Source organism: Helianthus annuus, chromosome 9, assembly GCF_002127325.2.
Source record: "Helianthus annuus cultivar XRQ/B chromosome 9, HanXRQr2.0-SUNRISE, whole genome shotgun sequence".
NCBI classification, from domain to species: Eukaryota; Viridiplantae; Streptophyta; class Magnoliopsida; order Asterales; family Asteraceae; genus Helianthus; species Helianthus annuus.
This window is the reverse complement of record NC_035441.2, coordinates 135,686,721-135,758,809: the sequence shown is the minus strand read 5'-3', so window position 1 is coordinate 135,758,809 and position 72,089 is coordinate 135,686,721. Positions and strand designations below refer to the sequence as shown.

Genomic DNA, 72,089 nt, shown 5'->3' with positions numbered 1-72,089 from the left:
AAGCAGGCTCTCCACAGTCCTCAACGGGCAGCAATAGTCATCAAAAGGCCCGTGATGTGAAAAATTCCTTTGTTAAGCCAGTCAGTAATGGCAAATGTGAAAAATATGCATTTGACTGTGCTAACAAAGCTTTCGGAAAGACTGGTGAGATTTCTGAACATGACGTGCAGTCTACTCAAAACAAGAAAACTCAGAAGAAATCTCCACCACAGAAGGCCCCTGCAAACGACAAGTATAGGCATCCAAATTCATCGTCGTCTGCAAGAAATGTGCAACAAAATCAAGCACAGAAAGGACCGGTTCGTCCTTCAGGGTCTTCAAGAGCAAATCCAGCTGATCAGAATGCATTCTACGTAAAGAGACAAACATGCTTCAATTGCGGCATTGCTGGTCACATTGCTCGAAATTGCACACATCGTCCCTATGTACCCTACTATATGCAAAATCAGAGGGTTACATCAAAGGATAACTACCATTCTAAGCCGATGAAGGTATCTTCACCTAAGGCAATGAAGAATGTGAATCCCAAGGTTAAACCTTCTGATGGGGATTGGAACGCTGCCAAAAACAAACACAAAGCTTGTCAGGAACAAAAACGTTTTTCTAAAACTAACAAGTCTGAAACAGCTAAAGTTGCTCAATCGAAGGCAACAAATGCGTTTGCTAAGCCGAAACAAATTTGGAAACCTAAATCCAAGGCAGTAATGTCTCCAATCCTTGAAATTAAAGGGGACTTATGTTTGAAGGAAGTGTCTTACTTTGATGCTTCAGGTAAACCCAGGACCACGATGGCCTGGGTACCCATGTCTTACTAATCTCCTTACTTTTCAGGAACAACCAAGGAGGAGCTGTTGACAATCTCTGGAATGTTGATAGCGGTTGTTCCAGAGATAAAAACGGGTAACATTTTACTGTTGCAAAAAGTTCAAATTTTTTTTACAGATGATATGTTTCCTTTGGAGGAGATAAAAGAAGTAAGAAATGATAAGCAAAAGGTACCGTTTAAATTCAGTACTTTGATTTGAATTTGATTAGTCTTCAATCTGATGACAGAACGGTTAAGCAAAAATATTTTTCTCTCTTTTTCTTAGTTTATAACCTTGTATATAAAGTGTCCTTTCTCTTGTAAAGGGTAAATTTGCGCAAAAATCCAAGATTTATGCACAAATTTAGGGGGAGAGAGAGACATATATAGAGTTTAGGGGGAGAAAATAAGAAAAATACAAAAACATTAGAAAAATGAAAAAGCCAAAAAGAAAGATTGCATGATATGGGAAGTGAAATAAATGTTTGTGTCAAAGGGTTTGACTAACACATGTAAGGTGCCATAGCTGAAAAGACTAGGATCTACTGCGATATGTCGATAGGCTTGACGCTCAACATGATAAAAGATACTAAGTGATATAAACATAACGAACTATGTATCATGTGGGTAACATACCAACGGCGTATGATCTTATGGTCTTAAATCTTGCGTTGATTGATAGCCAACATCTGAGGTTTCGGGTTTTTATATTGTTGAATCATCCGGGGATATCTTGGTTGTCCTTCTGTTTAGAACTAAAATTGTACATGACCCCAGGAAAGAAAGTCACTTGGAATTAGCTCATTTCTATTTGAATGTCTGTATGTTTTCCCGATACACACAATTTTGATCTGATTCTGAAATCTTATCTGAAAAAAGTCGTGTACCTCCTCTGCTGCATCCAGATATATGCTGACCTGGAGGTGCTAGGCAACGTCAGCTTCTGCTGCATCCAGATACATGCTGACCTAGCTGTACGTTGTCGCGCTGTAGATCTAAACACCCGAAAGAGGCCCTCTAGTGCCCAAAAGAAACCCCAATAAACCTATATCAAATTGAGAAAAACTCATTTGATCTGTATATTATATCATCTCTGCAAAAGATCTATTCTGTTCTCTTCTCAACCTACTCCCAGTTAAGATTTCAGAAATCTGGATTGGACTTGTGAAATATGTGGTAGGGAAGATACTTGCATGATAGAGTGTGCTGTTTATATTTCCGGGATTTGATTAGTATTTATTTGGGTGTTCATTGTTAAGAAATCAAAACATGATAAAACAGATTATATGCAGACTGCACAGTCAGGATATCTTAAAGGATGACATCAGTATACTCACCTGTTACGATGAATCGTTGTGCTTACCTTGATCGCGGGGGTATGCCTTGGAATGGGACACACAGGTATAATAGTATAATATTACCTTAATCATATCACGAAGTTGAAAAATTTAAAGTTGAGCGTTAAAGTTTAAAGTGGACAAACATATTGGCAATCGCATAGACCAGTTTGATTAGGCTCGTACTGAAAAGTGTTCCTTAGTCTGTCTGAGAACGAATTTTGATCCCATTGCAATTGTAATTGTATATTATGGTAGTTGTTTATATTTTGAGTTTTTATTTGTTTTTAGTTCTTAAAAATTAAAAATTAAAAAATAGAAAAATTTCAAAAATCCAAAAAATAGTGTGTTTATTTGTTTCTCTTAAAAATTGAAAATGTAACCGTTCTTGAAGATTTGACTGATCATCAAAAGTTGAAAGAGTTTAAATTGTGAAATCCGAGTACAAGTACTTGGATGTACCTAGTGTTCATGTGGTACTTTCCCTGTTGCATAAGAAATGTTTGCTTATGAGTTTGTGAGCATGTGCAGAACTTGATTTCAATCAAGAACAGGGGTTGATGAAGACTGAGATGCTGTTAGTTGCTGAAGAAGCCCAAAGCATCACAACAACAAGATGTACCTGAGTCAGAAGAACCGGATACGAGACGTCGTCTGACAATGAAAGTGCATTCGAAGAAGTACCGTGAACCTGCTTGAAAAACAAAGACTGAAGAAGAAAAGAGCTGTTGAGAATCCTCCTCTCACATTCTTTTTGACAAAGATTTTCAAGCAAAGTTGATCGTGATCCTGATATGAAGCTAACCACAAAAGCTGAAGAAAGAGACCCAGTGCTGAGAGTTCAGAAGTCAAGAACTTCCACAACATCTACAGCTTAGAGACAACCATAGATTTCGTTGAAGACGTTGCTGAATTCAGGTTATGAAGAAAATTTGATGGCATCAGTCTAGGGGGAGATTGTTAGGCCCTAAAGTGTGAGACTGACGCATCAAATTAATCCAACGGGCTATGGTTACGAACTGGGCTTTACTGGGTTAGTTATATTAGGTTTTGGACCTTTACAGGTCACTTGGGCCAAGCTTTAGGCCATGTGGGCCAAGCAGGCCCAAGGGGAGCCCATGTAGGGAAGTGGGCTTAGGTTAGTATATAAACAAGTTTTCTACTTGTTTTAGGGTTGGATCTTCACAGTTACAAAATTCCTCTAGACTTAGAGAGAGAGGCGATTGGTTGCAAGCTTGTACCAGACGATTTTGCTAGTTGATAGTAATAGAATCGTGTGCAAGGTTAAAGGTGATCCGGTATTGTGTTCTTCGTTTTTCAGTTTTTCGTTTTGATTCTTGAATCACCAATTGATTGGATTCCGCACAATCAATTGGTTGTTTGATATCATTGAAAGATCCGGTTTACGGGACTTACAGATACATACGGGATTGTATCTGTTGGCGGTAATTCCCGACTCATCACAAGTCGGTGATGTGAAAAGGGTGACAAAAGAGTTTAAGGCACAAGTCGGTGAACTTGAGGGATCAATGTTGACAAGTTGGTCATAATTGGTTAAGTTTCCTAATTACATTATAATTATATTTGGTAATGTCTTGGTCACCAAGTTAGGGTTATATGGTAATGTCTTGGTCATCAAGTTAGGGATAGCCTATATAAAACAAGGTAGGGTAGACATTATTAAGGATAAAGAGAAGATAAACCGAGTTATGGTTTATGAGTTATTGTAATCAAGTTTTTTGAGTTATATTTTCTTGGTTATAATAAAAGTTGATTGGAGAGTTATTCCATTCGTTCTTGTTCTTGTGTTTGATTATTCGATTGGGACTTGAATTGGTATCAGAGCCAAGTTCAAGAACCTTAATCAAATAAGCCGCCGTCGGAAGAAGCCGTCGTTTCTGGAAGAATACCTCACCGTCGTCACGTTGTTTTCGATTGAACTAAGCCAAGTTCAACCTTTGTCGTCACCGCCACTTGCGTTCTCAATCTCATCGTCAGTTTGAAAAAAAAAACAAACAAAGGTAAAAGGTTCAGGTTCTGGTGGAGACTTCTTGAAGAATTAAAAGAGGTAACAACACAAAAGTCAAACAGGTGGTTTCTATATGTTTTTGAGCTACGATTAAAAAAAAAGAATTGCAACAAAAAGTTTTTTTTGAGCTACGATTGAAACAAAAACAAAAGAACAGAAACAAAAAGAAAAAGGTCGAACAATATATTGTTTTCTTTTTTTTGCGAAATAACGTTCAAAACAAAAATAATAAGAACTTGGTTTATTATTACTTTATTTTTTGGTTTAAACTAAGTTTGGGTTTAATCATTAAATGTTGTTTGGGTTGGACAAGCGGGTTCAATTCAAGATCTTTTTTATTCAGTTTTCGAGAGGTATTCGTGACCGGGTTTCTGTGAGCAAACGCGTTCGTTTCTGAAAAGTTGTTCAAAAATCAATGACGAATGGGGATAGACCACCACCGGTTGTGGTTAAGGATCAAAGTACCACAACTTTACAATGTCCAGTATTAACAGAAACAAATTACAACATCTGGGCGATTCGTATCAAAGCGATATTCAAGGTTCATGGAATACAGCAAGCTTTAGAACCAGGCGAAAGGGAGGTAGATGCCAAAAAGGATGACATGGCAGTTGCACTTCTACTTCAAGCAATACCCGAAGAGCTCGTGTTTCAAGTAGCTCAGTTTCAGATTGCAAAGGAAATCTGGGAAGCGTTGAAGACACGGTATGTTGGGGTTGAACGGGTTCGAGAGGCAAAGCTTGAGCAATTGGAAAATGAGTTCGAATCCTTGAAGATGAAAGAAACAGAGACAGTTGATTCTTTCGCAGGCAAAATAAGTCAGTTGGTTACCAAGGCAGCCAGTTTGGGAACCACCTATGAAAACAGAAAACTTACCAGAAAATTGTTAGGTTCCGTTCCAGGGAAGTATGTTCCAATTGTAGCTTCAATTGAACAATTTGCAGATTTGAAGACTATGACGTTTCAGGAAGCGGTCGGTAGACTGAAGACGTTCGAAGACAGGATTAAGGGTATCGAGTCTTTAGTAGAAAATCAAGGTAATCTAATGTTTGCCAATGGTGAGTCATCCTCAAAATCCAAATCCTATGAAAATACGCGGGGGCGTGGGCGAGGCGGTTCAAGTTACCGAGGTAGACGTCAAGACTGGGATGATGAGGACCAAGATGGAAGTCAAAGCCGAGATGGTCAAGATCATGGGTCAAAGCAGACGGGCCAAAGAAGAACCAATGATCGTCAAAAAGGAAGGAAAGATAGATCACAGGTTCAGTGTTACCGTTGTGATAAATTTGGTCACTTCGCGTCAGGATGTCCGGATCGTATGAAGAAACAAGATGAAGCTAACTTAGCTAAAAACGATGATTTTGATCCATCATTATTCATGATGAGATGTGATCAAGAGACGGTTTTTCTAAATGAAGAATGGGTGAATCCAAAGCGTTTTGAGACTGAGCCAATGGAGAAAGACACTTGGTATCTCGACAACGGAGCATCGAATCACATGACGGGTAATCGAGCTTATTTCTTTGAACTTAATGAACATGTCACGGGAAAGGTGAAGTTTGGAGATGGATCTTGTATTGATATACGGGGAAAGGGATCGGTATTACTTGAAGGGAAAACGGGGGAGAAGCGTCTGTTAACCGATGTTTACTACATACCGAGTTTACAAAGAAATATCATAAGTCTTGGTCAAGCAACGGAAGGTGGATGCGACATTCACATGAAACGTGATTTGCTAACCATTCATAATGATACAGGAAAACTTATGATGAAGGTGACAAGGACCAAGAACCGTTTGTATAAGATCAACCTCAAGATAGCAAGTCCCGGTACACAAGCTAACATGATTGGAATAAAGAATTTTGCGGGTAGGGATCTACAGAGAGTTGAACTGAAAGATGATACAGCAAGTACGAGTCAGAATCTTCTCAAAGATCCAAGTTTAATGAAGAAACCCAAAATTCAAAGTCCAAAGAAAAATGTTCAAAAATTCAAAGAAAAGGTTAAGCAAGAGATTCAAACCCAAGGAGGTACATTTAATGATCCAAGAAAGCTAGTGTTTGCTCAAGGTCGCAGCCGAGTCAAAGGTGGTGCGAGTTCTTATGACCAAAGGACGAGTCGTGGAAGGACTAGTCGAGTACAAGGTCGCAAGAATGTTCGAGCTGGGAAGGAGCTGAAAAACACAGCTAGAGATCAAGATGAGTTCTATGAGAATCAAGACAAAGAAGACATGTTGGAGTCTACCTGTTTCGAGTCGGAAATTAAGGGGGTGATTGTTGGCGGTAATTCCCGACTCATCACAAGTCGGTGATGTGAAAAGGGTGACAAAAGAGTTTAAGTCACAAGTCGGTGAACTTGAGGGATCAATGTTGACAAGTAGGTCATAATTGGTTAAGTTTCCTAATTACATTATAATTATATTTGGTAATGTCTTGGTCACCAAGTTAGGGTCATATGGTAATGTCTTGGTCACCAAGTTAGGGGTAGCCTATATAAACCAAGGTAGGGTAGACATTATTAAGGATAAAGAGAAGATAAACCGAGTTATGGTTTATGAGTTATTGTAATCAAGTTTTTTGAGTTATATTTTCTTGGTTATAATAAAAGTTCATTGGAGAGTTATTCCATTCGTTCTTGTTCTTGTGTTTGATTATTCGATTGGGACTTGAGTATCAAGAGACTTGCATAATAATAAGGTGTCATCTGCTTTTATGTGTTGTATTTTACTGAAGATTATGCCATCCTTTTGATGATCTTTACTTCTGTTAATGGGAACCCCTCTGTTAAAATTAGGATTAAGTGGGATGTTATACTAGTTTCGTGTCCACCGTTCGTGTGAATATATACATTTCCTACACTACATGTTTCGTGTGTTAATGTATATAATTCATACAAAGTAGTTCGTGTGTGTGGAATTCTCACAAGCATGACATCATCGGTCGAATAAACGTTCAAATTCGTTCCAATTTCAACGTGTTATACATTCAACGCGTTAATAATATAACGCGTGATGGGGTGGGCGGCGGCGGTGTTCCGTGGTGGATTAACGCGTTATGGGGTGGTATCACGGACCACCCCGCCTGCTCTTATGAGGTATTCTTTACGGGAGCTCATGTTTTGTATCGCGTGTGTGAGTTTCTTTGTCAGGGAGGGGGGGTATATGTGCCTCTGAAGTGATTAGCGATATAAGAAGGATGTAGGGCCTCATCTCACCCTTCAGAGGTGTTTCAATCACAAATTGGGATTCTGAATTGCTTCACATAGAATGCGCTGCGTGGTGGAATAACTTTTGGTGGATCAGTGTGCTTGCTTAACTTCAGATTGTGTTTGGAAAAGATCACAAAAGTTCACTAATCGTATCGCTCAAAGAATGGATGCATATATCTATCTAAAGCAAGGCCAAAGAGAAGAAAGTTCATTTGATAAACTGTGAAGCATGCATAAGGAGGATTCGGTACTGCTGATGTCCTGAAGAAGGTATGGCAAGCGGGTATTCGACATCTCATGCGGTGAAAGGCACTTCACCAAACAGAGTAATCAGAGATGCACCAGAGGTCTTTGGTCAATCCTTTATAATTCTCCCCCTATAAGGCAACAACAGTTAATTTTATGTGAAGTGAGGCGAGTGTTATAAATGGAACAGGTTGCTTAATTGTTTCAGTGCCGGGTCAGTTATTCATTGTTTCGGGCATGGATTATCATTAGGTTTAATCCATCAGTTGGTTTTTGGAGTATAAACCACAATATGAAGATTACAAACTGGGCAGGTGATTTACATGGGGCAGGTTTTTTATGTTTCATCATTGGTAATTCTAAGCTGGGGCTTTAGAAAATGTGGAAGAACATAAGAAAAGGAAACTCTTGTGTTCATTGATGTGTCGGAGTGAAAAAAAAAAACGAGTTATCAGGTGGTTGTGGGTATAATTCTATTCAAGGTGGTTGTGGGTATAATTCTATTCAAGGTTGTTCGGTATATATATGTGGTGCGGTTTACACTATTGGCGGAAAGGAAGTACAAGGTTGGGTGAATGCAGTTCAGTAGTATCATGATACAATGGCATGACGCTCAGTCTAAGCTAAATGGTGTTGTTTTATATGGAATTCCGCCGTGCTACGCGTGATTGGTTATGCTACAGATCTCCGGGTGATGACCTCATCGCATCCGTGCAAATTTTTAGTATGTGTCGCGGTGTGGTTTATTTTATTTTTAGCTTCGGTGTGCATTAAAGGGGTAAGATTGGGTGTCATTAGTTTTTTTAGAAAAAAATGAATGGTTCTCTTTAGGTTGCCACTGGCAACTTGCTATGGTGAATTGTTGTACCATTTTTCCAGTATTAATGAAAGTTAGATTGGGTGGTAAAAAAAAACTGTTTTGATGGCTTCATGAACACATATGGGTAAAAGAAGAAGGTGATGTACATTAGCCCTTAAACAAATTTAAGTTGGTTGACCTGGATCGTTTTTTTAGTCTAAATGTTTCAACTTTGTACAATAAAATTTGATATGTTTATATTCTATACTTACTTAAAAGAGAAGAAAGTCGGTGTGGCTTTTGCCACCGACAATCTTTCCGATTTTGTCTTATACACCACTTTAACTCATACCTCAACATATATAAATTTTAATTGTAGCCCATACCTCAAGTATAGCAAGTTAGCAACCCATTTACGTAGCCGAGCCCACGGATTAGTTAATTAATAAGCTCACTTCGAAATTATTACCATTCGTCCATGCTAGCTAGCCATTTTAATTTTACCACTTGATATTCTATTCTATTCTATTACCCTATATACTTAAAGTAGAAAGTCGGTGGCAAAGGCCACCGACAACCCACCTCAAAATTATAATTTTATCCTTTAATATGTAATTTCCATTTTATCTCCCTCATAATTTTCCATTTTCGCTCCCTATTTTTTTAACTAATTTGTTTTCCTCCTAAAACTTACACAATAACAAATCTATCATCTAAATTTCTAACTTTTCACTTTTACTTCCTTGGTTTTTAATTTTTTTCTTTTTTTCCCTTTGTGATTTTAGTTTATATCACGTTTACATGTTGCTATAAATTCGAAACGGGTAGTTGGTTCGTCACAACTTAATACATTTCATTTAATCGTACCGTATCTTTATACGTTTCTTTCGTGTGCTTAAGCACGTTAATGTCACCGTGCCAACGCGCTTAACGAACGATAATGTGCCCTTAAATGTCACGTCACAATGCGCGAGCACCTTATTTTCATTCTTTAACTTAAAAAAAAATCATTTCCTCACGTGCTTATTTTTATGGACATTTCGGTACATATTCATGTATCGGCAATGGACGTAAACAGTACACATTTACGTTTCGACCTAAAGTTTTTCTAAAAATGAGTCGGGTCTAATATAATACGTTTTCATGTCTATTTTTATGTATGTTTTAGGTTGTTATACGTTTTGATGTAAACACTTTATTTTCTCACATGTTCATTTTTATATGTACATGTCAATATAAATTCATGTTAATGAACATGGTCAAATATAATATGTTTTCGTGCTTATTTTTATGTACGTTTTTAGTTGGTTTATAATTTGACATACGAGTCACTATGCGTATTGATGCCACTAAGGGGCTGTTTGGTAGCCTCTTAATGACCATTCAGATGCTACCTCTTAATGGTTTAAAACCTCTGAATGAATAAGAGGTAACCTCAAGTCTGAATGGTTAAGAGGTAACCTCTGAATGGTAAATCATCACATGTCACATTCTTCTACCTTCTCGTTGGTAAAATTCTTAATGGTTTCATTAAGAGGTAGCCTCTTAATGACCATTTAGAGGCTACCAAACAACCCCTAAGTCTTAATGAAAATGTAAGGGTTGTGTAGTAATTAGGTGGAACCCCACTAAATGAACCAATCCGATTTGGATTTTGTTATTTAATTTTAATGCTTATATAAGTTACATCGATTATATCGGATACGTCAAAACACACGTTTTTATATGATTGACACATTACATAACGTTTGCGCTAATCTATTTGATGTTTACGATGTACCCGCGCCGCAACGTGCGTGGCTTTATTACTAGTTTACACAAAATGTTACTTTTATTCTAATAGTAACCCACTTACAAAATGTTACTTTTATTGTTTGAGGCTGCCAAACCCGTATGATAAAAAGTAAATGAACATTTCACATTTACATGCCAAACTCGCAAACAGAGCCCGTTAAATGACATAAGTACCCAACCAAATTGTTTTTGTTTACATTTCAAAATAAAGATGTTAAAAGACTCGTCCACCGGATGGGTATAGAACTAGTAAATATTATATTTGTATTAAACTTTGGGTTAACTTGATATAAAGATTCTTTATCACACCTACCTTTCCCTCCTTGCAACAACAATTCCGTTACTTTCAACACTTTGGGACCATCATTTATTAAAATAGTAAATTATGTTGAATATTATATATAAATTGTTATTAAAAAATACAATTGTTACATATTTAAGTATTGGAGTAAACTTAATAATATTTTTTATACAAAAAGAACATTCTTAAATTGGTTTTCTTGATCAATAGTTCTTTTTTTAATATCTTGAGCTGTTATATACGTGTAACCCATTAAACTAATTTATTCACGTCTTTCTAATTTAACCTTTTATATACACATATATAGGTTATGTATAAGTAATATAATATATAATGACTTACTAGGCAGTGGCGGATCTTGCCCGTTGAACATGCCAGGGCCGAAAGACATGTGCACTAAAAAAAGCCCGGGCCAAACATAGTATATATAAAAAATTTCGACCGAAATGCGGAAAATTAGCACTACGGCCGATAAACTTGCCCGGGTCGTGGCCCTGCCACACCTCTATTAAGAACCGCCCCTGTTACTAGGTTCTCGAGCTGTAATATAATATATCATGACTTACTAGGTTCTCTAGCTGTTTGTTCATATTTCCACTAAAAACATGAAAATCACTGTCAACTAATTAATTCTTTATTTTAGTTTATTCTTTTCATTTCTTTATCTAAAATACTAGTATCATAAAAAATGTTATATGTGTCTCGCGATGTTACATATCAGTATCTCTCAAACGAGGTGTGTGTATATATAGAGAGAAAGTGTACTGTACAATTGACCTTATCGTACGAGCGTATACGATGTGAATTCCGCACATTATAACACCCCATAATGAAACCCCGCATGTTGTAAAAAACACAAACCCGCATGTTGAAAAAAGAAACCCGCATGTTGTAAAAAAAGGATCTGCATGTTGTAACTGCTTCTCGTACACATCGTACGTTAAGGCAAATTGTACGTTAACCAACCCCATATATATATATATATATATATATATATATATATATATATATATATAGTGAAAGTTGTAAAAATACAATATCCCTTAACACACAATACGTACAAGTTGAAATAATAACATGTGTGATTAGAGTTTTACCCCATGCGTGATTTCTGATTTTGTACATGCGTGATATGTTCATGCATGATTATGGTTTTCAACATGCGTGATTATATTTTTTGCAACATGCGTGATTAGGGTTTTGAGTTTTATAACGTGCGTAATTTCATCTCGTACGCATCATACGTTAAGGAATATTGTACGTTAACCAACCCCTGTATATAGGGATGGGTTAAAATGAGAACCACCTTGAGTTGTGAGAATCGTGAGAACTAGGCCATCCAGAAGGGTTTTCTAAAAATCTTTTTCTTAAAAGTCATAAAAAATCACTTGTTTCAGCAAAAAAAACATAAAAAAAATGCCGCATACCCACATTTACATGAGGCGTAAAAAAAATATTTATCTTCGTACAAAATTTACACTAGCGCGTAAAAGAAACTTGTATCATTCAAAACTACCAACTCGACAATTTTTTTACTTTTCTTTACAGATGTTTTTATAATAATTTCATCAACGTTTGTGCAAAAACAAAAAATTGGCCCAACTCGCACGGGAAGAAAAAGTTCTCACAGTTCTCACAACTCGTGTTGGGTCTACACCGGGTTAAGGATCAATAGACACGCCACTTAATATAATCCCGCAACGGTTCAACCCGAACCGACGGTTATACCTTAATATTTAATTATGCACAACGGGTGTACGCCTACACCCGTATGCTTAGGTCGTGGCCATTTCGTAAAATGATGCCAAGGATATCCGGGACATGGTCATTAACCCCCCAAAGGCTTTAAGCAACAAAACAATTTAAACAGGACATATCAATGATTTAACCTCTATTGGATCAAAGATTCAATGCCCAACCAAGCGGTATTTTAGATATCGTACCCCAAGCCCGTATAGGAAAAATAAGTTAAAAGTATTTACCTGAGCAAGTAAAATCACAGAAGCAAGTGCAAATATCTTTTACTGGATCTCCTATTCTGGAACAAAGGTTTATAATAACCTATTAGAATCCTAACGGGTCTTTAATTTAGCCTAAGCTTAGACCGGTTAGTTTTAAAGAAAGAATTCGGTTCAATCGCATGGAAGGCGAAGACCAGATTAGAATGTGGTTTTGACCCGACAAGCTTGCATGCTTGTGTAATATGGGTATCATAATCACATTCTGGATTTTGAGACAAAAAGGATATAGTTTGACCCATTTCGGCTAAAATATGTAAACTAGTTACATAAGCCGATCCGAACGCGAAAGTGCGTAACGGGTAACCATATGAATCATATACAAGTTCCCTGAGTTAATATGCACTAAATATGTTATGATATCAGAAAGATATCTTCTATTATGCCCGAAATGATTTTAAACACAAACTATGCCTCAAAAGGGCATTTTGGTCATTTTAAAGGGTAAAAAGAGTTTAGTTTGTAATCTGAGTTAAAGGTCTGATTTATTTAATAAATATACTTAATTTAATAAGCTATAACAGTAGGGTATCATATATATGTGAAATCTATCAATTATAACCCTATTATGCACCGAATGGGCATTTTGGTAATTTCACATAAGCCTAAAAGGTTAAAACTGGAAATCTGAGTTTAAAACTCTTGTTTACTGTTATAATATAAAAATTTATTGAATATATCAGTAGGTATCAACCCTTATATATATAAACTAGTTTTGGTACATACTATGTCATAAAAATGCTTAAAAAGGCGATTTGGAGTCATTTCCGGGTTTTGTATAGAAAGCTGATATTTTTGAAATCCCAGAAGGCTCAAAATAATTTATTTATCATAACAAATCAGTAGAAAAAGGTTTGGGGTCAAAAGGATTTATAAAACTCATTTTATAGCCCAAAAGGGCAAAACCGGCAATAACTGAAATAAGCCTAAAACTCTAAGCTATGCTCAGCCTAAAAATAAATAAAAATCTCCAAAAATCCCAAAACATTATTTTATATCAGTAGGTAATAAATTTTGTATAAAAATTTGGGTTTAGATAGGCTATATGCTAATTACGTCAATTAATTACTAAGAATGCTTCTAATTACGCTAATGAGCATAACTCTCAATCTAGACCTCAAACTGATGTCAAATTTTAGGTACAAGTTTATAATTCAGTAACTAAGGTGTCTACCCTTTTACATTTTCAAAAATCATAATTTAAGGTCATTTGGGCATAATGGTCAACATATAAGCAATTAACGGAAACATGTATAAGAATTAGATGTCTAATGAACCAAGTTGTATAATCACATGGGGGTATACTAACATGAAAATAGGTCCAAAAGAAGCTCTAAGGCAATCCTAAACTTGGCTTAAACGGTCCAGAACTGAAAGTTAAAGAAGAAGTCAAACTATGCGACTTTCGGTTCCAAACCGAGCCTAAACTGAAAATTGTCGAGTTGAACATGTTGGGACATGTTCTTACATTAGTTACCAAGTTATATTAATGATCAAACAGGTTGCATGTATCCTACATTGCTAATTATGCATTAATTTGGGAATAAACATTCTGTTGACTTTTTAAAGTAAGCTTTGACTCGACAATTAACATAGTTAGAGTGGGAATCTGAGAATACCCTTTTAAGGGTTTATTACCCACATAATTACCTACTTATAGGTATTTTTAAATTCGAGATTTGACTGAGTAATTATTGTTTAATCTCGAAGTCAAACCTTAATTACGATGGTTTGACTTTTAGCTAAATAACTAAGCTCAAATGAATTAAGGAGGATTAGGAACACTTACAAGAGTCCTAAATAGGATTAGGGACTTTAGGAAAAGTTGGCTGTTGGCCAAGGAGTTCCAAAGATCAAATGAGAAGAGCTTGAATGAAGTGAACAAAATGTTACAACTTTACTTCTTTATATAGTGAATTAGAATGCTCAAGATCAAGACAAGGAAGTCTATGATTGATACAAGATCATCCCAGATGTCTCTATGATGCTATATACTGCCTATCATGCCCCTGATTTTGAAAACCATACTTCTAAGGCGGTGCAACAGGCTGAACAGGCAGCTGTCCAAAACCTGCTGCCAGCGACAGGCTTACGGACCGTAAGCGTAAGCTCTTGCGGTCCGTATGCTACTCTTACGGACCGTATGCTTAAACGGTTGCGGTCCGTAACCGACCCTTGCTCAAATCGCCCAGTTACTGACTTACGGACCGTAAGCCCTTGGCTTTGCGGTCCATATCCGATGACCAGAGGACAAAAATTTGAGATTTCATAGGCTTTGACCATGCACTTATTTCCAATCCGAATCTTGTGCATTTCTTTTCAGCTGAGGGTCCCTTTTGTTTAGATATTGCATGCCTTGCATGCACTTACACCACTTTGGCACTTAGTGATAAGTTTAAAGTGACGGATATTTCAAGAATTCATGCTTGGACATATTTTAGCTCAAGATTAATTCTTTTAATCAGAATTGTAAATTTCCTGATTGTAGTAGCATTGTAAAGAACTCATTTTCCGTATAAGGATGGAGGTTATCTATTTAGGAATAACCGGTTAACATATTAGATGTTTATCATAACGATTTAAGGTCTTGGGATTATAACTTGGGTCGCTCAGAGGTATTTTAATAACATGTCACCCTTGGGTCGTTTAGAGGTATTTTAATAACATGACGCCCCTTTTTAAATCCTACCATACATCCTTTATTTGATCCGGGTTCCTGACACGTTTGTTTTACATGACACGTGTCTTCTTTTTATTGGACATGAATTTTCGAGGTGTTACATCCTCACCCCCTTAAAAGAAATCTCGACCTCGAGATTTACGGGAACAATTGAGGGTATTTCTCTTTCATCGTGGACTCTAACTCCCACGTATATTTGGGACCTCTACGGGCGTCCCATTTCACCTTGACAATAGGCACATGCTTTCTTCGAAGCTTCTTTACCTGTCGATCCTCAATCGACAAAGGTTTTTCCACAAATTTCAAGCTCTCATCTATGTGCACATCTGTGTGTGGTATGACTAGCGATTCATCAGCTAGACATTTCTTCAGATTGCAGATGTGGAACACGTTGTGAATACCACTGAGCTCTTCAGGTAAGTTTAACTTATAAGTCACTGTTCCTACACATTCGATGATCTCAAATGGTCCTATATATCTCGGGCTTAACTTACCTTTCTTACCAAATCGCATCACCCCTTTCCAGGGTGATACCTTAAGCAGAACTTTATCCAACCTCAAACTTCAGAGGTTTTCACCTTTTATCAGCATAGCTTTTCTGCCTATCTCTGGCAGCTTTTAGGCGGTCACGAATCTGGACAATCTTGTCCGTCGTTTCAAAGACTAAGTCGGGACCTGATAATTGAGCTTCTCCTACTTCTGCCCAACAAATAGGCGTTCTGCACTTTCTACCATATAATGCCTCAAAAGGCGCAGCCTGGATGCTGGTATGGTAGCTATTATTGTAGGAGAACTCGACCAATGGTAGATGCTTATCCCAACTACCACCTAGATCAATCACACATGCACGCAGCATGTCTTCCAGAGTTTGAATGGTACGCTCGCTCTGCCCATCCGTCTGAGGATGGTAAGCCGTACTGAAGTTTAAGCGCGTGCCCAAAGACTGTTGGAAACTTTTCCAAAAGTGTGACGTGTATCTGGTATCTCTATCAGAGAACATGGCCACTGGTACTCCATGCAGAGACACAATCTTATCAACGTACAATTGGGCCAACATGTCAGAACTGTAAGTTTCCTTAATGGGTAGGAAATGCGCTGACTTAGTCAGTCTATCTACTATCACCCATATAGTATCATTTCCCTTCTTTGTCTTTGGCAGCTTGGTGATGAAATCCATCGTCACCATTTCCCATTTCCAAGTGGGAATTTCAGGCTTTTGTAGCAAACCTGACGGCTTCTGATGTTCAGCTTTGACTTGCACACACGTCAAACATTTAGCTACATTGGCAGCTATAGACTTCTTCAAGCCTATCCACCAATAGTTTGCCTTCAAATCCTGGTACATCTTATCAGCTCCAGGATGAACGAAATGTTTGGAACTGTGGGCTTCCTGAAGGATGACATCCCGCAGTCCTCCATAAACAGGAACCCATATTCTTCCATTTAATCTCAGGATTCCTTCCTTGCCATAGGATAACTGTTCTTCAGTCGCTCCTAGATTTTCATCAGGATAGTTAGCTTCTAACACAGCTTCCTTCTGTGCAGCTAACAACCTTTCATTCAAACTGTTCTTGATCTCAATGCTCTTGGCATTGATTCTTATCGGCTTTACTCTTTCCTTTCTACTCAAGGCATCTGCGACTACGTTGGCCTTGCCTGGATGGTATCTTATTTCACAGTCATAATCATTCAAAGTTTCCATCCAACGTCGCTGCCTCATATTTAAATCCTTCTGATTGAACAGATGCTGAAGGCTTTTGTGATCAGAATAGATCACACACTTAGTTCCATACAAGTAATGCCTCCATAGCTTTAGTGCAAATACCACGGCACCCAATTCCAAGTCATGGGTGGTGTAATTCTTCTCATGCACCTTTAACTGGCGTGAAGCATAGGCGATGACCTTGCCTTTTTGCATAAGCACACACCCCATCCCGGTGTGTGATGCATCACAATACACTACAAACTCATCAATTCCCTCAGGTAACGTCAGCACTGGAGCGTTGCTCAATTTCTGCTTCAAAACGTCGAAGGATTCTTGCTGCTTAGGCCCCCAATTAAACGTGCTATTCTTGCGAGTGAGAAGAGTCAGGGGTGCTGCAATTCTTGAGAAGTTCTCGATAAAGCGTCTGTAGTATCCTGCCAATCCTAAGAAACTGCGAATCTCCGTAGGCGTCTTCGGCTCTTGCTAGTTCATGATGGCTTCAATCTTAGCGGGATCTACTTGGATACCATGCTCACTAACAACATGTCCAAGGAATTAGACTTCACGAAGCCAGAATTCACACTTAGAAAATTTGGCATAGAGCTTTTCTTGATGAAGCAGTTTCAGAATGCAACGGAGATGCTTCTCGTGGTCATCTTGGATTTCGAGTAGATGAGGATGTCGTCGATGAAGATGATGACAAATTTATCCAGATAAGGCTTGTAGACGCGATTCTTGAGATCCATGAATGCGGCAGGTGCATTAGTGTAACACCTCGAAATTTTGCGTCCTATAATGTATTGACACGTGTCATGAGTTTACACGTGGTAATAAATACTAAAGAAGGACTAAAGTTGACAAACATTGAAAGTATGTGAATCCAAGGGTTCAAAATGTCAACGAGGGATAAATATACTGTATAGTAACCGTAAATGATGCTCGTACCTTCAAACGAATAAATCATGGATCGTACGGAACGAAATGTGGAAGAAAGCGAGAGGTTACAAACTACAGGGGTTAAATGTGTCAACATGTTTAAGTTATACCTCTGAGTGACCCTTTAACAAACCCGAGACTTTGTAACAGTAAATTACGCTCACTAGAATGTACGACATAAATTTCGCAAGGTTCCGTTTTAAAACGAGAAAGTTATGATCGAGTTCGTATGCGAGGGGTTAAAAGCGTCAACTTTGAAAGTTAGGACTCTTCGGGTAGTAATAAATTAACCAAGGATTTAACGGCGAGGGTAAAAGTCACGAGGCCCTTATACGTAAATAAACGAGGCCCAAAACGCAAAGTTACCCCTTCGAATCGCCAAAGGCCAGCAGTAATAATTGAAAAGATTTGAAAAATCTTACTTTTAGGTCTCAGGCGGGCCGTGTAAAGGTAGCCAAGGGCTTTACGCGGGCCGCTTTGATAGTAGAAGATATGGGCTCTGACAGTGAGATTCAAGCGGGCCGCGTAAAGGTAGCATGATCTTGGACGCGGGCCGCGTCAGCCTCCCAGATGCAGAAAAGTCGGACAGAAGCACTGTTTGGTGTTTTAACCGACTTATTGAGCAATAATGAGAGCATGGGCGCCCCCTAAACGTCCCCTAGCACTCAGGGACAGTTGTTGATCATCCATGAACAATTATAGGCCTTGTTGTAATGATCTCATGCTTCAAGTTTCAATATAAAAGGCCTTGTAGTGAACACTTCATAAACACACCTTCAACTGCTTTCTTGATCACTTCTGGAGCTCAAGAACTCTCACTACTCATCTCTGGTCGTGTACCAATCTTCTGTAAGTGTGTTTAACCCTTTGTGGTTTAGTTTTTGCATAGTTATAGCTTAAAAGTCAATCCATCGTAACTAACGATTGACTCAACGATAAATCACAAATGGTTCAGTGATTTGTCGAATCAAAGGTAGTTATATGTTCGTAATTATGTGGGCTTTAAACCCTTAAAAGAGCACCCTCTGATTCCCACTCTAACTAGTCCAAATGTCGAGTCAAACTTGCTTAGAAAAAGCCAACAGAATGCTAACTTTCGATTTTATGCATAATCAGTAATGTAGATGGCGTGTAACCTGTTTTGACACTCATATAACATGATAATAAGTATTATAACTGGTCTAAGCTTGTTTGATCCGACCATTTAGTGTTTTGACCCGGTTCGGAATCGAAAGTCGCAAAACTTTGACTTTTGCTTTGACTTCAGTTCTGACCCGTTATGGTATGACTTAGATATGCCTTAGGACTCTCTTAGGACCAGGTTACATGATGGTATAACCCTCTGTGACCGGTTCGTTGGTTGTCCGAGTCTTTTGCACATTTCCGATAAATGCTTAAAAGTTGACCATAACGCCCTTTTAACTTTAAAACAAGAATTTTGGACATGTGAAAGGACAATAACCTTAGTTAATGATTTCTAAGCATGTCCCTAAAATTTCATGTCAATCCGAGGTCTAGAATAGGAGTTATGCTAAATAGCGCAATTACGGAAACTTTAGTAATTAAACGGCGCAATTAGCATAAAACCTATCTAAACCCAAATTTCGACACCAAACCTTTTACACACTGATGTAATATAATATTTTAAGAATTTTAAATATTTTTAATTATTTTTAACCTGCTCATAACCTGCGGTTATGACATTGATTCGGTAAATACCGAATATATCCTTTTCGAACATAAAATGAGTTCTACAAGGTATTTTGACCCGAATCCAGTTGCTACTGATTTTAAATAATAAATAGAGTATTTTGGACTTTATAAACTGTTCGGAAAACTCAGATTTCCTATAGAACTCGGAAATCTCTTTTATAATCTTTAAAATGACCGAAATACCCCTACGGGGCGTATATTGGAATTAAACTCGTTATGGGCATAATGGAAGGTATCCTACTGATACCACAACCTCTTTAGAGCATATTAACTTAGGAAACCTGTCTAGGACTCCTACGGTTACCCGTTATGCCTTTTACGCGTACGGTTCGGTTTATGTAACTAGTTTACATAAACTAGCCGAAACGGGTCAAACCTTATTGTTTTTACTTCAAAATCCAGAGTGTGGTTATTATACCCATATAAAACAAGTCTTCAAACTTTTTGGGTCCAAACCACATTCCATTCCCGTTTTTCGCCTTTCACGCGATTAAACCGTAATTATCCTTCGAAACTGACCGGTCTAAGCTAAGGCTAAATTAAAGACCCGTTAGGATTCTAATAGGATGTTTAAACCTTCGTTACAGAATAGGAGACCAGTAAAAGATACTTGCATTTGTTTATTGAGGTTATTACTTGCTCAGGTAAATACTTTTAACTTATTTTCCGTTATACGGGCTTGGGTTACGGTATATAAAATACCGCTTGGTCGGGCAATTGACCCTAACTCGTTAGTAGTTGGGTATTATCAATGTGACCCGTTTAAAAAATTTGTTTTGTTGGCTTTACGCCTTTGGGAGCTTAATGACCATGTCCCGGATATCCTTGGCAGCATTTTACGAAATGGCCACGACCTCGACACGCGGGTGTAGGCGTACACCCGACAATGTGTCTATATTTATAAAGGTATAACCGTTGGTTTTCCCGCCACGGCTTTATGCTATGTGGCGTGTCTATTAACCTTAAACCCGGCACGACCCGGGCGACTGAACGCATAGTGAACATGTAATTCTTTTACAAGATTTAATTGATTAATTATCCCAAGTTATAAAGAGTTTGTGCCTTATGCATTCAAATCAATTTTAATAAACCTTTTACAAAAGTGTCGGTTGAATGTATTTACCAGTGTAAACTGACGTATTTTCCCCAAAAGATTAAATGCAGGTTCTGTACGAAATAGGCTTGCCACTCCTTAGCATCGTTGAGTCTCGCAAGCTTTGGATGCCATTATCTGTTGAACGTTATTTCTATTTTATTTGATCCCCTGTGGATTTATTTCGACTACTTGTGATACTTGGATATTACATTCGATGGTTGAAATATGTCTATCTTTATGCTTCCGCTGTGCATTTAAATATTGTGTGGTTTGACTATATTGTTGCCAACTACGTCACGATAATCCCCCACCGGGCCCACCGGTGAAACGTGTGGAAATCGGGGTGTGACAGGTTGGTATCAGAGCCAACGTTGAGTGAATTAAACACTACCTTTATGTGTTTAATCTCAATGACACAATTGCACATACTCGAGTCTAGACAAGAACATAGGACAAATTCGAATTGTTGTTCTAGTTGTTCTTTATTGTTTATTGTTGATTTATAATTGTTTAAGCAGGAATCATGCCGCCAGCAATCAGACGAGGAGGAAGAGGCAAAGGGCCGATCACTACTCACAATGATCACGAGGCAGGACCCTCAAACATGCGAGCTCCTTCGAGTACAAGGAGCGAAGAACCTCAGAGGCGTAGGAGGAACCTCTTTGAGCCTGCAAGACGGTCTACCTCACACAGTTCGACACCTTCATACCGTCACTCTTTTGGACCAAATTTGGAGAACGAGCCCAGTAACCCTCAACCTTCGTTTATACCTCTCCAGCGTTCTGTTTCGCACCGTTCCTATGGTGACCCTACTCCTTTCTTTCAAGGCCAGTTCAACCCGGCAGACTATGTTCGAGAACCAATAGGTTATAACCCTTTAGGACCCGAAGACCATTTCTCCGATGATAATGCGGTAGATGTGGACGAGGACACAGATCCCGTCGAGCCTGCAAGAGGTACTCCCAACCATCCTATCGAGATCTCTGATGGGTCATCCTTTCATGGAACACCCTATCAGGGTCCAGACAGTTACCAGGCAAGGTTTAACCAGTGCGAGTGGTACTTTACACCCTCTCACCATTCATCACCTCACCAGCAGCAGCAGGATCCTTCCGAGGATTCGCGTTTCGTGGCAGTTACGCCACCGCCTCCACCACCACCAGTTCATCAAGCACCTCCAGATCCGCCAAGGCATAGGAGATCGGGCGCGCGGATGTCCACACGAGGAGGGTAATTTCACTTTAGCACCCCTCGCCACTCGAGTGCAAGTCATTTTCCACCTTTGCCTGAAGACCCGCAAATGGATGAACCTTCGAACCACCATGCAGAGGTGAATTCTGCACCAGTTGCACCACCTCCGCCACCATTCGGCTATGATAACCCGATACCAGCATACGCCGGATCCACAGCATATAACCCTTTTGAGTTGCCGACTCACACTCACTATAATTATGCTGACGCCGACCCGTACTTGGTAGCGGCCAATTACAAAGCCCTCCATCCCGAAGGACCTTATAGAAATCCTTGGGGATTAGGATACGCAGCTCATGGGTATCCAGCACCTACTAGACCTCCGGTTCAACAACCGTCGCAGCAGCCACGTTTTTCCCCACCGGAGCAGGAAGAAATCCTTCACCGTTTAAATAGGGTAGAACGAGACTTTGAGCAAGAACGCAAGAACAATCGTGGATTCCTTAAAGGCCTAGCAAACCTGTTAAAAGGGAAGAAGAAGCGAGATCATTAGTCCTTATATGTTCTATTGTAATTCCTATTTTAAATCAAGTCCCTGCGTGGACAATTTCCTTTCAGTCCCTGCGTGGACTTATCTTTTTGTCCCTGTGCGGACATCTATCCTTGTATTTGGTCCCTGCGCGGACTTGTTTTCTGTAAACCTCTGCGTAGGTATTTGTCAATTGAAAGTCCCGTTTAGGGCAGTGTGTAATCATTATTATGATTAATGGAATGTTAAGTTTATAAATTTCATTTTTGTCATTTTAATACATTATTATATGAAATAAATTAAAAATTATTCCTTTTAAATAAGTCTGCCTAAATAAAGAATCTTAAATGGTGAGACCTAGCCTGGTGCCATTGTAAGACCCGACCAAGATGGTGAGACCTGAGTAAAAGATTCAGATTCCTGTTAACCTCTGTAAACATGTTAACATTCTTGGCAGATGTGATTCGTTAAAATCATACGCGTCATTCGTATATAAGAATCCTTCAAAGGATTCCAAGACCTAAATTAATGATTTATAAATCATGGGTTTAAATCATCAATTAAGATGATCATTTATCAAACATCCATTAGTGATGTAGTGCCTACGGGCCATACTTATTGTCATATAGGACCAAAGACAGTTGTAGTCTTTGACTCCCTGTCAGAAAAAGGTAAAAGAACTATGGTTCAAACCTTCATGCCTTGATTCTCTGAAATCCTGGCTGATAATATATAAAACGTCCATGTGACTAGGCTTTCGTGCCACTAACAATATTGTTTATAATTAGGATAAGTTATATTCAAATCCTAAATAAAAGTGACTAACAAATTAACCAAATATGGTCTATGTTTACCATGGTTAATGAATTGCCATAAAGGACAATTCCATAATAAACTCCTAAATGAAATTTTGTCATATTCCTTGTAGCAGATCAAGATCTCAATGGCTGACCCAAATGGAGTTAATAGTCAATCAAAGGAGGATGACAATGATAACGCCCAAATTAATATAACGGGCGCTGAATTGAAAGCTTTAGTGGACGGCGCTGTTAAGGCGGCCTTAGATCGGCAGTACGAAGAATATAGCGAGTCTCGAAGCCGGACCCGATCTGCACCACACTCAAAGCTAAGAACCCATTCTGAACATCACAGCAAACCACCCTCGACCCAGTCTAAGCCTAAGAAGGACGACGATCGGCACTCATCGAACGAGAATAGTGTCCGTCCTAAGAATAAATTGTTCGATAATGCACCTCGCGCCAAGGGTTACACATATAAGTATTTCGTTTCTTGCAAGCCCCGAGATTTTACTGGGGAAAAGGGCGTTGTGGATTGCATGACCTGGCTGGACGAAATGGACACCGTGGTGGACATTAGTGGTTGTGCTGAGAGGGATGTAGTGAAGTTTGTATCCCAGTCATTTAAGGGTGAAGCCCTAGCGTGGTGGAGATCATTGGTCCAAGCCTCAGGGAAGGCTGTTTTGTATAGCATGTCATGGGAGGAATTTATTGCTCTCATTAAGGAAAACTACTGCCCTCAGCATGAGGTTGAGAAGATAGAGTCTGATTTCCTATCACTGGTCATGAAGAACCTGGACTGCCAGGCTTATCTCACAAGTTTCAACACCCTGTCAAGATTGGTTCCGTACCTTGTGACCCCGAAACCTAAACGGATCGCATGTTTCATCGGGGGTCTGGCCCTGGAGATCAAAGCTAGTGTGAAGGCTTCTAGGCCTGCTACATTTAGATCCGTGGCAGATATATCTCTGTCTCTCACACTGGATGCAGTGAGACAGAGATCTCTGAGAAATGCTGACTCGGAAAAGAGGAAACGTGAAGATGATGATTCATGTAGGTCGAGCAAGAAGCATCGGGGAAATCGTGACCACAAGAAGGGATCAGAGACCAAGAAGAATGACCGACAGTCGGGCGATAGGCCCAAGTGCAATGTTTGCAAGAAGCACCATTTCGGAAGGTGCAGGTATGAACAGAAATCCCAGCCGAAAGCATGTGGGATTTGCAAGTCCTCTGAGCATAGGACTCTTGAGTGCAAGAAACTCAAGGATGCAACTTGTTATAGTTGCAACGAAAAAGGGCACATCAAGACTAATTGCCCAAAGATAGTGAAGAAGGCTGAGGAAGGGAAAAAGACCAATGCCAGGGTCTTTCAGATGAATGTTCAAGAGGCTATCCAGAACGACAACGTCATAACCGGTACGTTTCTTATCAATGATGTATTCGCAAGAGTGTTATTTGATTCTGGAGCAGATAAATCCTTTGTGGATGATAAGTTTTGTGAGTTGTTAAAATTGCCTGTTAAAACCTTGAATGTGAAATATGAAGTAGAACTAGCTGATGGGTCTATGGGAATAGACTCAACTGTTTTAGATGGATGTGTTATATCCATTAGGAATCACTCATTTTCTTTATCCCTATTACCCTTTAAACTAGCTGGTTTCGACGTAGTATTGGGTATGGATTGGTTATCGCATAACCAAGCCCAAATTGTGTGCAACAAGAAACAAGTGGTAATCAAGACTCCGTCTGGAGAACCACTTACCATTCAGGGAGATACTCGGCATGGATTGCCTGCGCAAGTGTCTATGCTAAAGGCATCCAGATGTTTGAAGAATGGATGTGTCATTTATATGGCACAGGTGACTATTGGTGAGGAGAAACCCAAGATTGAAGACATCTCAGTCATCTCTGACTACCCTGAAGTTTTCCCAGAAGAACTGCCTGGTTTGCCACCAGATAGGCAAGTGGAATTCAGTATCGACATCATTCCAGGAGCAGCGCCTATTGCAAGAGCACCTTATAGGTTGGCACCCACGGAAATGAAAGAATTGAGGACGCAGCTAGACGATCTGCTAGCCAAAGGTTTTGTTAGACCAAGTTCATCTCCTTGGGGAGCACCAATCCTGTTCGTCAAGAAGAAAGGTGGTTCGATGCGTCTATGCATCGATTACCGTGAGCTGAATAAAGTTACAATCAAGAATAGGTATCCTTTGCCCAGGATCGACGATCTGTTCGATCAGTTGCAAGGAGCGAGCTACTTTTCCAAGATTGACCTAAGGTCAGGGTACCATCAATTGAAGGTCAAGGACACAGATGTGCACAAGACTGCATTCAGGACTCGTTATGGTCATTTCGAGTTCCTAGTGATGCCTTTTAGGCTCACTAATGCACCTGCCGCATTCATGGATCTCATGAATCGCGTCTGCAAGCCGTATTTGGATAAGTTTGTCATTGTCTTCATCGATGACATCCTCATCTACTCAAAAAGTCAAGCCGACCACGAGAAGCATCTTCGATGTATTCTTAAACTGCTTCATCAAGAAAAGCTTTATGCCAAATTCTCTAAATGTGAATTTTGGCTACGAGAAGTTCAATTCCTTGGACACGTAGTCAGTGAGCGTGGTATCCAAGTGGATCCCGCCAAGGTTGAAGCCGTCATGAATTGGCAGGAGCCGAAGACGCCTACGGAGATTCGTAGTTTCCTAGGTCTGGTAGGATACTACAGACGCTTCATCGAAAATTTCTCAAGAATTGCTGCACCCCTAACTTCTTTAACTAGAAAGAATATAAAGTTTAATTGGGGCCCTAAGCAGCAAGAAGCTTTTGATATTCTCAAACAGAAGCTAAGCAATGCTCCTGTGTTAACATTGCCGGAAGGAATTGAAGAATTTGTAGTGTATTGTGATGCATCGCACACCGGGATGGGTTGTGTGCTTATGCAAAAGGACAAGGTGATTGCCTATGCTTCGCGACAACTAAAAGTGCATGAAAAGAACTACACCACCCATGAATTGGAGTTGGGTGCCGTTGTATTTGCACTAAAGCTTTGGAGGCATTACTTGTATGGCATTAAATTTGTGATCTATTCTGATCACAAAAGCCTTCAGCACCTATTCAATCAGAAAGATTTGAATATGAGGCAGCAACGTTGGATGGAAACTCTGAACGATTATGACTGTGAAATAAGATACCATCCAGGCAAGGCCAACGTAGTCGCAGATGCCTTGAGCAGAAAAGAAAGAGTGAAACCAATAAGGATCAATGCCAAGAGTATTGAAATCAAGAACAGTCTGAATGAGAGATTGTTAGCTGCACAGAAGGAAGCTGTGTTAGAAGCTAACTATCCTAACGAAAAGCTAGGAGTAACTGAAGAGCAGTTATCCTTTGGCAAAGACGGAATTCTGAGATTGAATGCAAGGATATGGGTTCCTGTTTACGGAGGTCTTCGAGACGTTATCCTTCAGGAAGCCCATAGTTCCCGATATTCCGTTCATCCTGGAGCTGATAAAATGTACCAGGATTTGAAGGCAAACTTTTGGTGGATAGGCTTGAAAAAGTCTATAGCCACCTACGTAGCAAAGTGTTTGACTTGTGCGCAAGTAAAAGCTGAACATCAAAAGCCGTCAGGCTTGCTACAACAGCCCGAACTTCCCGAGTGGAAATGGGAGATGGTGACGATGGATTTCATCACCAAGTTGCCAAAGACAAAGAAGGGAAACGATACAATATGGGTAATAGTTGGTAGACTGACCAAGTCAGCACATTTCCTACCCATAAAGGAGACTCATAGCTCCGATATATTAGCCCAGTTGTTTGTAGATAAGATTGTAGCCCTTCATGGCGTGCCTGTGTCTATCATCTCTGATAGAGATACCAGATACACTTCACACTTTTGGAAAAGTTTCAAACAATCTTTGGGCACACGTTTGAACTTCAGTACGGCTTACCACCCTCAGACAGATGGACAGAGTGAGCGTACAATCCAAACGTTGGAAGACATGCTTCGTGCATGTGCAATCGACTTAGGTGGTAGTTGGGATAACCACCTACCATTGGTCGAGTTCTCCTATAACAACAGCTACCATACAAGCATTAAGGCTGCACCTTTTGAAGCCCTATATGGTAGAAAGTGTAGAACGCCCGTTTGTTGGGCAGAAGTTGGAGATGTCCAGGTGTTAAGACCTGATATAATTTTTGAAACAACGAACAAGATTGTCCAAATTCGCGACCGATTGAAAGCTGCCCGAGATAGGCAGAAAAGCTACGCAAATTTGAAGCGTAAGCCTTTCAACTTCGAAGTAGGCGATAAGGTGTTACTTAAGGTATCACCCTGGAAAGGGGTGATGCGATTCGGTAAGAAAGGCAAGTTAAGCCCGAGATATATTGGACCTTTCGAGGTAATCGAACGTGTCGGATCGGTTGCCTACAAATTAAACTTACCGGAAGAGCTCAGCAGTATCCACAATGTGTTCCACATCTGTAACCTGAAGAAGTGTTTCGCTGACGAATCACTGGTTATACCGCATACAGATGTACACATCGATGAGAGCTTAAAGTTCGTTGAAAAACCTGTGTCGATCGAGGATCGACAGGTTAAGAAGCTTCGCAGGAAGTATATACCGATTGTGAAGGTCAAATGGGATGCCCGTAGAGGTCCCGAGTATACGTGGGAGGTAGAGTCCACGATGAAAGAAAAATACCCTCACTTGTTTCAATAAATCTCGAGGTCGAGATTTCTTTTAAGGGGGTGAGGATGTAACACCTCGAAATTTTGCGTCCTATAATGTATTGACACGTGTCATGAGTTTACACGTGGTAATAAATACTAAAGAAGGACTAAAGTTGAGAAACATTGAAAGTATGTGAATCCGAGGGTTCAAAATGTCAACGAGGGATAAATATACTGTATAGTAACCCTAAATGATGCTCGTACATTCAAACGAATAAATCATAGATCGTACGGAACGAAATGTGGAAGAAAGTGAGAGGTTACAAACTACAGGGGTTAAATGTGTCAACATGTTTAAGTTATACCTCTGAGTGACCCTTTAACAAACCCGAGACTTTGTAACAGTAAATTACGCTCACTAGAATGTACGACATAAATTTCGCAAGGTTCTGTTTTAAAACGAGAAAGTTATGATCGAGTTCGTATGCGAGGGGTTAAAAGCGTCAACTTTGAAAGTTAGGACTTTTCGGGTAGTAATAAATTAACCAAGGATTTAACGGCGAGGGTAAAAGTCACGAGGCCCTTATACGTAAATAAACGAGGCCCAAACGCAAAGTTACCCCTTCGAATCGCCAAAGGCCAGCAGTAATAATTGAAAAGATTTGAAAAATCTTACTTTTAGGTCTCAGGCGGGCCGTGTAAAGGTAGCCAAGGGCTTTACGCGGGCCGCTTTGACAGTAGAAGATATGGGCTCTGACAGTGAGATTCAAGCGGGCCGCGTAAAGGTAGCATGATCTTGGACGCGGGCCGCGTCAGCCTCCCAGATGCAGAAAAGTCGGACAGAAGCATTGTTTAGTGTTTTAACCAACTTATTGAGCAATAATGAGAGCATGGGCGCCCCCTAAACGTCCCCTAGCACTCAGGGACAATTGTTGATCATCCATGAACAATTATAGGCCTTGTTGTAATGATCTCATGCTTCAAGTTTCACTATAAAAGGCCTTGTAGTGCACACTTCATAAACACACCTTCAACTGCTTTCTTTATCACTTCTGGAGCTCAAGAACTCTCACTACTCATCTCTGGTCGTGTACCAATCTTTTGTAAGTGTGTTTAACCCTTTGTGGTTTAGTTTTTGCATAGTTATAGCTTAAAAGTCAATCTGTCGTAACTAACGATTGACTTAACGATAAATCACAAATGGTCTAGTGATTTGTCGAATCAAAGGTAGTTATATGTTGGTAATTGTGTGGGCTTTAAACCCTTAAAAGGGCACCCTCTGATTCCCACTCTAACTAGTCCAAATGTCGAGTCAAACTTGCTTAGAAAAAGTCAACAGAATGCTAACTTTCGATTTTATGCATAATCAGTAATGTAGATGGCGTGTAACCTGTTTTGACACTCATATAACATGATAATAAGTATTATAACTGGTCTAAGCTTGTTTGATCCGACCATTTACTGTTTTGACCCGGTTCGGAACCGAAAGTCGTAAAACTTTGACTTTTGCTTTGACTTCAGTTCTGACCCGTTATGATATGACTTAGATATGCCTTAGGACTCTCTTAGGACCAGGTTACATGATGGTATAACCCTCTGTGACCGGTTCGTTGGTTGTCCGAGTCTTTTGCACATTTCCGATAAATGCTTAAAAGTTGACCATAACGCCCTTTTAACTTTAAAACGAGAATTTTGGACATGTGACAGGAAAATAACCTTAGTTACAGATTTCTAAGCATGTCCCTAAAATTTCATGTCAATCCGAGGTCTAGAATAGGAGTTATGCTAAATAGCGCAATTATGGAAACTTTAGTAATTAAACGGCGCAATTAGCATAAAACCTATCTAAACCCAAATTTCGACACCAAACCTTTTACACACTGATGTAATATAATATTTTAAGAATTTTAAAGATTTTTAATTATTTTTAACCTGCTCATAACCTGCGGTTATGACATTGATTCGGTAAATACCGAATATACCCTTTTCGAACATAAAATGAGTTCTACAAGGTATTTTGACCCGAATCCAGTTGCTACCGATTTTAAATAATAAATAGAGTATTTTGGACTTTATAAACTGTTCGGAAAACTCAGATTTCCTGTAGAACTCGGAAATCTCTTTTATAATCTTTAAAATGACCGAAATACCCCTACGGGGCATATATTGGAATTAAACTCGTTATGGGCATAATGGAAGGTATCCTACTGATACCGCAACCTATTTAGAGCATATTAACTTAGGAAACCTGTGTAGGACTCCTACGGTTACCCGTTACGCCTTTTACGCGTACGGTTCGGTTTATGTAACTAGTTTACATAAACTAGCCGAAACGGGTCAAACCTTATTGTTTTTACTTCAAAATCCAGAGTGTGGTTATTATACCCATATAAAACAAGTCTTCAAACTTGTTGGGTCCAAACCACATTCCATTCTCGGTTTTCTCCTTTCACGCGATTAAACCGTAATTATCCTTCGAAACTGACCGGTCTAAGCTAAGGCTAAATTAAAGACCCGTTAGGATTCTAATAGGTTGTTTAAACCTTCGTTCCAGAATAGGAGACCAGTAAAAGATACTTGCATTTGTTTATTGAGGTTATTACTTGCTCAGGTAAATACTTTTAACTTATTTTCCGTTATACGGGCTTGGGTTACGGTATATAAAATACCGCTTGGTCGGGCAATTGACCCTAACTCGTTAGTAGTTGGGTATTATCAATGTGACCCATTTAAAAAATTTGTTTTGTTGGATTTACGCCTTTGGGAGCTTAATGACCATGTCCCGGATATCCTTGGCAGCATTTTACAAAATGGCCACGACCTCGACACGCGGGTGTAGGCGTACACCCGACAATGTGTCTATATTTATAAAGGTATAACCGTTGGTTTTCCCGCCACGACTTTATGCTATGTGGCGTGTCTATTAACCTTAAACCCGGCACGACCTGGGCGACTGAACGCATAGTGAACATGTAATTCTTTTACAAGATTTAATTGATTAATTATCCCAAGTTATAAAGAGTTTGTGCCTTGTGCATTCAAATCAATTTTAATAAACCTTTTACAAAAGTGTCGGTTGAATGTATTTACCAGTGTAAACTGACGTGTTTTCCCCAAAAGATTAAATGCAGATTCTGTACGAAATAGGTTGGCCACTCCTTAGCATCGTTGAGTCTCGCAAGCTTTGGATGCCATTATCTGTTGAACGTTATTTCTATTTTATTTGATCCCCTGTGGATTTATTTCGACTACTTGTGATACTTGGATATTACATTCGATGGTTGAAATATATCTATCTTTATGCTTCCGTTGTGCATTTAAATATTGTGTGGTTTGACTATATTGTTGCCAACTACGTCACGATAATCCCCCACCGGGCCCACCGGTGAAACGTGTGGAAATCGGGGTGTGACAATTAGTGAGCCCAAAAGGCATCACTAGAAACTCGTAATGACCATAACGAGTCCTAAATGCAGTCTTGTGCACATCTTCATCTTTAACCTTCAATTGATGATAGCCTGACCTTAGGTCAATCTTGGAAAAGTAGCTTGCTCCTTGAAGTTGATCGAACAGATCGTCGATCCTGGGCAAAGGATACCTATTCTTGATAGTGACCTTATTAAGCTCACGGTAATCGATGCACAAACGCATCGATCCATCCTTCTTCTTGACAAACAAGATTGGTGCTCCCCATGGAGGCGAGCTAGGCCTAATAAAACCTTTGGCTAGCAAATCATCTAACTGCGTCCTCAATTCCTTCATCTCTGTTGGTGCTAACCTATAAGGTGCTCTAGCAACAGGCGCTGCTCTTGGAATTATGTCGATTCTGAACTCTACTCGTCTATCTGGTGGCAAACCAGGTAGTTCTTCCGGGAAAACTTCGGGGTATTCAGAAATGACTGGAATATCTTCAATCTTGGGTTTCTGCTCGTCGAAAGTCACTTGTGCCATATAAATGACACAACCCTTCTTTAAGCATTTAGATTCTTTGAGCATAGACACCTGCTCAGGTAACCCATACTGGGTGTCTCTTTGGATGGTAAGCGACTCACCAGACGGAGTCTTGATTACCACTTGCTTCTTATTGCAAACTATCTGGGCTTGGTTATGCGATAACCAATCCATGCCTATCACTATATCGAAACCAGCTAACTTAAATGGAAGGAGGGACAAGGGAAAAGAGTGGTTCCTAATGGTTATGACACATCCATCTAATACAGTTGAAGCGGTTTCTATGGTTCCATCAGCTAATTCCACTTCATACTTCACACTTAAGGTCTTAACAGGCATTTTCAATAATTCACAAAACTTATCATCTACAAACGATTTATCTGCTCCTGAACCAAATAATACTATTGCGTAGACACCAATAATAAGAAAAGTACCTGTTATGACATTGTCATCCTGAACAGCTTCCTCCGCATCCATGCGGAAGACCCTTGCATTGGTCTTCTTTCCTTCTTCAGCTTTCTTCGCAGCTTTTGGGCAATTTGTCTTGATATGCCCTTTTTCGTTGCAACTGTAGCAAGTTGCATCTTTGAGTTTCTTGCATTCTAGGGTCTTATGCTCAGTTGATTTGCAAATCCCACATGGCCTCGGCTAAGACTGGGATTTTGAGTCGTATCTGCACTTCCCAAAGTGGTACTTCTTGCAGACCTTACACTTGGGCTTATCTCCAGGCTGATGCCCATCCTTTTTAGATTCAGACCCCTTCCTGTGGTCATGGTTTCCCTTGTGTTTCTTGTTTGACCGACGTGAATTATCATCATCACGCTTTCTCTTTTCAGCATCTGCGTTCCTCGGCGATCTCTGCCGGACCGCGTCCAACGTCAGGGACAAGGATATATCAGCTACGGACCTGAATGTAGTTGGCCGAGAGGCCTTTACACTTGCCTTTATCTTTGGGGCTAAACCCCTAATGAAACGAGCTATCCTTTTGGGTTCCGGGGTCACAAGATACGGAACCAACCTTGACATAGTATTAAAGCTCGTGAGGTAAGCTTGGCAATCCAGGTTTTTCATCACCAACGACAGAAAATCAGACTCGATCTTTTCCACCTCATGCTGAGGGCAGTAGTTTTCCTTGATCAGTGCCACGAACTGTTCCCAAGACATGTTGTACAATGGGATTTTCCCTGTAGCTTGGATCAGAGATCTCCACCAGGCTAGGGCCTCACCCTTGAAAGACTGGGACACAAACTTCACAATATCCCTTCTAGCACACCCACTAATATCTCTCATCCAACCAAGTCATGCAATCCATAGACCCTTTATCCCCTGTGAAATCCCGGGGCTTGCATGAAACAAAGTACTTGTATGTGCAACCTTTAACACGAGGCTTATCATCAAATACAATCTTCTTGGAAGGAATACTGTTTTCGTTTGAGGAATGTCGATCATCATCTTTCTTAGGTTCCTCTTTATTAGGTTTAGGCTGGACAGAGGGTAGCTTGCTGTGTGCCTCAGAATGGGTCTTAGGCTTGGAATGCGTTGCAGATAGGGTCCTACTTCGGGTCCCACTAGACTCACTGTTTTGCCTATCCAAAGCCCTTGTAACAGCATTATCGACTAGTGCTTGCAGCTCTGCACCAGTCAGCTGTATCCTAGCATTATTGTGGTTTTCCACCGGATGACTATTCGCTTCATCCGACCCAGCCATGTAGCTTCGATTGCTACATAATAAAGATAATGGGCAAGGTTTTATTTAGAAGTTTTTACAATATTATATGATTTATTAACCATGGTTTTAATAGCCACTTTTGGTTAATTTGTTAATTAATTATATGTTCAGGACTTTTATAACAATCCTATATTTTAATTAAATATCAGCACAAAAGGGCATAGTCATATAGAGACAAATTTAATCTATATATCAAGACTTTTACAGAGTCAGGGTATTAAGGCTTTAATCAAAGTTTATTGCCTTATTCTAGACAGGGAGATACAAGCTACTACTGTCTTTAGTCCCAAGGACATTATTCTTTAGCCCGTGGGCACTTCATCCTTAAGGGATGGTTATATAATTAAGGGAATTTAAACAACCCAATTAAAAGATGACCTATGTGATTTTTATCTCCTCACAGTTTGTCATGGATGTTAACATTCTTTCAGATGTTAACAGGAAATTGGAATCCTTTGCATAGGTTCTACCATCTTGGCCATGTCTGCAACGACACATAGGCTAGGTTTTACCTTTAAGATTCTTTTATTAATTAACGCAGAACAATCCTAAGTTGAGATGTTAGTATGGATCTGAATCTAATTATGGAACTACCATCTTGGCCTTGTCTTATGATGACACATGGCTAGGTCTTGTCCTTTTTAGATTTTGCCATTTTAATATAATCGTAGATCTTTTAATAATAAAATTATTTTCATTTATTTTATGATTCATGCACATAATAAATAACAAACAAAAATGAAAATTCAAATTAAACATCTCATTAATAAATTTAGCAAGTACAACTTTTGCCCTAAACGGGACTTCTACAAAAATAACATGCCCACGCAGGGGCGAAACAAACAACAAACCCTCGCAGAGGTTAACAAAAGACATACCCACGTAGGGGCAGAGTACAAAAAGACAAGCCCACGCAGGGGCTGAATACTGAAGCAAAAGTCCACGCAGGGACTTGATTACAACTAAATAAAATAAAGAACAAAAGGTCTTTAATGACCCCTTCTCTTGGACTTCCCTTTGATCAGGTCTGACAACCCCTTGAAGAAGCCTCGAGTGTTACTGCGCTCCGTTTGAATTTCCCGTTCACATCGGTCCAATCTTTCAAGGACCTCTTGTTGGCGATCCCGCCAGCGGCTGATACAGAGGTTGAGGAGGTGGTGGACGCTGGTACCCATAAGTTGGGTAACCAGTGGTCCAAAGACCACCATAGGGTCCCTCTGGGTGACGAGAATTGTAGTCCCATGCCTCCTGGTATGGGTCCACATTGGCATAATCGTAATGGGTATGAGCCGGCTGCTCAAAAGGGTTATACGCCGCTGAACCGGCATAGGCAGGGATTGGGTTATCAAAACCCAATGGTGGCGCCATAGGCGCAGAGTTGATCTCTGGGACGGGGTTTGATGGCTCCCCCATCTGCGGGTCTTCTTCTTCTTGGAGTGGCGGATAGTGACTCCCACTCGAGGGCTGAGGAGTGCTGATGCGGACTCCTCCTCGCACGGACATCCGCGCATTTGACCTTCTCCGCCTCGGTGGCTCCGGAGGCGGTTGCTGTTCTACTGGTGGTGGTGGTGGTGGTGGTGGCGGAGTGACTGCCACAAATCGAGAATCCTCGGAAGGATCCTGCTGCTGCTGCTGGTAAGGAGATGAGTGGTGAGAGGGAGTGAAATACCAGTCAATCTGCCTGAACCTCGCCTCGTAGCTATCCGGACCGCGGTAAGGTGATCCGTGAAATGATGACCCATCGGAGATTTCGATGGGGTGGTTTGGGGTCCCGGTTGCAGGCTCCACAGGATCCGTATCTTCATCCATGTCATTTTCACCCGAGAAGTGATCCTCGGGTCCCAGTGGGTTAAAACCCACGGGTTCTTGAATAAAATTAGCCAGGTTGAACCGGCTCTGGAAGGCAGGGGTAGGGTCACCAAAAGAATGGTGCGAGTTTGACCGCTGCAACGGTATGAAGGAAGGCGGAGGGTTGTCGGGCTCGTTTTCGGATTGCGGCCCGAAAGAATGCAAGTAGGACGGTGAGGAACTCAAGGAGACTGATCGCCTCCTGGGTTCAACGCAAACCCTCCACGGCTCCTGAGGGCTAGTGCTCATTGTGATAGATGGTGTACGCCGGTGAGACGGCCCGACTTCATGGTCATGGCCCGTAACTGGGCCCTTGCTTCTTCCTCTCAAAAACCTTGGCGGCATTCTTGACCTGCAAACATGATTAAGATAACAGCCAAAATATAAAATAAAAGACAAAATAAAACAAAAACAGAATTTGTCCTATGTTCTTTGTCTAGACTCGGAACTCGAGGAATGTACAATTTGTGCACTGAGATTAAACACAAAAGGCTAGTGTTTAATTCACTCAGTGTTGGCTCGAAATGCGGAAAATTAGCACTACGGCCGATAAACTTGCCCGGGTCGTGGCCCTGCCACACCTTTATTAAGAACCGCCCATGTTACTAGGTTCTCGAGACGTAATATAATATATTATGACTTACTAGGTTCTCTAGCTGTTTGTTCATATTTCCACTAAAAACTTGAAAATCAATATCAACTAATTAATTCTTTATTTTAGTTTATTTTTTTCATTTCTTTATCTAAAATACTAGTATCATAAAAAATGTTATATGTGTCTCGCGATGTTACATATCAGTATCTCAAACGAGGTGTGTGTATATATAGAGAGAAAGTGTACTGTACAATTGACCTTATCGTACGAGCGTATACGATGTGAATTCCGCACATTATAACACCCCATAATGAAACCCCGCATGTTGTAAAAAAACACAAACCCGCATGTTGAAAAAAGAAACCCGCATGTTGTAAAAAAAGGATCTGCATGTTGTAACTGCTTCTCGTACACATCGTACGTTAAGGCAAATTGTACGTTAACCAACCCCATATATATATATATATAGTGAAAGTTGTAAAATACAATATCCCTTAACATACAATACGTACAAGTTGAAATAATAACATGTGTGATTAGGGTTTTACCCCATGCGTGATTTCTGATTTTGTACATGCGTGATATGTTCATGCATGATTATGGTTTTCAACATGCGTGATTATATTTTTTTCAACATGCGTGATTAGGGTTTTGAGTTTTATAACATGCGTAATTTCATCTCGTACGCATCATACGTTAAGGAATATTGTACGTTAACCAACCCCTGTATATAGGGATGGGTTAAAATGAGAACCACCTTGAGTTGTGGGAATCGTGAGAACTAGGCCATCCAAAAGGGTTTTCTAAATTTTTTTTTCTTAAAATTCATAAAAAATCACTTGTTTCAGCAAAAAAAAACATAAAAAAATGCCGCATACCCACATTTACATGAGGCGTAAAAAAAATATTTATCTTCGTATAAAATTTACACTAGCGCGTAAAAGAAACTTGTATCATTCAAAACTACCAACTCGACAATTTTTTTACTTTTCTTTACAGATGTTTTTATAATAATTTCATCAACGTTTGTGCAAAAAAATATTGGCCCAACTCGCACAGGAAGAAAAAGTTCTCACAGTTCTCACAACTCGTGTTGATTCTCATTTAAACTAAGCCCTATATATATATATATATATATGTGTGTGTGTGTGTGTGTATAGTAGGATTCCTGCGTAAAGTGTGTTTTTCCTAGAAAGTCTAGGAAGCGATCTGGGCCATCCGATTGGTGTGTTTAATGGCTTAGATCAAATGAATGGCATTTTCCTAATATCTGAGTTATATAATTATAGACTTTTAATATAGTGAGGGTATTTTGGTAATTGGAAGTGTTTTAAATAAGTCAAGAAACTGCCATATCAATAACCAAATCCCTAAAATCATGCGATTTCCCCTTCTTTCTCTCTCTCTCTCCTCCTCTCTAAACCGATCTCTTTCCCCTTGTTGCTGGCGACGCAAAACAGGACCCCAAAAAGCATTCAGATTTCGGTTCCAAAGCTTGTTCATACCCCTTTTCTTCACTAGGTATTCATATCTTGTGTTGTGATGTCACACCCCTATTTTCCACGTGTCACCGGTGGGCCCGGTGGGGAGTATCATGACGTAGTTGATATCATCATAGTCAAACAACACAAATTTAAAATGCACAGCGGAAGCAAAAAGATAGATTTATTTCAACCAAATAAAATTGTAATATTTAAGTATCACAATGTAGTCGAAATAGATCCACAGGCGGATCAAAGTAAAGAGGAAATATTGTTCAACAGATTTTGACATCTAAGCTTGTGAGACTTCTAGTTGATGCTAGGAGCGGCCAGCCTATTACGCGTAGTACCTGCACTTAATCCTTTTGGGAAAATACGTCAGTTTGCACTGGTAAATACAATTTAACTGACTCATTTTGAAAAGGTTTGAAAATTGATTTGAATGCACATGGCACAAAAGATTTTTATAACTTGGGATAATTATTTGAATATAAACTTGTAAAAGATTTACATGTTTCTTATGCGTCCAGTAGCCCGGGTCTACACCAGGTTAAGGATCAATAGACACGCCACTTAATATAATCCCGCAACGGTTCAACCCGAACCGACGGTTATACCTTAATATTTAATTATGCACAACGGGCGTACGCCTACACCCGTATGCTTAGGTCGTGGCCATTTCGTAAAATGATGCCAAGGATATCCGGGACATGGTCATTAACCCCCCAAAGGCTTTAAGCAACAAAACAATTTAAACAGGACATATCAATGATTTAACCTCTATTGGATCAAAGATTCAATGCCCAACCAAGCGGTATTTTAGATATCGTACCCCAAGCCCGTATAGGAAAAATAAGTTAAAAGTATTTACCTGAGCAAGTAAAATCACAGAAGCAAGTGCAAATATCTTTTACTGGATCTCCTATTCTGGAACAAAGGTTTATAATAACCTATTAGAATCCTAACGGGTCTTTAATTTAGCCTAAGCTTAGACCGGTTAGTTTTAAAGAAAGAATTCGGTTCAATCGCATGGAAGGCGAAGACCAGATTAGAATGTGGTTTTGACCCGACAAGCTTGCATGCTTGTGTAATATGGGTATCATAATCACATTCTGGATTTTGAGACAAAAAGGATATAGTTTGATCCATTTCGGCTAAAATGTGTAAACTAGTTACATAAGCCGATCCGAACGCGAAAGTGCGTAACGGGTAACCATATGAATAATATACAAGTTCGCTGAGTTAATATGCACTAAATATGTTATGATATCAGAAAGATATCTTCTATTATGCCCGAAATGATTTTAAACACAAACTATGCCTCAAAAGGGCATTTTAGTCATTTTAAAGGGTAAAAAGAGTTAGTTTGTAATCTGAGTTAAAGGTCTGATTTATTTAATAAATATACTTAATTTAATAAGTTATAACAGTAGGGTATCATATATATGTGAAATCTATCAATTATAACCCTATTATGCACCAAAGGGGCATTTTGGTAATTTCACATAAGCCTAAAAGGTTAAAACTGGAAATCTGAGTTTAAAACTTTTGTTTACTGTTATAATATAAAAATTTATTGAATATATCAGTAGGTATCAACCCTTATATATATAAACTAGTTTTGATACATACTATGTCGTAAAAATGCTTAAAAAGGCGATTTGGAGCCATTTCCGGGTTTTGTATAGAAAGCTGATATTTTTAAAATCCCAGAAGGCTCAAAATAATTTATTTATCATAACAAATCAGTAGAAAAAGGTTTGGGGTCAAAAGGATTTATAAAACTCATTTTATAGCCCAAAAGGGCAAAACCGACAGTAACTGAAATAAGCCTAAAACTCTAAGCTATGCTCAGCCTAAAAATAAATAAAAATCTCCAAAAATCCCAAAATATTATTTTATATCAGTAGGTAATAAGTTTTGTATAAAAATTTGGGTTTAGATAGGCTATATGCTAATTACGTCAATTAATTACTAAGAATGCTTCTAATTACGCTAATGAGCATAACTCTTAATCTAGACCTCAAACTGATGTCAAATTTTAGGTACAAGTTTATAATTCAGTAACTAAGGTGTCTACCCTTTTACATTTTCAAAAATCATAATTTAAGGTCATTTGGGCATAATGGTCAACATATAAGCAATTAACGGAAACATGCATAAGAATTAGATGTCTAATGAACCAAGTTGTATAATCACAGGGGTTATACTAACATGAAAATAGGTCCAAAAGAAGCTCTAAGGCAATCCTAAACTTGGCTTAAACGGGTCAGAACTGAAAGTCAAAATAGAAGTCAAACTATGCGACTTTCGGTTCCAAACCGAGCCTAAACTGAAAATTGCCGAGTTGAACATGTTGGGACATGTTCTTACATTAGTTACCAAGTTATATTAATGATCAAACAGGTTGCATGTATCCTACATTGCTAATTATGCATTAATTTGGGAATAAACATTCTGTTGACTTTTTAAAGTAAGCTTTGACTCGACAATTAACATAGTTAGAGTGGAAATCTGAGAATACCCTTTTAAGGGTTTATTACCCACATAATTACCTACTTATAGGTATTTTTAAATTCGAGATTTGACTGAGTAATTATTGTTTAATCTCGAAGTCAAACCTTAATTATGATGGTTTGACTTTTAGCTAAATAACTAAGCTAAAATGAATTAAGGAGGATTAGGAACACTTACAAGAGTCCTAAATGGGATTAGGGACTTTAGGAAAAGTTGGCTGTTGGCCAAGGAGTTCCAGAGATCAAATGAGAAGAGCTTGAATGAAGTGAACAAAATGTTACAACTTTACTTCTTTATATAGTGAACTAGAATGCTCAAGATCAAGACAAGGAAGTCTATGATTGATACAAGATCATCCCAGGTGTCTCTATGATGCTATATACTGCCTATCATGCCCCTGATTTCGAAAACCATACTTCTAAGGCGGTGCAACAGGCTGAACAGACAGCTGTCCAAAACCTCCTGCCAGCGACAGGCTTACGGACCGTAAGCCTAAGCTCTTGCGGTCCGTATGCTACTCTTACGGACCGTATGCTTAAACGGTTGCCGTCCGTAACCGACCCTTGCTCAAATCGCCCAGTTACTGACTTACGAACCGTAAGCCCTTGGCTTTGCGGTCCGTATCCGATGACCAGAGGACAAAAATTTGAGATTTCATAGGCTTTGACCATGCACTTCTTTCCAATCCGGATCTTGTGCATTTCTTTTTAGCTGAGGGTCCCTTTTGTTCAGATATTGCATGCCTTGCATGCACTTACACCACTTTGGCACTTAGTAATAGGTTTAAAGTGACGGATATTTCAAGAATTCATGCTTGGACATATTTTAGCTCAAGATTAATTCTTTTAATCAGAATTGTAAATTTCCTGATTGTAGTAGCATTGTAAAGAACTCATTTTCCGTATAAGGATGGAGGTTATCTATTTAGGAATAACCGGTTAACATATTAGATGTTTATCATAACGATTTAAGGTCTTGGGATTTGTAACTTGGGTCACTCAGAGGTATTTTAATAACATGTCACCCTTGGGTCGTTCAGAGGTATTTTAATAACATGACGCCCCTTTTTAAATCCTACCATACATCCTTTATTTGATCCGGGTTCCTGACACGTTTGTTTTACATGACACGTGTCTTCTTTTTATTGGACATGAATTTTCGAGGGGTTACATGTGATTAAAGTTCTTGAAGTGCATATACGTTTTCGGTCGTAATCTGCTTGTAACTTGGCTGCGTTTTTGCTGTTTTAATTGATGATTATAGAGAGGCTTGTACCGTGGTTTCTGAGTCGTTCTTGATAAATGGAAGGATTACCAGCATGGATGGTAAAACATGGCGTCAAGAAATATGCTTGCTGTTAAAACACAATGTCCAGCAATCTGCTTGTTGTTAAAACACAGCGTCAAGGAAATCTGCTTGCTGTTAAAACACAATGTCAAGAAATCTGCTTGCTGTTAAAACACAATGTCAAGAATCCTCCAGCAATAGCTGCTTGCTGTTAAAACACAGCGTCAAGAAATATGCTTGATGTTAAAACACAGCGTCAAGAAATCTGCTTGCTGTTAAAACACAATGGCCAGTAATCTGCTTGCTGTTAAAACACAGCGTCAAGAAATCTGCTTGCTGTTAAAACACAATGTCAAGAAATCTACTTGCTTTTAAAACACAATATCAAGAATCCTCCAGCAAATCTGCTGACTTAAAACACAATAGATTTGTTAAACTTCAGTATAAAACAACATGTTGTAAAACACATTATGATGTAATTTAATCATCAAAAAACACAATGTGATGTAATGTGACATAGACAACAACATAAAACACATTCAGAGTATTAAAAATGCAAAAGAACTGTTAAAACACAACCTGATTATATATTGACTTCAGAGTGTTAAAACACACTGACTTCAACCTCTCTGACTGGTAAAACACATCACCAAGACCTGCTGATAGTTTTCCAGATAAACACATTGACCTCCAAATTTGAATTCGAAAACAACAAAAATTCCGAAAATCATGGAATGTTAGTTAATGAAAAATAAATTCCAAAAATAAAATTAAAATGTGAAATTACATAGTTGCCCTTTTAGTTAATATAACTCAATGCCACATGTCCAATTCTCATTGCTTCCTAGACTTTCTAGGAAAAATAGACTTTCCACCCAACTCCTACTATATATATATATATATATCGCAAACTTTAAATTCAGTTACATAAAAGACTATGAGATTGTAACGTATAGTTTTATTAATGGCAAGGAACGACGTGCCAACTACTGTGACACCGGGCGTTGTGGCCAAGGTCGACTACTCGACCACCGCCAGCCTTTTGGCTCTCCCCAGATGCACGGAAACCCGACCTCCACCCGCCCGAAGGCACGACAGTGGAATAATCGGTAAAACCTCGCCTCCCATCCAAGTCGAACCGGCGCCACCCGTATTCGCTCTTCACCTGGATGCCCCAGAAAATAATGAGGAGAGTGAGAATCGGACCTGAGTCACAAGGAACACCAATTCTTTCTCCAACCACGGCCACGACTACCTCATTGGCATTGTAACGTATAGTTAGAACATAAAATGTAATCATTAAATATTGGTTGTTAGAAAGCCTATCCAAATATATGTACTCTATACAAAAGGTGGGGCGGCGTTGAAATGTAGAAACTCATGACTTAGAGTCACAAAGTGAAACTAAATAAAGCGTAAAAACCGGCTTTTAAATACAGAAGCACATAGATATTGTAGACACGGTTTTTCGCACACAGATATACTGCATATAAATATACAACAATAGACGTGGCAATGTACAATTGGCCTATTGCGAATCACCTTTTCAAGACAAGTGGCGTATCTCGTGTAAGTGGGCCAGGTCAGTATCACGCCTCTCATGCCCCCTCTAAAGATACCCACACCACTCTTTCTTTCTTTTTAGCTTTTTTGTGTATATAAGTCGTAACTAGTTGCATCGAAATCCATAAGAAGAGTTTTATTGTAAAATAATACAACTCAAATCCTCATCATTGTTCTTTTATAATGCTCTCTCCTCACCGACTAATACTCTAAATTCTCATCCGATGTGTAACTTTCAGAAAGAAAACGCAAAGAAGAGAGGTTGCAAAGGGTAACAGCATACTTTGGGTAAAATTTTATATTTTCTACTGTCGAATTGGTAAGTTGCATTTTCCAAATTCTTAAAATACTCAATTACAAATCGTATAGGTGTGTGTCCTACTTTTTGATTGATCTTGCATTCAGGATATCTGATTGTGTAATTCTATTTATAGATATAGGGGAAGGTTCATTTGAGAAGAATATTCTTGAAAGAAGAAAACTAAATTAATCTAGGCCCTATATTTTTTTGATCAATGGTTGTGAATCAAGATATTATTGTTGTCCACTTTCAATTAATGTTTTAATTAATAAGGGTAGAATAGACAATTTGATGTATAACACTATTAAATATTATAAAGGGTTACTCCAATCTCATTAATGCCACCATAATTTTCTCCTTCACTATTATTAATGTGTTGGGTCCTACACCAATTTTGTAAGGAGCGACTAAATTATTTAAAGTGTTGTGTCCTACACATATATTATTATTTATCGTAAAATTATTTAAAAGTGTTGGGAACCTACACATTTTGTACCCTACACCAAAACATTGTTTTCTCGGTGTAGGAAATGTTGTTATTATGGTGTAGAAAACGTTGAATATATAGGATCATGTGCATGAATGTTTTTATTGTGTAAGGTGCACAACTAATTTATAGGATATACTCATTAAATGATTAATGTTTATCAATTTAAATAGCAAAAATAAAGGGTAGACTAATTAAATGATTGGTTTAAATTACCTTTGTACCCTTTTATTCTTTTTATTCTTATTTTGTGATTCTTCTCATTTGAACTCTCCACTATAGATATATTTGCGTTACATCAACCATCATAACTTTTTTGATGTTGTTGGTTTATTGTGTAGTTACGCAATTAATTGTATTCTTTCATTTTATGTCTTTTCTTGTAAATATTTTTGTAAATTGGTGTTACTGGACCTTGCTTTAATTAAAAAAAAGAAATTTATAATAGGAAAAGAGCAGTAAAAAGAAAATCAAATTTGCTGATAGATTCTTAATTATTTTGCTTTCTTCATATGATAACTAATTAATTATACATTACTAGTAATTACCTTTTTTTCGAGTGATTATTATAATATATATGTTAACTAGCTTTCAGTTGTAATCTTGTAGGTGATCAAAGATACAAGCATCAAGATTTTGTGCCCAGAGATTCAAGAAAACATGTCAGAGAAACATAATCAAGAATCGAGCAGTTATCATCATATAAGCGATGATGAGATAGAGACACTAGCATCTCAACTAGAAAAGATGCCAATGGAAGATGATTTTGATGATGATCTTGAACTCACATTAGCGTATATCGACGATCTGGACCTTTGTTTGATCTCACATGAGCCATCAAAGAAGAACTCGCTGATCCAAGCCATTGGTAGGGAGAATTCGATCAAGATTCTCACTCGTTGCCCACGATACAGCTACGCTTCTGTTGCATCACTGAACAAAAGCTTTCATGATCTCATCAGGAGTGGTGAGATCTACAAAGAAAGAAGCAAGAATAAAGTGGTAGAACATTGGGTTTACTTTTCTTGTCACATGTTGAAATGGGAGGCTTTTGATCCAGTTGGCAAGAAATGGATGCATCTACCTCTGATAAACAGCGACCCATGTTTCGCGTTTTCAGATAAAGAGTCCATGGGGGTTGGGACAGACCTTCTGGTACTAGGAAAACATGTTTCAGGTCAGGCTATGTACAAATACAGCCTGCTATCAAACTCATGGTCAGAAGGGCCAACAATGAACAAACCAAGATGCTTGTTTGGGTCCGCGAGCCTTGGAACAATTGCGATATTCGCAGGAGGTGTTAACGCAAACGGGAAGATCATGGACACAGTTGAGAGTTACGACAGTGAGTCTGGAGCATGGGAGACACTTCCCAGCCTGCTGAAGCCGAGAAAAATGAGTTCAGGAGTGTTTATGGACGATAAGTTTTATGTGATTGGCGGGTGTGGTGGGGAGGATATGAAGCCGTTGTCATGTGGCGAAGAGTATGATCCGGTGGCTAAGACGTGGAGAGCGATTCCCGACATGTGGATGGGTGGAGGTGGTGGTTCGATGGCGCCACCGCTGCTAGCGGTGGTTGATAATGAGTTGTATGCTGCAGATTGTGAAGTGATGGAGGTGAAGAAGTATGATAAGAATGTTAAGGTGTGGGAGAGTATAGGCAGGTTGCCTGAAAGTGCAGATAGTATGTGTGGGTGGGGGATTGCGTTTAGAGGGTGTGGGGATCGGGTGATTATTGTTGGTGGTCGTTGGGCACATGGGGAGTATGCTCATGTTGACATCTATTCATGGGTCCTGAAAGAAGGACCGCCACAATGGACCATGATTGGTCGCAAAAAGTTGGATAACTTTGTTTACAATTGTGCTATTATGGGTTGTTGAACTCGAGATTTAACTTATGATCTTGAGTTGTTTTTTTAATATAAAATTCTAGGAAACTGATGTTACTAGACTTTGGTTCAGTTAAAGAACTTGTTTTTATTAGGAAAAAGAATGCTGATGCAGTATAAGAAAATCAAATGGGAGTATATTTGCTGATAGACTCTTATAAGTTATCTTCATGTGAACAAGATTGCCACCTCTAGTTAAAATCTTGTAGCCTTGTAGGTCATCAAAGAAGGAAGCATCAAGATTTCGTTCCATAAAATTAAGAATACATTTTAGAGAGTGGAACATCCTTGGTTTCCAAGATTTTGACCAATTTAAGTATAAACGGGTCGATTAGAGTTTAATATTTTATCTGGGGCACAATACAAATAGAATACAAAAATTTGAGCTTAAAAGAAAACGGGTTAAACATATAATTTCACAATCAAATTTGATAACCAAATTATTTATAAAACAACAAAATATTGGGACATAAAAGTATTCCGGGTCAACCCAACCCAGCCTAACCTGTACTAAAAAAAATGCCTTTTTACCCGAACCATATAATTTCGCAATCTAGTTGATCTAACTAACGCCTACGTTGAAGAACCATCATCGCATTTTGCAGCAATTCTCTGGCTTTCCTGTCTGGTGAACAGCCACTAGCCTCCATATCCCTATACACTACAGGTACCTTGTCAAACTCCTTTGCTCTTATCAAAGCTTTCATAAGTGTAGTGTAGGTAACCACATCTGGAGTTGCACCCTTCAGAAGCAATCAATAGTACAATTAGCATAAACAACTTCAATATAAGATGTTTAATGAGGTTTAATAGACTATGGGCATACACTTTCTTTTATGTGCTGATACACCGCGAGCGCCTCTAAGTGTCTTCCAGCAATGCCAAATGCATTAATCAAAACATTGAGCATAATAAGGTTTGGTTCGATTCCTTCACGCTCCATCAACTGAAGAACTTTAACAGTTTGCTCACACAAACCCTGAATAAAAAGGTATCGAAAGGTTACAAAAATCCTGAAAGTTTAAAAAATATTAACAAGTTTGATGGTTTAAAACTTGCCTGTTGGGCATAGGCGTTTGCGAGCACACAAAAAACTCTAGCTGATAGAGGAACTCCTTCCAGTTTTAATGCATTTATGCACTCTTCTGCATCTTCAAAATTCCCATATTGCCCATAAATATCAACCAAAACTGCATAAATGAGCTCGCTTTGTCGATGACCTCCATTTTTCAAGTTCTCAAAGGTTTTCTCGATTACATCCCACTTCCCCTGTTCTCCTAAGCGACTAATGATGGTAACGAAGATGCTCGGATCAGGATACAACCCTTGTGCTTGCATTTTATCAAACAGCACAAGCGCATTCGTGAGATCACCATGCTTGCAATGCCACCGGATCAAAGAATTCCATGTGGTGATATCTGGTGTAACCCCTTCTTGCTGCATTTCATCAAACACTTGGAGTGCATCTTCCAATTCGCCAGATTTCCCAAAAGTGTCAATGACACTATTGAAAATCTTCTTGTCAAGAACAACTCCGTTTTCCCTGATCTCTGCTACTAGATTTGTAGCTTTCTTCCACATCCCATTATCCCTGTAAAGTTCAATAATCCTACTGTACACAAACGAATTCGGTTCAAACCCATCCTTCTTCATTTTGGCTACAGCTTCCCACGAATCATTTAACCGTCCAGCACCCACATAATAACCAAGAAGAATCTCGTATGTTTCTCGATTCTTCCACACACCGAGATCATTCATGGACTCCATAACCCTATCTGCAGCGTTCAAAAGACCTCTTCTCAAAAACCCTTTGAGCAAAATATTATACACTTTTTGCCTTGGCTGAAACCCTGAGCTTACCATATCTTGAAAAACTGCCTCTGCTTCCAAAGTCCTGCCTGCACTTGCAAGTGCTGTTAACAGACAAGTGTAAGAAGCATAACTCAAACGAAAACCTACGGCTTCCATCTGAGAAAGAAAGTCCATTGCTTTATCGGTGTTTCCTTCCTCACATAGCCAACGTATATACCTGTTGGAGAGCTCAGGTGAAAGCTCCTCGCCTGTTGTAGGATCGATTTGGCTCTCTGAAATTGACGACTTGTTAATTGCATTTGATAAGCACTTTACTCTGTTAGCATAACAGTTTTCATGTCGTATTCCATTGCATAAAGGATTCAGGGTCTTGATGTTTAAACTGTGGAGTCTGCACAGTTTTGGAGGGAGAGGGAATTCGAGTGATTTAACGGAATAGAAGATGGTTGTTGCATCTCCTCCCTTTGGATGTAGCAACTGCATAGAGAATTACACTTGGAGAAGGAAGGAAAGAACAATCAAGATAACATCAGTAAACCAGAAATGGTCCTGTATGTATTTATACCCTGCACAAATGAGCAATTAGCCACAAGATAACAAAAGTTATTTTCCTTTAAACCAACATAAAAGATGGTCTAGTCCCAATACAAGCATTTTTACAAACAGTTGGTGAGCACATGACATAAAGAGCTAGGTCCTCATATTGGTTTTCGGTTCAAAGGTAAGCAAATTCATATTAATTACTCGAAATCGGTATTCAATTTCATCATCAAACCGCAAAACCTTATGAAAAAATAATAATTTGAAGGAAGGGAGGAAGAAAAGCTACCTGAGGATGCGACTTGCGATGGGATTTAGGGTAAAAATAAACAAAGAGATGGAAATGGCTGCTGACGGAGACAAAATGAGGCGTGAAAAGAATAAAAACTCTCGGGCTTGAAGAAAGACTTCAATTCTGTGTTGACACGACAGTGTTGTTTGTCACCTGCGAGGGAAGAAGAGGCGGGAGAAGGGGTCGAGGTTGAGATAAGACTAGGGGTGTAAACGAGCCGGGCTGAGCGCGAGCCTTCCACTACTCGAGCTCAGCTCGTGATGTATTTGTGAAGCTCGAGCTCGAGCTTGGCTCGGTTCGAGCCTAAAATTTTGAGCTCGAGCTCGGCTCGTAAGTAAAATCCAAAGCTCAAGACCGGCTCGGCTCGAGATGATTTGAGAACAACATTAAATGAATATTACATAAATCAATAAGCCTCGTTAATTTACAACAAAATTTACATAATTCTATCCCCAATCTAACAAATTTCCCAAAAATAATAACATCAAAGAAAGGGTACCCACACTTTGACATCACAATCCAAACTCCCAGTTAATAGTTAATGTACGGAGTTCATATTTGACAGCCTAATCAAATATGTCCGTTTAAGTTCATATTTTTTTTAATTATGGTGATAATAATCTAATTGTTTTCTGTTCAGAAAGATAAATTCACTTGTCTACTCACTCAACAGTTGGTTATTATTATAATGGAATCGGTATGTTCAACATTCAAACCCTAACTGTTTTATCAGCTGACCCACTCAACAGTTGGTTATTATTATAAAATACAATTACAATCATCTCTTTTATTACCATTCAAATCCATCATCAGTTAATGTACAGAGTCGATGGTGTATAGATGTCAAATAAACAATACACAAAAAGATACTTAGCGTATAGAGGTCAAATAAACAACTTACTTGTGTGACGATGGCCGATGACGATGGCGTTGGTCGATGGTGTTCTACTGTTCTTGATCAGATAAGATTTTTTGTGCATGTTTGGGGTTCCTTATTTTGAAGAAAAAAGTCCTTTTACATGCCCAAAAGTCCTTTTTTTGGGTGTTTGCCTTTCCTTTTTTAGCCCAAAAGTCCTTTTCCAAAGGCAAAAGTCATGTTTTCCTGACTTTTTGTTTCCAAAAGGACTTTTCCAAAAGTTGAAAATAAGTTAAGCCAAACATGCCCTTTATTTCCCCTAAAATGAAGAGTCGTCTGTGTTGTTGTTGTTGTACTGTTCTTGATCAGATGAGATTTTTTATTTCCCCTAAAATAAATTAGGGTAAAAAGGTTTTTACTCAGGTATTATTAAATGGGCCTATGAGCTTTGGAAGAAGAGAAGTAATTTTTCATAATTATTATACTAGTTTAAGTACCCGTGTCTTACACGGGTGGTCTCACAATAAAATATATTATTTAATGGTGTTGACCTAAACCTTTTAACTAAAGAAACATTAAAGTAATATTCATTACACTACTGAACTGAAATAATGAATATAAAAAACTCACAAATCGTTAAATACTTCTTTATACACCACATTTTTTGTTTTATCAGTAAGTTTGCCGTCTTTGTCTAACATGGCATAGATGTATTTAATGATGGATTTGATTAAAAGTTCTATGATATATGTAGTTTTACAGTAGCACTGTGTTTTGTCTTAAGTGTGATGTAAATTGCATTATGTTTGTTGTCCTTGCTGATTCAAGCTTGGATGTAAAATGTTGTGCCAAAGAAGATGGTTATCGACAAATGAACCCTCTGACTCATCTTCTCACTCACCACCCCATCCACCGAAAAGTGTTAAAATTTATTTAAATACATAGAAGTATTAATAAAAAAATATAAATACCTATAATTACCAAGAAACAATCATCCATTAGTACCCTTTATACACATGAATAATAATCATGTGCAAATGGCTTCTCTTTCTCTCCACGTAGTCATATCCTTTAGTATGAATCTATTATAAACAAAGTGAACATTTATTATATATAGAATTATATATATCATCTCTCCAAGGTGTACACTAAAAAGATGCATCCTTTCTATATTAACACCAATGGCAATACATCTTCCCTTGTCATTAACCAACCAAAGATGACTTCTTTCTCATATTATAACCATGTAAACTCGAATAACTGGAAATTTGTTGCAGTTTATCGCTTCAACGGTCCTTTGATTTTTGAAAAATAAATGTTAAGCTTTATTTTTTCGCATTAGATTAAAATGGAAGAAAGTAATTAATAGGTAACACAAAATTCATCCTAAATGATTGAACTACTAAATAATTTTATTAGACGAAAGTTGCATTGTGTGTGCTTTCGTTGACGCTTTTACAAAAGTTTAATAAAACTGGACTGTTTGAGCTATTTAATAAAACGATTCGCTTCTTAAAAAACAACAATGACTAAGGCCTTTAAAGAATTTTAATGTATTAAATGTAGCTAAAACAACTCTATTAGCTTAATAAGACTGGCTGGTTTTACCCGTCTAAGAAAACAGAGCCGTTTTAAAATCGGGTAAAAACCAAAGTAAATAAAACAAAAAAGAATAGGATTGTGTACCAGTTCCAGTCAACCTAACCTGAAATAGCATCTTTTTTTACAATCTCATAACCCATATGATCAACCTGCGTATTATAGTCACAAATAATAACATACACACACATGTAAATATATAATATGAACATATTAACGACCAAGAAGCAAATAATAAAAAAATTCTAACAATAAAAAGAAGTATTTAACCAACGTCAAAACAACAATAAATCATAAGGTAATTCTCGTTCCTATCTAGTATATTCTATCATTTCTTTTTTCAACATAAGAATTCTTTCTCATTCAGCCACATTATGTTTTTATGAAAAATACTCACATAGTATTATACGATACTCGTATTAAAAATAAACAATAATCAGGACCTAACATGTGAATAATTATGAAAGACATTTAATTTTGAGGCATTTTCTTATTGCCTTGCACCATGCTTTTTTTCTCAAGCACGCATAATGAAACTAAGGCCAAAACATCCAAGTATAGAGAAGATAATATGGTGTGCTTCAAGCAACCCAAAGACCTACCAATGAAGAAAGAACTCGGTTTTCCCGGACATCAAAATGTCACAAAAAGCACATGATGCAGTCACTAATCAGTAATTAGTAATTAACAGATGGTGCTAACATGACACGATTTAATACTTCAACTAAATAAAAATAGCTAACCGCAATTGAAAAATCAAGTGTCACACCCCGAATTTTCACGTGTCACCGGTGGGCCCGGTGGGGGAGTATCGTGACGCAGTTGATATCATCATTTGTCAAACAACACAAATTATAATGCACAGTGGAAGCAAATGAAAATAGATTTATTTCAACCATTAAGTGTAATATCGAGTATCACAAATAGTCGAAATAGATCCACAGGCGGATCGAAAATAAAGAGAAAGAAATTGTTCAACAGATATATGCATCCCAAAGCTTGCGAGACTCTATGATGCTAAGGAGAAACCAGCCTATTGCGTATAGCACCTGCACTTAATCTTTTTGGGGAAAATACGTCAGTTTGCACTGGTAAATACAATTTAACTGACTCATTTTGAAAACATTTGAAAAATTTGGTTTTAAATGCACAAGGCACAAAACATTTTATAACTTGGGAATAATTAATCAAAGTTAAACTTGTAAAAGATTTACATGTTTGTTGTGCGTTCAGTCGCCCGAGTCGTGTCGGGTTTAAGGTTAATTGACACACCACTTAGTATAAGTCCGCGGCGGGAAGCCAACGTTTATACCTTAATAATGGACATAATACCGGGTGTACGCCTACACCCGGGTGTCAAGGTCGTGGCCATTACTTAAAATGATGCCAAGGATATCCGGGACATGGTCAATAAGCTCCCAAAGGCGTAAAAACAAACAAAACCAAGTTTTCAAACGGGTCACATTGATAATACCCAACTACTAATGAGTTGGGGTCAATTGCCCGACCAAGCGGTATTTTATATACCGTACCCCCAAGCCCGTATAGGGAAAATAAGTTAAAAGTATTTACCTGAGCAAGTATAACCACAAATTCAAAAATGCACGTGTCTTTTACTGGGCTCCTATTCTGGAACGAAGGTTGTAATAACCTATTAGAATCCTAACGGGTCTTTAATATAGCCTAGGCCTAGACCGGTTAGTTTCGAATAATAAATATGGTTTAATCGCGAGGAATGCGAAAACCGGGGAGGAATGTGATTTAGACCCTACAAGCTTGGATACTTGTATAATATGGGTAAACTAAACACATTCTGAATTTAGAGACTAAGATGATATGGTTTGACCCGTTTCGGCTAATATGCGTGAACTAGTCACATAAGCCGATCCGAACGCGAAAGTGCGTAACGAGTAACCATATAAGTCATATGCAAGTTTCCTGAGATTATATGCACCAAATGTATTGTAATACCAGTAAGGTATGTCCAAATATGCCCCAAATGTTTTTAAACGCCAATTACGCCTCATAAGGGCATTTTGGTAATTTTACATAGGCTAAAAGGGTAAAAACGGAAAATCTGAGTTTCCAACTTTAGTTTACTGTTATAATATAAATTTTATTAAATATATCAGTAGGCATTATATCTTTTATGTAAAAACTAGTTTCGACATATATTATGTCGTAAAAATGCCTAAAAAGGCGATTTGGAGCCATTTCCGGGTTTTAAAAGAAAAGCTGATATTTTTATATTTCCAGAAGGCTCAACATATCATATTTAACATAATAAATCAGTAGAAAAAGGTTTGAGGTCAAAAGGTTTTGTAAAACTCATTTTATGGCCGAAAGGGCAAAATCGGCATAAGCCGAATTAAGCTTAAAACCTCTAGTTATGCTCATCCTAAAAATAAATAAAAATCTTTAAAATTCCCAAAATATTATTATATAACAGTGGGTATAAAGTTTTGATATAAAATTCGGGTTTAAATAGGTTATGCGTTAATTACGCTAATTATTTACTAAGAAAGCTTCTAATTACGCTAATTATTTACTAAGAAAGCTTCTAATTACGCTAATTATTTACTAAGAAAGCTTCTAATTACGCTAATGAGCATAACTCTTAATCTAGACCTCAAAATGATGTCAAATTTTGGGGACAAGTTTATATTTCAGTAACTAAGTTGTCTACCCTTTTATATTTTCAAAAATCATGATTTTTGGACATTTGGGCATAATGGTCAACATATGGGCATTTAACGGAAACATGCATACAAACAAGATATCTAATGAACCATGTTGCATAATCACAGGAGGATATACTAACATGTTATTAGGTCCAAAAGAAGCTCTAAGGCAATCTTAATCTTGACTAAAACGGGTCAGAATTGAAAGTCAAAGCGAAAGTCAAACTATGCGACTTTCGGTTCCGAACCGGGTCTAAACAGAAAATTGTCGAGTTGAACATGTTGGAACATGTTCTTATACTTATTACCAAGTTATATTTATGTTCAAACAGGTTACATACAACCTACATTGCTAATTATGCGTTAATTTGAAATTAAGCATTTTGTTGACTTTTTATGATTAGCTTTGACTCGACAATTGACATGCTTAGAGTGGGAATCTGGAAACACCCTTTTAAGGGTTTGTTACCCACTTAATTACCTTCCTAAAGATATCTTTAATTCGTGATTTGACAGAGCACATTATGCTTAATCACGAAGTCAAACCTTAATTACGACGGTTTGACTTTTACTTAATTAGCTAAGCTAGAAAGGATTAAAGAAGGTTAAGGACACTTACAAGAGTCCTAAGATGGATTAGAGAGCCTAAGAAAATGTGTTGGTGACCAGAGGAGCTCCAGAAAGTCTTTAGCCAAAGTTCCAAATGAGCAAGTGTCAAATGATCACACTTGAACCCTTTATATAGTGAACTAGGAGCTCCAAGATCTTGACAAGCAAGTCTAGGGTAGTAAAGGGATGATCCCAAGTGTCCCTAAGGAGCTATTTACTGCCTAGCAAGCCCATAGATTCACAAATTTACGTTTTAAGTCGGTTAAACGAATTGGACAGGCAGCTGTCCAAAACTTACTGCCAGCGACGGTCTTACGGACCGTAAGCACATGGCCTTGCGGTCCGTATGCCTCCCTTACGGACCGTAAGCTTAAACCTTTACGGTCCGTAACCGACCTTGCTGAACACGCCCAGGTAATCTTCTTACGGACCGTAAGCCTGGGGCCTTGCGGTCCGTAAGCGATGGCCAGAAGACAAAAGTTTGAAAACTTTTAAGTCTTGACCATGCAACCATCAATGCCCGAAACATGCCTTCACTTTTCAGTTTGTGGGACCATCTTGACCAGCCATTGCATGGCTCATTTGCCCTTACATGTCCCCCATTTAATCTTTACTCAAAAAGGGACTTGTTACATGACGGAGATTTCAAAATTGAGTCTTGGACCCTCAAATACTTGGCCAAGGAAGATTAGCTATATTAATTCTTATTTACAAGAATTTTATTTAGATTAGGAGTAGTAACAACCTATATTTCCGAAGTCCTTGATAAAGATGTAACTTTATTTATCTGAGAGCAACCGGTTATCATATGAGATGATCATCAATTGATTTAAGGATCTTGGGATTTATAAAAATTTCGGGTCGCTCAGAGATGATTTAATAACGTGTCGCCCTTGGGTCGTTCAGAGGTATTTTAAATAACATGACGCCCCTTTTTATTAGAAATCCTACCACATATCTCTTTATTAAATCCGGTTTCTCTGACACGTCTGTCACACACGACACGTGTTTTTATTCTAATGGACAGGAATTTTCGAGGTGTTACATCAAGAAACCAAAAAAAAATAAGTTCCTTTTTAATGATATTTTAGGCAAACCTTATTGATTAAGATATGCAGACATCGCCTTACGCTTCAATTCCAATGCCATTTGATCGTTTTCCATCTTCATCCTCTCGTTATCAAGTCTCATCATCTCCAATTCCGTATTTTTCTATTTTGAAACCTTTGCCATTTAAACCGTTATTTCTCCAATTCCAACATCTGTGCTTGAATTTGTTGAACCAGATAGCAATCTATGATATTATAAAAAGTAGATGGATACCACTTCATTGATACCCTAGATTCTTACCTTTGTCGCCGGAAGTTCCATGGAAACCCTAGATTCTTACCTCCGTTATCTTGACCCAATAATACAGATGACTATGTGCCGGAATCTAGCGAGCCGCCGGTGGCTTACCGGCTTTCTCTCACCTTCATTGTTTATTATTTCCCTCTCCAAGTCTCTCTGTATCTATAATATTTGTATTCTTCTCTCTCTGTCTACAAAGCAATTAAAGGGTTATATAGCTCACATGACACTTGGCATCATCAACGAAATTTACAAACAAAAAAACAAAGCGTACACGAACGATATATCGATCTGCACAAAAAACATCTGAAGCCAGACGTACAACGATATACAACGCAAAGATGTTACTAATTTATACCCTTCACTATCAGAACATGGTTCACAACCAACCTCAACTGGAACCAAACATCATAAAAAAGGGATACCTTAATGGCTTAATGGAAATCAAGCAATTTGAAATTTAGTGAGATGATGATTAACCATTTAAGGTTCATTGGTAACACAAACTTGACACTAACTTTAGGATTGATATCATTATGCACCAATGAAACAACAGAATCTCCCATCAAAGCAATTGAATGAAATTCCAACAACAAATTTATGAATAAGTTATAGAATAACACTTGCTACTAACATAATATAGAATAATTGAATTGGATGTATTAGATTAACCTACTTATAGCTAAAAATGTTGAAAAGTGACATTTTAGAAACTTTTAGGTTTCTTCTTTTCACTCTCTTTCAGCAACTCAAGATTAAAATTATTAATAACCTATAATATGGAAAAAATCAATATAAAAGATCTTACTTACGAAGTTACGTTGCAACCAAACATTGCATAGAGCAAAACACCAAATCACATGCATTGGCGCACACTTACTAAATCTATTTATACATACTACGTGCTACACACATATAAACATTATACCATACCAGCTAGAATTAGACAATGCATTTTCAACCATTTTGAAGTGGTCAATTAACACGTCCTGAAAAACAAATCAATTTAACATGAGACACAAATGACTGATATGAGTTAAAATTTCCAATAAATACATAGCATAAACAGTTCATCTCATCTTTCTTGGAGTCATATTTCTTTGAAGGAAACAATTGTTTAAATAAGATCGTTTTAACACATACAATCTAAAATTAAAATTAAAGGAAAAGAACACATATAGAATTAGTTTTTGTTGTTGATGGAGATTCACAAAAACCTCAGTTAACCTAAACTTCCAATACCTTTACGAACAACAACTACATCGGTTTATTTTCACATCATTTTAAAGATTGCAAAGCTAACCTTTGCCATGAAGTGGGTCCAGAAACGTATGTTCGCCTGCTCCTTAAGATCAGGTAGATGACTTTAGACCACCGACTAAACTAATTTTGCTTATTGATCAGAAAACCCAACCACCGTTATGCTTGGCTCCGGTGGTAAGCATGTAGTAGACGATGATGCGGCTTTCCAGCCTGGCATTGATTAAACCAATTCCCAAAACAATTAAAATAAAATACAAAAAAGGTAGGGAGCAGTGGTGAAGAAAGCATAGGGCGCATATTAGAAAGAACTCACTATTAAACCCTCTTTCAAATAATAATAACAAAAATACAAATTTTACCTTTTGCAAATTGGTAATAAGATCCTGTTCATCGTCACCGGTAGTCGAGATCGAAACTGATTTCCGCCATCTCCCATCCCCTGCCTTTCTCTCATTACTTCCCCCGGTAGACTGATGAGAACTCCTTTCTCTCTGTTTAAATGTGAGCCCCAGCTTTCGTTTTCATCGCCGCCTTCATTATCTTCAGTGCGCGTAAAGAGATCAGAAAAGATACCAGCATCTTCATATGGCTAGAGATAAGACATGCTTAACCAGGAGATATAAAGAAATGGCAGGAATCAACATGTGTCAAACACCAAACTTCTAGCTTATTTAAATTTTGGTCCAGATATGAAGAAAAAAATTACGTTGTACTTTGGAAATAGGTAATACTTTGAGCAACCAGCAAGTTGTTCGGGGTTTCTTTCTAATGGCGTTGCAAATGGTGTGGGTGGATGCAGTGTTGTTGTTTATGATATGGAGGTATTAGCAGAAGTGGTGGGGCTTGACACTCTATTGACTGATCACGTATGTGCCATCTCTATAGTTGTTTCTGCGAGACAATATTTTTAAAATCTTGATTTTAAATTGTTATAAAATGACAAACAAACTATATATATATATTGTAGAATATAGAATCATTAAGTGCTTACATGAATCTTGGCTGCTTGTTCTTTCCATGGTCTTCGCAAACATACCCTTTGAAGCACCCTTTTGCAATAATCAAACTTTCATCTTCTTTAGAATTCTCGAAATTGAATCGCCATGTGGAAGTGCAAGGCGATGAGAAACAGATGGTAGAATCGTGACAGTGAGAGGATTAGAAAGAGGCAGAGCAATACATGTCCCAGTACCGGTACCAGATCTTGCAACAATTTATTTAAATTATATCAAAATGTAATTCTATAGATAACAATTTAAATACATGGGTTAAAAACAATATTATAATTTATAGATATCTACTTACTACACATTATAGATATCTACTTACTACACAAAGTCATAAAAGAGCTAAACACAATGGTCACATCTATTGACTACCAAACACAAAGACTACCATACACTACTACATCTTTGGTCTTGAGCTTAGTACCTAAATAGGCCCTTCCAGAACTTTATACACTTTTCACTTTTAAGGCAAAACTCTAGCAAAGTTTTACCTCCAGCCTCGCTATCAATCCTCTTGGATCCTTCTTTTCTTCTCACATAACTTTGTTTCACGCAGTACCTAACCTAGTGTCGTTCCCTGCGTGTTGCAGCGGATAATGGCGTAAGGTGTAATCAAGCGCAAGTTTTTAACAAATGTAAGTAAATAACACCAAAATACAGGAATTATTAGAAAGCAAACATCATATTTCAAACCAACATAAATTTTTAACTAAATTTATATCAAAACATAAATAACAATTCAAAAAGCAACTAAAAAGTCTTTGATACCTAACTGAATTTCACATGATCTGCAATGTGGCATGAATTCTATACCCACTCCATATGCATATGTCTAAATACGTGTGCACTTGCTCATATTAAGATTTAGCTAAGAAATGTGCATGCTCCTATTAAGATATAGCTAATCAATGTAGGTACCAGTTGAGGCACATTAACCAATCGTTCCATATTCGAGCTGATCTTAAGGAGCGACCTGCATTGCAATAACCCAAGAAATAAGTATGTAGTTTATTTTTGACATCATTAATAAACAACTACCCGTAAAAAGAAAATTTAACCGAATACAAGTATACACGATATAAATATTTATTTTTATCAGGTACATTACTAAATCCATCTCTGGGTATGTAATTGAAACTGCATAGTTTCCTATTGGTCGAATTTCTTTGGGCTCTCTTTAGAGATATCACCATGCTTCAGTTTTTGCTTGTTGATTCATTCATCATGTCTCGTGTGAAATAAAAAAAACATCTTTATAAATATAAATTTGTAAATTTTTCAACGTTGAAGGTTTTTATTTGTAATTTTACCACCTCTGTCTAAGCTGAGTATAAGCAACTGTAAATGTTAACCTCTATTCTGAGCTTAAAGGGTTGCTAGGAAGTAGCCCTATTTATCCTCCTTTTCAATATGCTTCAACCAAAAGTTGAATCTGACCCAGGGCTCTGCAAAAGGGAAGTTAAATTCCAGTTACCAAAAATCAACATACAACAAAAGAAACAATCTCACATCTAGAGAAACTTTAATTAATAGTGACTTACACTTCGTCTGCTTTGCCTCCCGCCATTCAATGTCCTGTTTGAAATACGATAACATACAATTAAACAAATAATTCAGAATCAAAACTAAGCAAATTTAAAAATAAATTTTAAAGGCATTCATTTCAACTAACAAAGAACAAACCTTCAGACTGAGCGCAGACACAACAGAGGATTCTTCAAAGGACTATCAGATCTGATCAAGGGAAAGTCCAAAAGGAGGGACTATTGAAGATCCTTGTTATTTTTATTTAGTTGTAATTCAGTCCCTGCGTGGACTTTTTGCTTCAGTATTCAGCTCCTGCGTGAGCTTGTTATTTTGTACTCTGCTCCTGCGTGAGCATGTCTGGTTAGCTAACCCCTGCGTGGGTTTGTTCTTGAATTCGCCCCTGCGTGGGTATTTGTTTTTCTAGAAGTCCCGTTTGGGCAAATGTTGTACTTGTTTAAGACAATTTATGGGATGGTTTAATTAAGTTTTCATTTTGATTAATTATCTGCATGAAATATGAAAAAAAATTAATGAAAATTTAAAAAGATCTGCCACTATATTAAATTTGGTAAAATCTAAAGAGAACCAAGACCTAGCCTTTTGGTTACAAAACAAGGCCGAGATGGTAGTTCCATAATTAGGTTAAGATCCATAATTAACATCTCAATTTAGGACCCTTCTGCGTTAATTATTAAAGAATCTTGGAGGTAAAACCTAGCCTGTGTGTTACTGCAAAACCTGGCCAAGATGGTATAACCCACATAATAGATTCCAATTATTAACATCTGTTAGTATGTTAATGCTTTTGGCAAACTGTGAATCAGTAAAGTCACACAGGCCATATATCATAAAGGGTTAATGTAACGCCCTGTGTTTTGTACTTTCTATTTATAGCTTGTCTTACTCGTGTTGCTAATTTTGGAAGCTTTGTATCATTGTACTCGTTCCTTCTAGTACTCGTTGTAAACTCGAGATTTTGATCATGAATGAAAACTTGCATTTCCTTGTTACATACTATACATACACCATAATACGATTAATCATGAGATCATTTGATACTTCTTTGTGATACTTACAAACATATGTTGAACTTGTAAATATGTGACATATACTTGTTACTTACAAACATGTTACATACTTGTACATTACACTTTTTGCCTAGTTAAATCATGTTTTATTTCATATTTCACCTTGTTACAAGTTAGGGGAAACATTGTTGCATATTATTACACAACTTAGCTAATAAAATTACTCATTATAATGTTTTAAAAAAATAAAAAACTAAAGAAACATGGCAGCCCAAATTCAGCAAAATTCAGCCCCATATAGTTGGGTTTTGTGGGCTAGTTTCAAGGTGTAACCCCTTCTAAACACTTCCAAAGCCCAACCCATTGAAACCCTAATCCTTCCCCCTATAAATACCACTTATAACCAGCCTCCCTACCACTTTTGCAACACTAAAAACTCTCAAAACATCCTCCAAACCGTAGCTGAAAGCAAAGGTTCGAGTAGATTGACACCCCTTCACGAAAATGAGCATAACTCACTCAATTCTTATCCGATTCACTCGATTCTTTTTCCTACTTGCTTGTATAATCATGGGGTTCGATTCCTAGACTTCTCCTTGGAGAAATCAGACCTGGAAATGCCCCGAAATAGTCCATAAACTTTCTGTTTGTTTTTATGTTCATCAAAAACTTGTTTAAATCTATGCAACTTGTGTCCAACACATCTCATACCTATGTCCTAATGCTTACAACTTATCCCATGGTTGGTTAAGCTTAAAAACAAGGTTGAGACATCTAAATCAGAGGTTAAAACCTCATAAACTTTCTGTTTTTAATTAGGGTTTTACCCACAAGTAATGTTCAAGTGTGAAACTTGTTGAATGTGTGATGGTTGGATTAGCTTGGGCTATCCTTCATAAGAATCCACTCATTACTTGATGTTTTGCTATAGATTAGTTGTTGTTAATACCTTGATACTTGTATATTCATGACCCTCCTTGTTGTTTATAACAACAAGTGTAGTGGTGAACAATAGAGGTGCCTAAATGGAAGCTTGTTCTTCCTACCTCATGTATGTATTCTATGACACAAAGAGGTACCTAAATGGAGACATTAATCTCCTACCTCATGCTTGAATCATAAGACTTGTAAACTATATAATATCTAAGTTATTCTATATGTATACATCTAAGTAACTAAGACTTGATGATGACTTAATAGTTATTTGTTAAGTGGACGTTACATCATCTATGACCATGCCCTTGTTACGACTCTAATGGATCTTAGAATCCATGAAATCATACCAACTCTTTTGAGTTTCAATAGTGTCAAGAACAAGAGTTATGCGTACAAGATGATTATTTTCACTATGTTACTTTCTATATATTAAAAACTCCGAATCTATAATCTTCCGTTATACGCCAAACTCACACACCTACGTTTCCTTGTGTAGAAGGACAAGGTGCTCCGAACTAATTCATCTACAAACTTGCTCTCGGAATTTCAAGTCACCACTTGTAAACCGTGAGTATACTCGTATTTCCCCCTTTTTACTTTTACCACTTTTGGGGTGTAACATGTTTACCTATTAACTCACACATGAACACTTTGTTAAACACATGAACGTTCCTATAACATGCTTGTATACGTGATGACTTGATACTTTAAACTTGGGTTATTCTTATGTGTTGAACTTATCATTAACTTCGTACGAGCCAAACCTTGACATATGTAGCGCTATAGGATTAACGACCTGCCCGTAAACTTGAGGTTATGTCTTGAGCATATTGCGTTTTCTTGGTTTGATATGTTAGACACATGCCATATTTAAGGTTTATCTTGAATCATATGCTTGCCATGAGGAATTGATCACACTTTTTAACTTATGCTATGTACGTACCAAACTTGTATACTCGCCTTTGCTTTTGCATTGAATTGTATTTTTAAACATGTTACAGGTTGATGATGATGAAATGAAAACGGATAGCAAAGATGCCTAGATACTCACTTAGACGTTTAGGTTTAAAGTGTTGTATCAATTTTGTTTATGTTATGTTGAACAATGTTGTTATTTGCTTTTCTTGTAATGTTTTGACATTTATTTTGGAAATGAAATTTGGATTATTAAATTATTGTCACAAATAGCGTTATGATGTCTCGAGCAATCTTCACACTTCGTCTCATCCCGATGTTTCCGCCATTGGTTGGGGTGTGACAGATTGGTATCAGAGCCATAACTATAGGGAATTAGGAAAATTGCCATGCTTTTGCCCTAGTCTATAGTTTTTGGAACTTTGTCTCTTATTTGTTGTTTAAAACATTTGTGCTCTATCTTACATGCTTCCTAGCTACACTTCTTGTTAATAAATTTATGTGCCTTTCCTAAGGCTAACACGAATGCACTTTTGCTATTTTATACTCTTGTAACATCAACGAGACAACTTTACCAAAATAGGCGTGAAACCCACAATTTGGTAAACGACTCTCACTCTACCTTTAATCTATTTTTGCACGAAATTTCACCATTAAGCTAGGAGTGACATCCACAACTTAATGGTAATTTCCATTTCAACTCTAGTGGACCCTTGTCAAAGTGTCAAAATTTTATTTTGGCCGACAAGTACCAACCACATTTAGGGTACGAAATCGTCAAGTTAGGGGTGAAACCCGCATCTTGTCGATTAAGTCCCATTCCTTGATTTTTTTTTATTCTCGCCAAAGTCCCGAATGTTCCAATCATTTAGAGATGTGTAGTAACCGGAAGGGTAAGATACCGTTAATCGCTTCTCGACGAGAGTATCTTACTTATAGGCCAAAGCACAATATCTCTAAATCGAAAGGACTTTCGACCCACTTTGGAATTGTCGACGTTTCTCTACCCGAAACATTCCTATGTTTTATTGAGCCTCTCTTTTATGTATCTCAATTTATATGTGATTTTATACTTGAACGTTCATTCATTTCGAAATGTCGTTTTAATCATGTCGCACATTATCGCAATCACAAACAATAATAATTCTCATGAACCAACTAAATTTATATTTTCCTATTCGCAACTTATGTGCTATACATGTTGAATGTGTGTTGGAAACTTATGCTTTATGTGAACTTTACTTGGTACTTGAACATCTACTTGCTTTGCATACACAAACCTTGTTTTCAATTAATGATCAAAGTCTCATCCTTTCCCTTCTCTTTCAAATCTTTTAGATGTCTTCTAGTTCATCCAAGAAACTCAAGTCAAAGAAGGGTTCGACCTCCTCCGCCATGTCCCAAAAGGATTGTATGAAGTTTATGGCTAAACAATTTGCAAAGGTCCTACCCGACATTGTTAGCAAGATCCAAACCGATTCACCCCATGGTTCGGTCGACTCAAAGGCCGACAAACCCAAATCGACCTTCCAATTTAAGCACTTCATGGCTTGTAAACCCTTAGAATTTACCGGCAAGAATGGCGCTACCGCCATGATGAACTGGTTTGATGCCATCGAGCTTACCTTCTTGCAAAGTGGTTGCCCTGACGAACTAAGAACCTTGAATGCAACCGGTGTGTTTCGTGAAAAGGCACTTGAGTGGTGGACAACTGAGCGTAACAAGAGAGGAAACGAGGTCGCACACGCTATGCCGTGGGACGATCTCAAACAACTTATGAAGGATCACTTTTGTCCCCCTCACGAACTCCAAAAGTTGGAAAATGAATTCTGGAACCTCACGCAAAAAGGGAGTGACATGGATGGTTTGATTACACGCTTCAAGCAGCTTAGTGTTCTATGCCCTGGTCAAGTAGAAACCGCCCCCAAAACCGTGGCCAAATTCATTCGTTGTGTTGCACCTTCTTTAACAAACCATCTTGCATCTGCCAACCCTCAAACCATTGAAGACGCGTACCGCATAGCTACCGAACTTAACAACAATTGTGTTCTTCATGGAACCTTTGACAAGGTTTCAACAAAGAATGCGCACCAAGCCACCATTGACTCCCCTAATGAGTCTAAACCCTCCCAGCAATCTAAGAGAAACCAAGGCAAGAAGCGGAAGGCTTCAAGCCAAAACTGCGCGGTCGTCACTCCGCCAAACCCACAACCCCTTCAAACTGTGCCTGCTTTCGATGGTGAACGCAAGGTTTATACTGGAACGCACCCAAAGTGCGACAAATGCCGATATCATCACCCCCCAAACGCTCATTGTCGAAAGTGTGACAAGTGTGGCCGGTATGGGCATCTCTCGCCATACTGTCGTATCCCCCCACAGGCCTACCAAAACCAAGCTCTTTTGGCTCCAAATCAAGTCGCCCCTGTGCGAGCATGCTTCACGTGTGGTGATACCAACCACATGGCCAATGTGTGTCCTCAACGATATCAACCACAACAACCTCGACAGCAACAACCACAGCCACAACCCCAACAACAACAACAGGTTCAAGAACCCGCTAGGGGTCGAGCTTTCCTTCTCACCACAGCTCAGGCTCAAAATGCAAACGACGTCATCACTGGTACGTTTCTCATTAACCATGTCTATGCTTCATGCCTAATTGATACTGGTGCCGATAAAAGTTTTGTGTCGTTAGAATTCGAGTCTTTGCTCAAGTGTAAACGCTCTAAGTTGCCAAAGTCTTTCGCTGTCGAAGTTGCTAATGGTAAAACCGTCAAAGTCAATTCTGTTCTCTCCAATTGTTCACTAATCCTTAACGATCATACGTTCTCAATCGATCTCATACCTATGCAAATGGGTAGTTTCGACGTCATAGTAGGTATGGACTGGCTTAGGCGAGTTCGTGCTGAAGTTGTCTGTTCTGAGAAGTTTATTCGCTTGCCTCTTCCAAATGGTGATTCTCTACACGTCTATGGTGAAAAGCCTTCTCAAGGCCTTAAGCTTATGTCATGCATCAAGGCAAACAAGTGCTTACGCAAGGGTACCTTCGCCTTTCTCGCCCACATCGTGGAAAAGAAGGATAAAGGCCCAAGCATAAGTGACGTTCCTGTTGTACGTGACTTTCCGGATGTATTTCCCGAAGACCTTCCTGGTCCTCCTCCTGCTCGTTCTGTCGATTTTCGCATCGATTTAGTGCCTGGCGCTACGCCTGTCGCTAAGTCCCCCTATCGTTTAGCACCCTCTGAGATGCAAGAGCTCTCGAGTCAACTTCAAGAGCTTCTTAACAAAGGCTTCATACGCCCTAGTACTTCTCCTTGGGGCGCTCCCGTTTTATTCGTCAAGAAGAAAGATGGGTCCTTTCGTATGTGTATTGACTATCGTGAGCTCAACAAGCTTACTATCAAGAATCGATACCCTCTTCCTCGCATTGATGACCTCTTCGATCAATTGCAAGGCGCAACCTGCTTTTCAAAGATCGATCTTCGTTCTGGGTATCATCAACTTCGAGTACTCGAAGAAGATGTGCCTAAAACCGCCTTTCGTACGCGTTATGGTCATTATGAGTTCGTGGTCATGCCCTTTGGTTTGACCAACGCACCTGCTGTCTTTATGGACTTAATGAACCGCGTGTGCAAAGCATACTTGGACCGTTTTGTGATCGTCTTCATCGACGATATCCTCATCTATTCCAAGACGCAAGCAGAGCATGAGCAACACTTGCGCCTTATTCTTGAACTCCTTCGTACTGAACACCTATATGCCAAATTCTCCAAGTGTGAATTTTGGTTACAAGAAGTTCAATTCCTTGGTCACACTGTCAACAAACTTGGTATTCACGTTGATCCCGCAAAAATCGAAGCTGTGAAAAATTGGGTCGCACCTAAATCTCCGTCCGAAATCCGTTCGTTTCTTGGTCTTGCTGGTTACTACCGTCGTTTTATCTCCAACTTTTCGAAAATCGCTGTTCCTTTGACCTCCTTGACTCAAAAAGAGAGACCTTTTGTTTGGGGTCCCGAACAAGAAGAGTCTTTTCAAACGCTCAAGGACATGCTTTGCAATGCTCCTATCCTAACGCTTCCTGATGGTAACGATGATTTTGTCGTGTATTGCGACGCTTCAAACCTTGGTCTTGGTTGTGTCCTTATGCAACGTGACAAAGTTATCGCTTACGCATCGAGGCAACTCAAAATTCATGAGAAAAACTATACTACTCACGACCTTGAACTTGGTGCGGTCGTTTTTGCATTGAAGATTTGGCGACACTACCTTTATGGTACTAAATGTGTAGTCTTCACCGACCATAAGAGCCTTCAACACATCTTCAATCAAAAAGAACTAAACATGCGTCAACGTCGTTGGGTGGAATTGTTAAACGACTATGACTGCGAAATCAAATACCACCCGGGTAAGGCGAATGTAGTAGCCGACGCCCTGAGTCGTAAAACTCACGTCCAAAGTATCCGTTGTTTCCAACTCGTCCACGATCTTCAAAATCGCATACGTAACGCCCAGTATACATCCGTTAATGAGGGTAACCTCTACAACGAAATGCAATGTGGTGCTGAGAATAGTCTTGTGTCCAAACCCGATGGTATTCTATACTATCTCAATCGCATCTGGATTCCCAATCGTGACGATCTTCGCAATTTCCTGATGAAGGAGGCCCATAACACGAAATATTCTATTCACCCTGGTGCCGATAAGATGTACCATGATATGCGTACTTCCTATTGGTGGCCTGGAATGAAGAAGGATATAGCCACCTTCGTTTCTAAATGTCTTACGTGTTCCAAAGTAAAAGCCGAACATCAACGTCCCTCTGGCTTGCTCGAACAACCAATAATTCCCGTTTGGAAGTGGGAGAGCATTGCCATGGATTTCATCACTAAGCTTCCTCGCACTACAGCTGGTCATGACAGCATATGGGTCGTCGTTGACCGATTGACCAAATCAGCTCACTTCCTCCCCATTCGTGAAGACTTCAAAGTCGAGAAATTGGCTAAGGTCTACATGAAGGAAATCATCTGTCGTCATGGGACGCCCATTGATATCATTTCTGATCGTGATGCTCGTTTTACGTCTCGTCTTTGGGAAACTTTTCAATCTGCTATGGGTACTAAGCTTAACCTTAGCACCGCCTTCCATCCTCAGACTGACGGTCAAACCGAGCGTACTATCCAAACCTTAGAGGATATGCTTCGTTCATGCGTAATAGATTTTGGTGGCAACTGGGATTCATACTTGCCCTTGGCTGAATTCTCGTACAATAACAGCTATCACACGAGTATCCAAATGGCTCCTTTCGAAGCATTGTATGGTCGCAAGTGTCGTTCGCCTATTTCTTGGCACGAGATTGGTCAAGCCCAAATCACCGGTCCCGAGCTTATACAAGAGGCTACGGACAAGATTTTACAGGTTCGAGACAACTTATTGAAAGCCAGGAACCGACAGAAGAGTTACGCTGACAAAGGACGCAAACCTATGGAATTCGAGACAGGTGACAACGTGCTTCTCAAGGTATCCCCTTGGAAAGGCGTGGTTCGATTTGGCAAGAAAGGGAAACTCGCACCTCGCTACGTTGGTCCTTTCAAGATTCTCGAAAGGATTGGCAAGGTTGCGTATAGACTGGACCTGCCTGAAGGACTCAGCAATGTACACCCTGTCTTCCATGTGTCCAACTTAAAGAAATGCCTAGCTGACGAAGGACTCCACGTTCCTCTCGAAGACTTGCAAGTCAACGAAACACTTCACTTTGTAGAAAAACCGGTCGAAATCATGGACCAAGGAACCAAGCAATTGAGGCGCAGTCGAATTCCTATTGTCAAAGTTCGATGGGAAGGAAAACGTGGCGCTGAATTTACTTGGGAGCTCGAAAGCGAAATGAAATCGAAATATCCTCATCTTTTCCCTGAGTCTTCCTAAATTTCGGGACGAAATTTCCTAAAGGAGGGGAGACTGTAACGCCCTGTGTTTTGTACTTTCTATTTATAGCTTGTCTTACTCGTGTTGCTAATTTTGGAAGCTTTGTATCATTGTACTCGTTCCTTCTAGTACTCGTTGTAAACTCGAGATTTTGATCATGAATGAAAACTTGCATTTCCTTGTTACATACTATACATACACCATAATACGATTAATCATGAGATCATTTGATACTTCTTTGTGATACTTACAAACATATGTTGAACTTGTAAATATGTGACATATACTTGTTACTTACAAACATGTTACATACTTGTACATTACACTTTTTGCCTAGTTAAATCATGTTTTATTTCATATTTCACCTTGTTACAAGTTAGGGGAAACATTGTTGCATATTATTACACAACTTAGCTAATAAAATTACTCATTATAATGTTTTAAAAAAATAAAAAACTAAAGAAACATGGCAGCCCAAATTCAGCAAAATTCAGCCCCATATAGTTGGGTTTTGTGGGCTAGTTTCAAGGTGTAACCCCTTCTAAACACTTCCAAAGCCCAACCCATTGAAACCCTAATCCTTCCCCCTATAAATACCACTTATAACCAGCCTCCCTACCACTTTTGCAACACTAAAAACTCTCAAAACATCCTCCAAACCGTAGCTGAAAGCAAAGGTTCGAGTAGATTGACACCCCTTCACGAAAATGAGCATAACTCACTCAATTCTTATCCGATTCACTCGATTCTTTTTCCTACTTGCTTGTATAATCATGGGGTTCGATTCCTAGACTTCTCCTTGGAGAAATCAGACCTGGAAATGCCCCGAAATAGTCCATAAACTTTCTGTTTGTTTTTATGTTCATCAAAAACTTGTTTAAATCTATGCAACTTGTATCCAACACATCTCATACCTATGTCCTAATGCTTACAACTTATCCCATGGTTGGTTAAGCTTAAAAACAAGGTTGAGACATCTAAATCAGAGGTTAAAACCTCATAAACTTTCTGTTTTTAATTAGGGTTTTACCCACAAGTAATGTTCAAGTGTGAAACTTGTTGAATGTGTGATGGTTGGATTAGCTTGGGCTATCCTTCATAAGAATCCACTCATTACTTGATGTTTTGCTATAGATTAGTTGTTGTTAATACCTTGATACTTGTATGTTCATGACCCTCCTTGTTGTTTATAACAACAAGTGTAGTGGTGAACAATAGAGGTGCCTAAATGGAAGCTTGTTCTTCCTACCTCATGTATGTATTCTATGACACAAAGAGGTACCTAAATGGAGACATTAATCTCCTACCTCATGCTTGAATCATAAGACTTGTAAACTATATAATATCTAAGTTATTCTATATGTATACATCTAAGTAACTAAGACTTGATGATGACTTAATAGTTATTTGTTAAGTGGACGTTACATCATCTATGACCATGCCCTTGTTACGACTCTAATGGATCTTAGAATCCATGAAATCATACCAACTCTTTTGAGTTTCAATAGTGTCAAGAACAAGAGTTATGCGTACAAGATGATTATTTTCACTATGTTACTTTCTATATATTAAAAACTCCGAATCTATAATCTTCCGTTATACGCCAAACTCACACACCTACGTTTCCTTGTGTAGAAGGACAAGGTGCTCCGAACTAATTCATCTACAAACTTGCTCTCGGAATTTCAAGTCACCACTTGTAAACCGTGAGTATACTCGTATTTCCCCCTTTTTACTTTTACCACTTTTGGGGTGTAACATGTTTACCTATTAACTCACACATGAACACTTTGTTAAACACATGAACGTTCCTATAACATGCTTGTATACGTGATGACTTGATACTTTAAACTTGGGTTATTCTTATGTGTTGAACTTATCATTAACTTCGTACGAGCCAAACCTTGACATATGTAGCGCTATAGGATTAACGACCCGCCCGTAAACTTGAGGTTATGTCTTGAGCATATTGCGTTTTCTTGGTTTGATATGTTAGACACATGCCATATTTAAGGTTATCTTGAATCATATGCTTGCCATGAGGAATTGATCACACTTTTTAACTTATGCTATGTACGTACCAAACTTGTATACTCGCCTTTGCTTTTGCATTGAATTGTATTTTTAAACATGTTACAGGTTGATGATGATGAAATGAAAACGGATAGCAAAGATGCCTAGATACTCACTTAGACGTTTAGGTTTAAAGTGTTGTATCAATTTTGTTTATGTTATGTTGAACAATGTTGTTATTTGCTTTTCTTGTAATGTTTTGACATTTATTTTGGAAATGAAATTTGGATTATTAAATTATTGTCACAAATAGCGTTATGATGTCTCGAGCAATCTTCACACTTCGTCTCATCCCGATGTTTCCGCCATTGGTTGGGGTGTGACAGTTAATTTTAAATTCCCTTGAATTATTTAACCACTCCTTTGAAGTGAAGTGCCTGTGGGCAATAATTTAATGTCCTCCGTGACTAAGGACAGTGGTAGCTTATGACTCCCTGTTAATTGATGGTAGAGAACTATGATTCGACCTAAAACACCTAGATACTGTAAAATCTTGGTTATTAAATATCTTAACTGTCCTTGTGACTAGGCCTTATGTGCTAATAATAAGAGTATTATAGGATAATAACCACATCCTAATGTTTTAATAAATTAACCTAAAATGGCAATTTAAAACCTTGGTTAATAAAACATAAAATACTATAAGAGCCTTTAAGTGAAAACTTTGTCTATCAAATATATGTAGTGTTGAAGCTACATGGCCAGATCAGAAGAAGCCAATAGCCATCCGGTTGAGAACCGTGATGATGCAAAGTTCCTAGTGACTAGTGCCGAGTTAAAAGCTATTGTGAATGATGCGGTTGCGAAAGCCTTAGCGCGACAGTACAGCGAGTACAGTGAAACCCGCAGTAGAACTCTATCTACACTGCATGCTAAACCAAAGAATCATTCTGAGATTCGCAACCAACCGCCACCTACTCCTTCCAAACATTCCTCAAATGAAAACAGTGTTCACCCCAAGAAGCTTGTGGTTGATGAAGCCCCATGTGCTAAAGGTTGCACGTATAAATATTTTGTGTCATGTAAACCTCGGGAGTTTACTGGGGAGAAAGGGGCAGTTGACTGTATGACATGGCTTGATGAGATTGAGACAGTGGTAGATATCAGTGGTTGTGCTGAAAGGGATATGGTTAAGTTTGCATCCCAGTCTTTCAAGGGTGAGGCTCTAGCCTGGTGGGGAGCATTGATTCAGGCTTCTGGAAAGGCTGCCCTGTATAGCATGTCTTGGGAGCAGTTTGTTGCTCTTATCAAGGAAAACTACTGCCCTCAGCATGAGGTTGAGCGTATAGAGTCCGAATTCCTATCTTTGGTTATGAAGAACCTAGATTGCCAGGCGTACCTCACCAGTTTCAATACTTTATCCAGATTGGTACCTTACCTAGTGACCCCTGAACCTAAAAGGATCGCGCGCTTTATTGGGGGTTTGGCCCCAGAAATCAAGGCCAGTGTGAAGGCCTCGCGACCTGTTACATTCCGATCTGTCACCGACTTATCTCTGTCTCTCACTCAGGATGCAGCGAGACAGAGAGCGTTAAGAAGTGCGGAATCTGACAAGAGGAAACGTGAAGATGATAATTCACGTCGATCGAGTAAGAAACATAGGGGAAACCGTGACAGTAAGAAGGGATCTGAGGCCAGGAGAAGCGAGCAACAGTCGGGCGATAGGCCCAAGTGCAAGATTTGTAGGAAACACCATTTTGGGAGGTGCAGGTTCGAGCAGAAATCCCAGCCCAAGATGTGTGGGATATGTAAGTCTTCCGAGCACAAAACTCTTGAGTGCAAGAGGTTGAAGGATGCAACTTGCTACAATTGCAACGAAAAGGGGCACATAAAGACCAACTGCCCAAAGAATGCCAAGAAGACGGAGGATGGAAAGAAGACCAACGCCAGGGTCTTTCAAATGAATGTTCAAGAGGCCATCCAGAATGATAACGTCATAACTGGTACGTTTCTCATTAATGACGTTTTCGCAAGAGTATTATTTGATTCCGGGGCAGATAAATCTTTTGTGGATAGTAAATTCTGTGAGCTGTTAGGATTGCCTGTTAAAGCCCTTAGTGCAAATTATGAGGTAGAGTTGGCAGATGGAACTTTAGAGACCGTCTCAACTGTATTAGATGGATGTGCTATGTCCATTAGGAACCACTCTTTTCCTCTTTCCTTGCTACCCTTTAAGTTA

General features: G+C 38.6%; 2 protein-coding genes across 6 annotated transcripts; one reads left to right on the top strand and one right to left on the bottom strand.

Annotated features, from left to right (window-relative positions):
• Positions 1-44,272: 44,272 nt before the first annotated feature.
• Positions 44,273-45,492, top strand: LOC110874708 (F-box/kelch-repeat protein SKIP11). Its single transcript, XM_022123194.2, has one exon. It carries the CDS (start codon positions 44,359-44,361, stop codon positions 45,490-45,492), a length of 1,134 nt encoding a protein of 377 aa, XP_021978886.2. The 5' UTR covers positions 44,273-44,358.
• A 388-nt stretch (positions 45,493-45,880) lies between these two features.
• Positions 45,881-49,117, bottom strand: LOC110878796 (pentatricopeptide repeat-containing protein At5g42310, chloroplastic). 5 transcript variants are annotated; one of them, XM_022127159.2, is made up of 6 exons: positions 48,142-48,356; positions 47,530-47,878; positions 47,361-47,413; positions 46,560-47,275; positions 46,327-46,479; positions 45,881-46,243 (listed from the first exon to the last, which is right to left on the bottom strand). In XM_022127159.2, the coding sequence occupies exons 2-6, from the start codon at positions 47,793-47,795 to the stop codon at positions 46,067-46,069; spliced, it is 1,365 nt and encodes a 454-aa protein (XP_021982851.1). In that variant the 5' UTR covers positions 47,796-47,878; positions 48,142-48,356; the 3' UTR covers positions 45,881-46,066. The 5 variants fall into 5 exon arrangements, with proteins under 5 accessions (XP_021982851.1, XP_021982852.1, XP_021982847.1 ...); XM_022127160.2 differs by having other exon boundaries at positions 47,361-47,398; XM_022127155.2 differs by adding an exon at positions 49,046-49,117 and having other exon boundaries at positions 46,560-47,878; positions 48,142-48,297.
• Between the last annotated feature and the right edge of the window lie 22,972 nt (positions 49,118-72,089).

Excerpts from the sequence above, each read along its gene's own strand:
- LOC110878796 (XM_022127155.2), bottom strand. The coding sequence starts at position 47,795 with ATGCAGTTGCTACATCCAAAGGGAGGAGATGCAACAACCATCTTCTAT. Across the intron at positions 46,480-46,559 it reads CAAACGCCTATGCCCAACAG|GGTTTGTGTGAGCAAACTGT; the intron begins GCAAGTTTTAAA and ends CTTTTTATTCAG. Across the intron at positions 46,244-46,326 it reads ATCAGCACATAAAAGAAAGT|GGTGCAACTCCAGATGTGGT; the intron begins GTATGCCCATAG and ends TTGCTTCTGAAG.
- LOC110874708 (XM_022123194.2), top strand. The coding sequence starts at position 44,359 with ATGCCAATGGAAGATGATTTTGATGATGATCTTGAACTCACATTAGCG.